The 72,089-nt window shown below is 39.7% G+C and overlaps 1 protein-coding gene across 3 annotated transcripts; it reads right to left on the bottom strand.

Moving 5' to 3' along the window:
• Positions 1–22,185: 22,185 nt before the first annotated feature.
• SREK1 (splicing regulatory glutamic acid and lysine rich protein 1) lies at positions 22,186–66,078 on the bottom strand. Of its 3 annotated transcripts, XM_049768772.1 has the most exons (12): positions 65,918–66,078; positions 57,934–58,067; positions 52,304–52,419; positions 42,384–42,548; positions 42,073–42,251; positions 40,061–40,191; positions 39,087–39,201; positions 32,932–33,051; positions 32,007–32,387; positions 25,870–25,965; positions 24,332–24,470; positions 22,186–23,028 (listed from the first exon to the last, which is right to left on the bottom strand). In XM_049768772.1, exons 1-12 carry the CDS (start codon positions 66,076–66,078, stop codon positions 22,879–22,881), a joined length of 1,887 nt encoding a protein of 628 aa, XP_049624729.1. In that variant the 3' UTR covers positions 22,186–22,878. The 3 variants fall into 3 exon arrangements, with proteins under 3 accessions (XP_049624729.1, XP_049624731.1, XP_049624730.1); XM_049768774.1 differs by lacking the exon at positions 32,007–32,387; XM_049768773.1 differs by lacking the exons at positions 57,934–58,067; positions 65,918–66,078 and adding an exon at positions 52,711–53,183.
• Positions 66,079–72,089: the final 6,011 nt, after the last annotated feature.

Here is a 72,089-nt window from a genome sequence, read left to right as displayed (position 1 = left end):
GAACCTGTCTAGTTCAGGCCCCTAAACTCATGCAAGGCTGCTGCCCCAACCTGGTTTGACCACCCCTCTACTCCTTCCCACTTGGAAGGTTCTAATGCCACAGTGAAATAAACTCAACCCTCCCTTCTTCTCTTCCACTTATGACCAGGTCCTACTCACTCCCAGTTTAATACTTCTCTGAAACTCACTTAACCACAAAGCTTTCCCTCTCCTCTGTAGATAGAATACTCCTGTTATTGGTGCCCGGTCCTTCTACACATTCTCTCAAGCCCATCTCTAACTCTAATCCCTGCAGCAGCAACAGTTCCATGTTCATGTCCATCTGCTTCTGGGGAGTGAAGTTGGCCATATCTCAACTTGGCTCATGATGTTCTCTCAACTCCCAGCCCAGGTCTTCTCTGATGCCAAGGCTAGGACATTCATAGAAACCTAGTGGACACACACACTGGGGCCAAGTAGAGGAAATGCAAGGAGACAATACCTTAAGGCCACATGAGTGATTTTCCCTCTTTTTTGTCCTTCACTATGATTCATATTCCACAAGAGCTCCTCAGCTGCTCTAGGCAACTGAATACCAATGGTTTTAGCAATGGCCAGATACAAATCAAAACTCCCTCATGCACTTGCTGCTTCCTTCCAGTTTCTCACTTCTGATCCCAACCTCACTACTTATCCATGTATTCATTTTCAAATTAAATACCAGGAGGTATGTGTGTTATGTCCTATGTTTAGAAAGAGTCAAGCTAAGACATTGTATCTTGCCCATAAAGGCCATTTTTATAAGATCTGCCAGTTGACCATTTGTGTGTAGATCTTTTCCAACAAAAGGTAAGCTATCTTGAGATAGGAACTTACATCTCTTTGTTGTTCCTTAGTCCCAGTATCAGCTATTATGACTAGTACTACATGGTCCCTTAATAAAATGGTAAGCGGGCCGGGCGGTGGCGCTAAAGATAAGGTGCCTGCCTTGCCTGCGCTAGCCTTGGACAGACCGTGGTTCGATCCCCCGGGGTCCCATATGGTCCCCCAAGCCAGGAGCAACTTCTGAGTGCATAGCCAGGAGTAACTCCTGAGCGTTACTGGGTGTGGCCCAAAAAACAAAAAAACAAAAAAAAAAAGAGTTGGAGGAAGTATGAAGAGGGGGAAGAAGAATAAAAAGAGTAGAGGAAGAAAGGAAAGAAAAAATAACAAAGAAAGAAGAGGAAGAGAAAAAGAAGATTGGGGAGGAGGAAGAAGAGGAACAAGGAAGAGGAAGAAGGAAAAGAGGAAAAAAGAAGACAAGAAAGGAGGAAAAAGAGGAAGAAGAAATGAGAGAGGAGGAGGAGAAAGAAAAAGAAGAGGATAGAGTTGAAAAGGAAGAAGAGGGGCCCAGAGAGATAGCACAGCGGCGTTTGCCTTGCAAGCAGCTGAGCCAGGACCAAAGGTGGTTGGTTCAAATCCCAGTGTCCCATATGGTCCCCTGTGCCTGCCAGGAGCTATTTCTGAGCAAGACAGGCCAAGGAGTAAACCTCTGAGCACTGCCAGGTGGTGGCGCCAAAAACCAAAAAAAAAAAAAAAAAGGAAAGAAAAGAAAAGAAAAGAAAAGGAAAGAAGAAGAGAAAAAAGAAGAAAGGAAGAAGAAAAAGAAAAAGAAAATGGACTGAAGATTTTTTTTTAATTTTCTTTTCTTAGAATAGTGTCTTTGTTTAAGCACAGTGGGTTATAAGACATGTTTTGTAGTTGGGTTTCAGTTAAAAAAATAAAAAATAGAAATAAATAAAGTCAACTTACCTTTAAAAAAATTGTGGAATTGTGCCATATCTAGTTTGTTAAAAAGTCACCTCAATTTAAATAAATTAAACCTAATATCGAAATAAAGCCATTTTTGCTTGGTCTGGAGGAGCACCCAGTAGTGTTCAGGGCTATACCCAGCTCAGGGCCTAAAAGATGTTCCAGGTGGTACTTGGGAGGGTTAGAAGGAATCAGGGATTGAAACGAGACCTCTTACATGCAAAGGATGTGCTCCAGCTCATTAAGTTCTCTCTCAGCACCCCCCCCCCCCAATTAAGTAGGAAAATAGTTAAGACCTAGTATTGGCAGCAGTTCTCCAAACCAAAGTTCCAAATGCAGAGCTCTTCTGGCAGAAGCATGGGGTGGGTACCAGTGTGGATCTAGGGGACTAGATCTGGGGGCTCTAAGGCAGTGGTCTCTGCTCTGAGTTCTAAAGGACAAGTAGACATTTGCCAGGAGGAAGTAGTAAGAGGGGAGTTCCAGGCAAATACAGAGCCTCTGAAAAGGCAAAGAATTGCTGAGGGGAATGAACAGATCTGTCAAAAGGTTCCTACTGATTCTAATGATGTACAGGCAAGGAAAACTAGGTTTTTAGAGAAGGTGTGGACCCATCTCACATAAAAGTCTATGTTTTCTCGGGGTAGGAGGCCCAAATGTGGAATCATTGGTGTCTTCTTGGGTAGAATGGGACTTCTGTGTGGAGCCAATTGGTTGCTAAATACTTGCAGTTACTACAGTTAAATTAATCTCCAGGGACAGGAGCTTTAGCAAGTACATACAAAAAATGATCTTGTCTATTCCTGAAAAGGCATATCAATGCTAGGGTTATACACTACCAAATTTACCTATATAAATACCACCCATTGTCTGTTTTGGGACCATACCTAGAGGTGCTCAGGAGTTATTCCTAGTAGTCAGGAGTTACCCCATTCACAAGGTGCTCAGGGATCATAGTCAGCTTTCTGCATATGACACATGTACACTGGTCCACTTAACTGTCTCCTCTATAGTATCTATTATCTCTTGACTAGAGAGAGCAGATATTAAATCTCTCTACCATGGTCCAGAGCTGCATAAATTTTCATCAGGAGCAGCATCCAGCAAAAAGCCAGAGAAAAGGGAATTAGTATTCTACATACTTTTTTAGGTCTAGAAATAGTTCATTAAAGACTATAGGTGCTATGTTTAATGGTCCTCTGGCATTAATATCTTTCTCTCTTCGAGTGGTAGAGGGATAATTCTTGATAGTGAAATGGCACTGGAATGTGGTAACAGGAACAGAGGTATATAAACATACATGGTTATGAGCTATACCCCAAACTACTGTGTCATTCCAAAGCTGTGATAAGATTTTTCACCACGCCCCAGAAAAAAAATTCCCTTTACAGAAAGGTCCGAATGTTATATCATGTTTTAGCCGTCATAAGGTGCTCTGATATGATTCTTTGCAATCATATGGAGTAACTTGACTCTTCCTTTTTCAAGAATTGGACACACTAAAGCCATATATTTCATGATTAGTAACCAAGTAATATTTTACCCTGTATCTTTAAACTCTTAGTTAATAAGGTATGTATTTTGCCATAAAATCCTTTCAATCAAGAGCTAGCAAAATGACAAAACAGCATGATAATCTAAACATGCCAGCCATTGGCCCTTCAGAAGCAGCTATGCTGAGGTGGAAATGCAGTGCCTGAGAACTACTATGGTAGGTTCATCATTTATCAATCATAATACTGAAAGGAAAACACTTGGTGTCACAAGAAGGTAGCATTAATGAAAAGATACTGATCTAATAAAATCATAAGCAACACCCCCCAAAAAAATTTCTGGAGTTGTCTATTTCCCCAGCCACAACTGTGTGTTATTTATGACTCGTGTCAAAATTATACCTTAGGGTTTTTACTCCTTCATTCCACAGCAGTTTATTTCCCCCAAAGTATGCCCAGGTGTCACAGCAAGATCCACAGCAATAAAGCAAGAAATCAGAAAAATCAGCATTTGATATCCACACTTTCGTGTCTGTCTGCTACCTGGGACAATCCCAGAGAAGATCACAGAAAGGGTCTGTGGGACACTGCAGTAACTGCAAATCACTGTGATCTGAATAATAATCGTCTCCCTCTTCAATAGTATACATGACACACTCGGTACACTTAGGCATCCCTCGGGAGTTGTCTCGGTAGGAACTAAAATTATTCCAGCACACACCCCATCTTTCTAGCACATAGCTTCCATCAATACATTTCTGATCTCTTTAGAAGCACACAATGGAGGGACACGACCTTTGCATCGTGCCCGCATCCATGCACAGGCGCTCAGCCACATAAGCCAATAAATTCCAAATAACGAAATTAAAAGAACTAATGAAAATTCTTATCCCAGGGGTTTAATGCATGGCTGCTCCACGTTCAAGATCTGTCCTAATAGAAAGCTGAGGGAGAAACCAGACAAAAGCGGGCTAGAGGAAGGTCGGCCGTAAAGGTCAGAGAGATGAAGGGGCTGCTGAGAGCAGACGTCATCCAAAGAGACCCCACAGAGACCGCTTGAGCATTAGAGGAGAATGAATCTCCAGACCACAGAGGGACCCCCATATTCAAGTAAGTCTCGATAGGGCCCGGATTGCCCCCAATAAAAAAAAAAAAGGCAATAAACCTACAAATGGAAATGCAATGCCCCTCAGACTCCAGTGAAGAACAAAGCACTCAGAAATGGTCAATGCTCTTTCGTGAGGAGAGCCCTGCTGGACAACCCAGGCAACCCCAGAAGGCGCTCCTCATCATCATCCCACACACCTTCTGCCCCACCCTGAGCCTTCCTGCTGAGGGATCACACACATAGAAACAGCTCAAACTTGTCTCCCAGTAGGATGACAGCTTCTAGATAGTGTTTTTTAAATATTCATCCTTTATTTGGACTTTATTTGTTAGCTTTGCCCAGGGGCTGCTCTCAGCAAGTTGCTTGGGAGTCACTCCCAGCAGTGCTCCAGGGACCATGTGGCGCTGGGGATGGAACTTAGGCTTCCTGCAAGGAAAACTGCTCTCTGGCCCATTAAGCTATCTCTCAAGCCCCTTGCTTATTCTTTTCTCTTTTTTTTTTTTTTTTAAGCAAGGTGGTAGCGAGAGAAAGGTTGGGTTTGGGGCCACCCCTGGTGGTTGCTGGAATTACAGTATGTAATGTGATGGAGTTCACGCTCATCAGTGCTCTGGATCCAGGTGCCAGGGAGGTGGTTCCAGGGATCAGACCATTGTTAGTTGCATGCAAGGCAAGTGCCTGAATCTCTGTATTATATTTTTATCTCTGGTTCCTTATTTTTCATGGTGGTAATTTGGTTTAACAGAAAGAACCCCCTCATGAGCACCAGCACCCTTCAACAGGTTCTCCAATCTGTCTCTGATTGTGCATTCTCAGGGCCCTCTCAGAAATGTGCATTCTGCAAAGATACTGCCCAATCCAGCAGTTTAATGCAACCAAAGGAAAGAAAGGCCTTCTGGCCCTTTCAGAGATAAGCAAGCATAATTCATTATCTTCATTATCACCTCCCTTTCATTCCACAGCATGGTATGAGAAGATCAAGTAGGCCAAGCCCAGCTTGTTTGCAGTATAGTATAGTAATGCCTTCAACAGCCTCACACATGCACTTTGTTCCTCTGGTCTAGCACATCTCAGGTGGATCCAACCTCTGCCTAGAGTGGCCTTGGAAGCCTCCCTGTGGAGAGACAATGATTTACACAGAGGTTGCCACACAGTGCTGCAGGATAAGCTGACCCTTTTCCCCAGAAGATGTACCAGGAGAGAGAAAATGTGAAAATCATGAGCCAACAAGGATTTTTTCAACAGATGAAACAGGATGTTCATCTTCAGAAGCAACAAGGAAGTGCTTCTCTCATACCTCATCTGAACAAGTCCTGATACTGGGGCAGAGTGATAGCACAGCAGTAAGGTGTTTGCTCTGCATGCAGCCGACCTGAACAGATTGGGTTCAATCCCCGGTATCCCATATGGTCCCCCGAGCCTGTCAGGAGTGACTTCTGAGTGCAGAGCCAGGAGTAATCCCAAAAGCAAAACAAAATAAACAAGACAAACAAACACAAAAAAAAGCCCTGATGCTGAGCTAGAGAAAGCTCAATGAATTTAGTACATGCAGCCCTAACACCCTACTATTGCTGGGTGTATTCCCAATACAAAAACAAAAATTAAAAAAAAATTGGAGAAGTGCTAAAAATTTACATGAAAATCACTTTTTTTTTTTTTTTTGGCTTTTGGGTCACACCCGGCAGCGCTCAGGGGTTACTCCTGGCAGGCTTGGGCAACCATATGGGATGCCGGAATTTGAACCACTGTCCTTTGGCATGCAACACAAACGCCCTACCTCCATGCTATCTCTCCAGTCCCGAAAATCACTTCTTAAACTGGGGGAGAAAGAAGGGCTGGAACAATAATACAGCTGGTAGGATGCTTGCCTTGCATGTAGCCAACCTCGCATCTGGCATCGAATCCCCAGCACCCGATATGGTCCTCCGAGCCTACCAGGAGTGATCCCTGAGAACAGAACCAGGAGTAAGCACTGAGTACCACAGGGTGTGGCCCCCAAACTAAAAATAAACAAAACTTTTTAAAGGAGGAAAAGAAACTATTTCCAAGTAATAAGCAGATATAACCTACCTATAAATTAAATAACTAACCCTAATATTGGCAGCATTTGAACTAACTGTGGGCCAGACTCTGACTTTAGACACTTTTCAGAAAGATTGCACTTCTCAGTCTGCTCCGCAGTGGCAGTTTCTCACAGCACTGACAGCCATGAGTAGGCTCTCTCTACCCCAGCTCCCTCTTCCTGCAATTCCATTTCAACACTAATTACTTGGAGCCCAGGGAACCCCAGGTTGCTTAAGATCAAACCCAAGTTTCCAGCAAGCCAAGTAAGTGCACAAGCCCTTTGAGCTCTCTCCCTCACCCATGCAGGGCTTAATCTTTATGGACTAATGGGGTACCTCTCTTATGGGGAGGTGATGAGGGGTTGGATCCACACCTGGCAATACTTAGGGCTTTTTCAGGCTTGATCTCAAGGTCACTTCTGGCAGTGCTTAAGGGACTAGATATGGTGCTAGGGCTCAGCCACAAGCATCTTACTACCAACCCTGGAGCATCTCTCTTTTGAGAGAAAAGTAACCTTGATGCCATGAGGGAAGGACACCTGCCTCAGAGAACAAGCTCAGAGCCATGGTCTTTGTGCTCAGAAGAGCCAATGAATAGAGATGTCACCCACACCTTTGGGGTACTGTGTTAAGGAAGGCCAGGTAGCCCTTGTACTGTTTTTGGGAAGGCCAGCTTCTCAGCTTGGCGTAGATGCAGAAACATCGGGGGGGGGGCAGCTCTGCATTTGCGCGGACCACTGTGATGTGTGCAGAGGTCCCAGGTCAGTGGGCCCGGACTGACAGCATCAGGAGAATTTCTGCATCTGATCCTCCATCTATGAAACCCATTCTTCAGTGCCAGAATGACAGATTGGCTTGCCTCAGTAGTGCTGCGGGGGCAGACACGCAAGCACACGCATAGGCGGGGCCTCGGGGGAAGAGCATTTCACCTGCAAGGCAGCAGAGAGCCCAGAGTCCAGAGCTCAACTGACGTGGGTTTTTCCAGAAGTCCAGGGTGTGTCTCATTAAACCAAAGGTGGATTTGAAAATGTGTGGGAGGGTCATATTTTGTCAATGGCAACCCTCAAAACTTTATCATATACCATCCATGTACATTTCAATCCCATCACACTAAAATGCAGAAAGCAGGCAGCTCAGAAGCATGCAAGAGGAACTAAAGGGCAGGAGAAGGGCCATTGGAAGTGCTGGTTCCATCACGTACAGGGAGAGGGGAGGGCTGGAACATTGTACGTGTGAAATCCTATCACAGTGTTGTGAATCATGGTGCTTCAATTAAAAAATTAATTTAAAAAATGGGGGGAGCCAGAGAGATAACACAGCAGTAGGGTGTTTGCCTTGCATGCTGCTGACCCAGGAGGGACCTAGTTCGATTTCTGGCACCCATATGGTTCCCCAGCCTGCCAGGGGTGATGTCTGAGTGCAGAGCCAGGAGTAACCCCTGAGCACCACTGGGTGTGGCTCAACTACCAATCAATCAATAAACGAATAAAGTTTAAAATTAATAAAAATGATTAAAATAAGAAAAAAATGCAATTAAAACATCAAGGTTGAGAGACCAAGCAAACACTGGTTTCTCCTGCCACTCATGAGAGTATGCTTACAAATCCTGACTTAATCAAAATGTTGTAACACCCAGGAACAACCCCCAAATTCCCATGGAAAATGTATGAAGCATTCTCAGAGTTACTAAGTCATACTAAATATAAAACTTAAAAAGCAACTTGGGGCTGGAGAGAAGATAAAGTGGGTAGGGGACAGCAAGTGGTCTACCAAGTTTAATCCCAGCACTTCGATACATTCCCCCAAACACCCGCAGGAGTGATCCTTGACCACCGAGCCAGGAATACGTCCTGAGCACAGTCAGATGTGGTCCCAAACCAAAACCAAACAAATGAAGCTACAAGGAACTTGAAGCCCTCACATTCATAGCAGGAATATTTCAATATTCACAGCCCAGAAGATGATGCTCTGGGCTTCCTCACATATGCAGGACAAGATAGAGTTGGCCACTGACTTTCTCCCTGCCTGGCTCCAGAAAACTCAGGAAAGCTAGTCTCCTTCTTTCCTTGGATCGAAAAAGCAGTTCTCTATGAATTTCTTTCAGTTTGCAGAAACAGATATTATTATGGTTCTTATGTAAAGAATGAAGTTGCATAGTGGCAGAGGTGAGAGTACAGCAGGTAGGAAATTTGCCCTGGATAGCAGAAGATGCAGGTTCAATCCCAGCCTCCCATATGATTTCTTGAGCCCTGCCAGGAGTGATCCCTGAGCACTGTAGAGTGTAGATCTCCCCACTTTCCAAAAGAAGCTGGGGCTACCTATAAATGGAAAAAACCAGGGCCATGTTTATGTCAAAAGAGACTGTGAGATTCTTGATGGGGGTGTTGCATTAAATAAATAAAGATGGTGCTGGATGGCAATGGATTTCTCTTTGTCATCCCAGGCCACGTGGTTCCGCAACCCCATCCAGCCAGCGGGTCCCAGGCCCAGGTGAAAGGTGAAATCACTCACTCACAGGCAGGCATCAGGAACCATTAGCTTTACTCATGCCCTATTCGCCACATGTGTGTGGCCTATCTCATAACCTTTCAAGCACAGCCATACTTCGCTAGCCCTGAGTCTTAACCCTTTCAGCCATCTTCCCTTTGGCCTCCATCCTGGTCCAAGACCAAAAGAGGCAGAGACCCAAAAGCCAGAGCGCCCAGCAGCGCAGAAAGGGCAGAGCCCCTAATCCCCTGGCTCCAGGGTTTATCTACCTATTCCAAGACCCCTACCAGGAATGGGCCGGGTCTTGCAGGTAAGGTTACACCTAATATTCAGTTTCCAAGACCCCTCCCAGAAATGGGCGGGTCTCAGATAGTTACACCTAGATCCAGGGTCTTAGATAGGGACACCTACAGGGGGGACCCTGGCTGGTGGTGCACATGGAGTGGCAGCTCTGCATGAATAAAAGGAATGTTGGGAATATCACAAAAAAGTTAATTTTAGAAAAAAAGGGAAGGCAAATATGCTTAGTGATATATCTAAGATTCATAATATCCACTAAAACAAAGAAGATGGTTTCTAAGACTGGGGAGATTTCACAGGGGTTAAGGGTATATGCATTGCATTGGGCATGGCCCCAATACATTAGAAAAGTAAAAATAAAGATGGTTTATCATGATTTTTTTTGTTGTTGTTTTTGTGTTTTGAGCCACTCCTGGTGACATTCAGAGGTTACTCCTGGTTATGTGCTCAGAAATCGTTCCTGGCTTGGGGACCATAAGGGATGCCTGGGATCGAACCGAGGTTCATCCTGGGTCAGCCACATGCAAGGCAAGCACCATACTGCTACACTATCATTCCAGCCTCCATAAAATATTTTTAATAGTAATTTAATGGCATTTTGTTTTGAGGACCACACTGAGCATGACTCTAAGGCTATTCCCAGCTGGTGGCTGAGACTCGCTCCCAGCAGTGCCAGGGAGGGAACTTGGGGCGCCTGCATACAGAACAAACATTTGTTAGAATTCTAGAGGGAAGGGGGTCTTCCTATTTTTGATCTTCTCAAAAATAATTAAAGAGGGACCAGAGCAATAGCGGGGAGGGCAACTGCCTTGCACGTAGCAGACCCGGTTCAATCCCCAGCATTTTATATGGTCCCCCAAAGCTGCAAGGAGCAATCTCTGAGTGCTGCCAGGTGTGGCCCAAACACCCTCCTCAAATAATAACTGAGAAGGATGGACTGGAAAGAGAGCACAGCAGGTAGAGTGATTGCCTTGTAAACTGCTGCTGACCCTGGTTCAATCCCTGCCATTCCACTTGTTCTCAGGAGCCTGCTAGTGTGATTCCCAAGCACAGGCTCAGGAGTAACCCCCGTACTGGTGGGCATGGGCCTCAATTCCAATAATAATAATAATAATTGAAGAGACAATATCTGAAACTTTCAGAATTTATTGAAAGACACAAACCTGGGGCCGGGAGGTGGCGCAAGAGGTAAGGTGCCTGCCTTGCCTGTGCTAGCCTTGGACAGACCGTGGTTCGATCCCCTGGTGTCCCATATGGTCCCCCAAGCCAGGAGCGACTTCTGAGCGCATAGCCAGGAGTAACCCCTGAGCGTTACCGGGTGTGGCCCAAAAACCAAAAAAAAAAAAAAAAAAGACACAAACCTACCGATTCAAGATAGACCTCATAAAGCCCAGTCAGGTGCCAGAATGATAGTCCAGCAAGCAGGTCAAGTGCTGAGAGCAGACAGCAAAACACTGAGTTATTTCTCAGTGGTACATGTCCTTTCTATTTCAATGTTTATGATGCTCTCCTTGTCCCAATATGACAATCATTTATATAACATCATTTAAAATCATACTTAAATCATACTTAACTCATGTGCATTAATATTTGCGGAAATTCTTACAATGGTATTGGAAAAAATAACCACTAAAGTGTATAGAGGATACAATTCCAATGGTTTATGTGTTAAAATCAATGTATACTGTTAGAAAAAAATTTAAAAAATATTTACAGTATTTCTGAGTAGGAGTTGTTCTAGTTCTAGGGGAAATGGAGTGAGTGGATCTCCCCTGCATCCACACACACTAAGGCCTTGCATGTGGTGATTTGGGTTCAGTCCTGAGCCTTTACCAGGAACATTCCTGAATGCAGAGCCAGGAGTAAGCCCTGAGTGCTGCTGAATGTAGTGAAGGGAAAAAAATGCAAGGGAAGTGGAGGGGAGGAGAGGAGAGGGAAGGAGAATGGGGGAGGAAGAAGGGAGAGAAAGGAAAGAAAGGGAGGTGGAAAGGAGAGGAGGGAAGGGAATCCACCAGGGCTAACTAGTCAGAATCAAATTGCAGATGGTCAAAGATAAAGATCAAACCTTGTTAGAAATGAAAATTCTTCTCTCCTTTGAGGGAAACACGCTTTAAACAACTGCGGATTTTTCTCAAGATCCCTGGAGGCTGGAAAGCAGCAATGAACTCACTCTTAAGAGTAAGAGGAAAAGGCTGAAGAGATAGTACAGGGGCTAAGGCACTTACCTAACATATAGTCTCCAGAGCACCACTGGGACTGATGCTGAACACAGTGCTAGATAGCACCATTGAGCTTGGGAAAACAAACCTTTTCTCACTGCAAAATTTGAGCTCATCTCATAGAAAGTCAGGCCAATAAAATATTTATGGGTGCTGGAGAGCTAGGACATTGGTTGAGGACTTACCTTGCATGCAAGGTGATCTGTTGTTTGGCCTGTGGTTGGCCCATGGTATCCCATATGGTCCTCTGAGTAGTAACCCCTGAGCACTACTGGTGTGAACCCAAAACAAAATGATAAACTTACAAGTCTTGGCTATAGCTCTTACCTTCCACTATGATGGCAAACAAGAAGCATAAAATAACATGCAGAGAGTCCTTGGAGGGAATTGTTTCAAACTGCAGCCATCTCTGATTCTGACTTAGACCAGAGTAAAACCATTTATGTTTCTGGCACCAATACCTTCAACTGACCTTGCTGCTGAATGTTTATTATGATTTTTGTGCTGCAGCACAATCCAAGTTCAAAGTAAGATGGATATATCTTAGTAATACGCGGTGGAGAAAATCAATTTCTGTGATGAACAGTGGGTTTCTTGTCCTGACAGTGTGGGTGAGGTCATCAGAGCACAGCATAGTCGCCCCCAAAAGATGCTCTCTTCTCTATTTCCCCCTATCTCTCCCCCTCTCCAAACCCAGCTAAAACCATTCTATTCTATATGAATGTATGCCCCCTCACTTATATTTTAGAATACTCAGCCCTACGGCCAGAGCGATAGCACAGCGGTAGGGCGTTTGCCTTGCATGCGGCCGATCCAGGACAGACGTAATTCAATATTGGCTTCCCATATGGTCCCCCTAGTCAGGTGCAATTTCTCAGCGCACAGCCAGGAGTAACCCCTGAGTATCATTGGGTGTGGCCTAATGCCCCATCCCCCGAAAAAAAAATACTCACCCCTAATAATGGTGTTTCTGTGAGGCTTGATGTCCTTTTAAAAGAGAGCCAGAGAGCCCTTCACCTCTTCTATCAGGTAAGAAAACATGAAGGGAGCCAGATAAAAGCAAGGAGAAAGACCTTCACGCAACCACACCAGTTCCTTGGTTTCCCAGCTCCAGCACCGGAAGCAATCCAGGCCATTATCTGCAAGCTCCCCATGTGAGGCAGGCATCTCACTAGTGCAGACCACACAGACAAGACCTTTATCTGAGGAAAGTTTTCAGCAGGAGGCCTGTCAAGTGGGGCAGTGAAAGAAAAAGAAGATAAATTTGGACTTATAAGAGACAGGACTGGAAAAGATGGTGTATAGATGTTATTCCATGCTGAGAGCAAAAAAGGGAGATGGAGATGGAGGGAGGGAAAGAGGGAGAAGCGAAAAAGAGAGTGAGCAAGAAGAGGGGTGCAGAGTCTAACTTGGCACAGAATTCAAAGTGGGAAAACCAAACAGTAGAGAGGATGGATGAAGCCTGCATCAGGCCTGAGACAGACACTGAGGGCAGGGTGCTTGCCTTGCACACAACCAAGCCAAGTCTGATCAATGGCACCCCACCTGGTAATCTGAGCACCATCAGGTATGACCCAAGTGTAGCAATAGGAGTAACATGAGAACCACCGTGATTTAACCCTCATCCCCCACCATCACCACCAAATCATCAGAAAGAAATGCTGTAGCTCACATAACTAAATGCCTGGCTAGGCCCAAAAGCTGGTAATGTCTTTTTCCCTCTCCTCCCTCTGGTCTCTCACCCGGTGTGGTGAAATAGCCTGAAAGGGCCCGGAGAGATAGCACAGCGGCGTTTGCCTTGCAAGCAGCCGATCCAGGACCAAAGGTGGTTGGTTTGAATCCCGGTGTCCCATATGGTCCCCCGTGCCTGCCAGGAGCTATTTCTGAGTAGACAGCCAGGAGTAATCCCTGAGCACTGCCAGGTGTGACCCAAAAACCAAAAAAGAAATAGCCTGAAAGGGGGTTTTGCTGTACTGGGGAGTGGCAACAGTAGCCTTGGGACACAGGATGGGGGAGGGAGATGGAAGTTCCTAGAATCACCTGGACAAGAACTGCTAAGGTCTGATCCAAGGGAGGAGCCACAGGACAAGGGAAGGGATCTTCCGTCTATGAGAAAAGCTCACAGCAGGCTCAGGACTTTGGGGCAGTAGGAGGGACCAGTGAGGTTTCTGATCTGACCTGCCCTAGAGAAGTTTTCTTCAGAGCCTCCTGCACCCAAAGATTCTGGGGAAAATGTCCAGCCCCACCCAGACTCTCTGGTCTCTATGGGACACAGAGCTAACATGTTCCCCGCTAAGGCCAGGTGGCTGCGAGCAGCTAAGGGCGCTCTGCTTCTACAGGGGAGACTGCCGTAGTTCATTTCACAAGGGGCCCTCAGCCTGGCAGGACCAGCCAGAAGTGTCCACTGTGGTCATAACTTCCCCACTCCCATCCTGATTTCCACTTCCAAACCCTTGAGTTAAGAGGCCAGAGAAATAGCATAATGGGGAGGGCGTTTGTCTTGCATGCAGCTCACCTGGATTTGATCCCTAGCATTCTCTAATGGTTCTGAGCACCACAAAAGTGATCCCTGAGCACAGAGCCAAGAGTAACCACTGGGCATTGCTGGTTGTGGATGCCACATCCCCAGAAGAAAAAAAACCTCTAATTCAGTAAACATAACCCCATCCACCTAGGTTTGCTCTGCAGACTCATCTTGGAGGAGCCTATAGGGGGATAACACCATCACTCCAGGCCATGCCCACCATGCCCAACCCTCCACCACAGAATTAACGGCCTGTGTGCAAGGCACCAGCTATCAAGAGGCATTTGCTCAGCCTTGTCAGATTAATGCCTTCGTCAGACTGCTCAGGAACACTTCTGAGAACCCAAGAGTTAGGGCGCAGGACTTGCATTCTGCCCACTTTAGTTTGTTCTGGACACCTCATCCCCACTGCAGTACTGCCAGAGGACTCTCTTTTCTGTTGTTTTGTTCTTTGGGTCACATCCAGTGGTGCTAAGGGCTACTACTTCTGGCTCTGCATTCAGGGGTCATTCCTGGCAGTGCCAGGATGCCAAAGATTGAACCCAGGTGGGCTACGTGCAAGGAAATGCCCTACTGCTCCGGCCCACCAGGAGTCACTCTTGAACACAGAGTCTGTAGCCCCTGAGCTCTACGGGCTGTACTGTAGTATGTGACCAGACTGCTTTTGAAACCAGACTTTGCCTAAGAAGATGGCCCCGGCCCCAGCCCCACCTTCCCTTCCTCCACCTCCTCCTGTAAGGGTAATAGCAGTTTCAGCTCCCAACTTGGCCTCTTGGCCTTGATCTGGAAATTGACCATCCAAAGTCCCGCTCATAACACGAAGCAGGGGAGCTGGCCTGCGTGGTGCCTGAGAGCACACTCCGTCATTCTAAAAGCTTGTTATTGTTGAGGCCTTGAGCGCAAAAATGAATTTAGAAAAAAAATGAAAATAACAAGACAGATAGCAGGAGTGAGGCCTCCACTAACAAAGGCTGTCAGCTGGAACCAATTTGGACAGCTCGGCTCATGAACTTCACTTTACCTCAGAAAATTCTCTCTCTCCCTTACACATAGCCCCTGTCCCGCCCCCCACCCCCGAAAAGCATCGTACTCATGCGCACAACCCTTAGCACTATCGTTTCACCATGAAAGGACCTTTGCTCTCTTTCATGTGAGGACTCCTCCCTGTGATTTTAATCTCAGTGACTTTGGAAATGCCTTTGGAAAATTCTTGGGTGCCACTTAGCAGCCCAGCCCCCTGCCTGGAACGTATGAGATTGATTTTCAAAAGCCACTTTGGGTGACTGATTCTCAGGAGAAGAAAATTCCAGTAACAGTTCTTGGGGCCTCTGTTTACAATCACCATTTATCACTTAAGTCCCTCTGTGTTCCGCCTTCCTTTACTTTTCAAGACCTCCAAATGAAAAGATCTGAAGCCCTGACGTATGGAAGGGGTCCCCATCCAGAGTGCCAACCTGGGTTCAATTCCTGGCATCCTATATGCCTCCTCTCAAGCCCATCAAGAATAATTCCTGAGCCACATAGCCAGGAGTTTGGCACCAAAATAAAACAGCTAACAGCCAAAAAGGAAAATCTCAACAGGTAATTCACATTCTCCAAATATTTTGTGGAAGACTTTCATTTCTGTTTAAACATGCTGTACGTGTGTGCACATGTCCTACACACACAATTTTTTTCTTTTTTGCAATACCCACTTTACCACTGAGCTACATCCCTGGCCCAACATACTTGTTTTAGTCTAGACTCCTAACAATCACCTCTGCTATCAGTTTATCTGTAAGACTCTGAAGACTTGTGAGGCAAGTCCATGGGCTGGAGCGGTGGTGCAGTGGTAAGGCTTTTGCCTTGCATGTGGCTGACTCAGGATGGACCTCAGTTCGATGCCCACCGTCCCATACGGTCTCCCCAAGCCAGGAGCAATTTCTGAGCACATAGCCAGGAGTAACTTCTGAGTGTCACCCGGTGTGGCCAAAAAATAAAGGCAGGGTCATGAGAGCCTGTGGTGTTTTGTACTAGGGAACATACAGGGTTGCAGGCTGTGGTAGATAGAACTGTGTCCACTTTCATACTGTGGATGAAATCTTCATCAGAAGTAGGGCTGTTCGAGTTAGTTAAGGCATATTCATGCTGGAGTCTGAGAGCCCTTAATCTAACTAGAGGAGTCCCTGTAAGAGAGGCACCTTGAGGACACACAGGGTGGACATCATGTGAGAGTGAAGAGACTGGAACACTGTCTCAGCAAGGGACACCAGGGACAGCCAACAACCCCGGACCTGCCTTTACCACATGAAAGAATTAATAATAATAATAAAGTTGTCAAGGGTAGTCCTTTGCCCATTCTAAAAGACTGCCATTAATTAGAACACTTTTGGGTGCAGAGCAATAGAACAGCAGGTAGGGCATTTACTTTTGCACATGGCTAACTCAGGTTTGATCCCCAGCATCCTTACATGACTCCCTGAGCACTGCACTGCAAGGAGTAACCCCACACAATAGACAAGAGTGGCCCAATTCTCCCCCTCTACCAAAAAGATATAATCTCAGAAGTGTGAATGAAAAATAACTAGTAAGTAAGGCATAATATAGTGCTTAGAGAAGCTACAGCTAATTTCTATCTATGGCAGGTCTTATTCCTTGAGTAATGTTACTCTCATCAAAGAGCTAATATTTCATCTGAGTCGATGTTACCAGAACTCTTGGAGCAAAAAACAAGGCACATTTGATTCATCAAGCAATTAAATTGCTCATTAAACTTTTGCTACCTGACCTGAGAGAACACAGTGTTACTGAAGTGATGTTAGACAATGTTCTCATGGTTTGTGTTAATAGCTCTAATCCATTTAAAAGTCATGTACTGATAATGAAGTTGCTTCTGCCTTTTAGAACATCTTTGAACACAAATCGCATTAACACGATGTCTCAGTTGGTGCCTCAAGAGTAACAGAATTATTTACTGCTTGAAGTCATTCTAAAGAAACAATAACTGTTCTTTTCCCTCAAAATACTATAAATGATGCTTGAAAGTCACATGATCACCGAGTCAGTGACCATCTTTTATGTTTTTATTTTCCAAAGTTATATTTTTGAGATGCGACTGTACCAGAAGCAGTACTTTGGCAAGAGTATCTAAGCTTTAATGAAAATAGTTGCTAAATATTGCGAAAGAAGATCCAGAAAAATCCAGAGAGAGATCCAGGGCATAGGGCACTTGACTAGCATGCAATAAGGCAAAACTTGGTTCAACCCCAGTTGGCCCCTGAATACACTCTGTGATCCTGAATACAGAGTCAGGAACAAGTCCTGAGCATACTAGTGTGGCTTCCCAATTTTCTTTTTTTATATATATAAAATCTTTAAGCACCATTACAAGCATGATTGTAGTTGGGTTTCAGTCATAAAAAGAACACCCCTCTCACCTGTGCAACACTCCCACCACCACTGGCCCGCATTTCCCAACCCCTGCCTGTATTCGAAACAGGTATTCTACTTCTCTCATTAAGATAGTCATGGTAGTTAGTGTAGTTGTTTTCCTAACTGCACTCACTACTCTTTGTGGTGAGCTTCATATTGTGAGCCAGTCCTTCAGGCCCTCATCTCTATTGTCTCTGGGAATTATTATAATGTCTTTAATTTTTCTTAAAACCCATACATGAATAAGACTACTGTGTCTATCTTGCTCCCACTTACTTCACTTTCAGCATAATAGATTCCATGTCTATACACATATAGGAAAATTTCATAACTTCATCTCTCCTGACAGCTGCATAATATCCCATTGTGTATATGTACACAGTTTCTTTAGCCATTCATCTGTGAAGGGCATCCAGAGTCTGGCTATTGTAAATAGTGCTGCGATGAATATAGGTGTGAAAGAGATTTTTGAATTGTATTTTTGTGTTCCTAGTGTATATCCCTAGGAATGATATAGCTGGATTGTATGGGAGCTCAATTTCCAGCTTTTTGAGGAATCTCCATATTGTTTTCCATAAAAGATGGACTAGACGGCATTCCCACCAGCAGTGAATAAGAGTTCCTTTCTCTCCACATCCCCACCAGCACTGATTATTCTTGTTCTTTGTGATGTGTGCCACACTGTGGTGTGAGATGGTACCACATTGTAGTTTTGATTTGCATCTCCTTGATGATTAGTGATGTGGAACATTTTTTCATGTGTCTTTTGGCCATTTGTATTTCTTCTTTGAGGAAGTGTCTGTTCATTTTTACTCCCCATTTTTTGATGGCATTAGATATTTTTTTCTTGTAAAGTTCTGTCACTGCCTTGTATGTTTTGGATATTAGCCCCTTATCAGATGGGTATTGGGTGATAACAGTACTGGATAAAAACTAATGAGTCTACTGTCTTTTGAGAACTCAGAAATAAGGCTAAATATATAAGGACTATAATTTATAATAAAGGAGCCAATACAACAAAGAAAACCCATAAATAGTGAGGCAAACTTAGTTACATGCAGAAAACTAGGGTGAGTGTACAGACTGTATTACTCAATATTGTAATCTGAAAAAACTCAAACTAGATTAATTTTTGGATGAAAGGCTTGAAATTATAGAATACATATAAACAAATAGGTAATGCTATGGACCTTAGGGAAACAACACCAAAGCAAAAATGGGGGTGAACTGGAGTGAAAAGCAAGTACAGCATTTTCCTTGCTCATAGCCCTTCCCAGGTTGAATCCCCAACGCCACATTTGGTCCCTCAACTCACCAGACCCTGACCATAGAGCCAGATGTGACCTCTTAGCACCACTAAATATGGGCCCAAATTAAACAAAACAAAAACTATAATGATTTTTGTATAGACAATTACCAGATGGTTATTATCATATGTGAAGTATGAATGATCAAAGCAAAGGAACTAACAAACCACAACCAAAATCACTCCTGGAGTCTGAAATTTATCATGAGTTTCCAAAGCAGAAGAAAAACAGGGTGGTGGTAGAAAAGAGTAGAACACCACAGAAATGGGCATTTGAATTTTGCAGTGGGTGGGGTAAACTAACAGAGTTGCCTACAATAGGTAATTACTTTAAAAGTGTTAGCTAGATATAAAATAAACCAAGTATACTAACACTAAAGGAAATGGTACAAAGAGTAATAATAAATTGTTAGAAACTACAGAGTCCTTAAAATCAATGTAATAAAATCTAGTTGTTACCAACTAATCAATCAACTATCCAACTTAAAAAAATATGAACCCAAAACATCAATAGGTTGGGGGGGGGGTGCCCAGGAATCTTGATCTACGCACAGAAATCACTCCTGGAGGGATCAGAGAACCGTATGAGATGGCGGGGATCTAACCCAGGTTGGCCGTGTACAAGGCAAACACCCTACTTGCTATACTATTGCTCAGGCCCATAACTGTTATTTATATATATATATATATTTGCAGAACTACCAATAAAAAAAGTAGAAAAATTAAATTCACCAGTAAATCCAAGATTAACTAAGGAAGTCAATTTTATTTTAAAAGATTCTTTTATTACACTTATACTCAACTCCTGCTTCCTGAAATATAATCCAGCCCTTTAAAGAGCACTAACTTTTAAAATTTGAAAATAATTTTTAAATGATTACATTAGTAAATACAAGAAATTATTAAGTATATATAGGTAGTAAAAGTTTTTTTTTAAAAAACCCTACAACACATAAGGAACATAGCTTTATAGAAATGACTACTTAATAAGACACAAAATTAGATTCTTTATTGAAAATAAAAGAAAGGACTCACTGAAATGTTTTTACTCAATCCACCTGTACCACACAATTCATTATTCTTAATTCAGCTACTAAATAAGGATTTAATCAAGTCAGGGAAGTAGCACAGAAGAGCACTTGCCTTGCATGTGTGAAAACCCTGGGTTTCAGCCTCAGCACCACCAAAAAAGGAGAAAGAAACAAACAAACAAAAGATTTAAATTATAATAAATCAAAATCTATTAATTGTACATTCTGATCCTTAAATATGAACATATTCAACTCAGAGTCATTGTGAATTTGAGACTTGTTTGAGACTGCAGATGGCAACATGTATATAGAAACTAAGGTTCTAAAATGATTATCACAAAAGAACTTTTAGTAGCTAGAAACATCAATTATGCCAATTTTTAATTAAGCATATCAAAATTTAAGCCAGACACAACTAAAGATTAGCATTAAATCTCTTGAAAAAAATAATTCTGAATAGAAAACCACAAACTAGTTTTACAATTATAATTAGAAAGATTTATACTTGTTTTCTCTAGCTTATGCAGGACTTTATGTTACCAGTTCAGTGTGCACTGCTGGAAAAGAAAGAACAAGAGGAACAGTAACTAAAATTTAAAGAACAAAGAATACTCTATGTATAATTAAGCTAAAAAAGATAATTACAAATGGCACAAGTGTAAAATGACTGTCTTCTTGGCCTTACCTCAAGTTTTCCTGACATCTATCTGGGATAAGAAAGGGAATATATGAAAGACAAAACCAAAAAACCTTGAAAGAAAAAATAAGATATTGAATTTTGTAAGTGAACAAAAGATACATGTATAACCATTTTATTCACACACACCCCACCCCCTCCTCTCCATGTACTTCTAGACCCCGGAAATTATTTTGCTTCCTTAGTCAATTTTAAAAATGATTTCACTTTCTCCAAATCACTTGATTTCAGGTTCAACTTTTACAAATAGGTCTTTCAAAATTAGTTTAATTATTTTAAAGATGAATACATATATCAGCAAGAAAAATAATTAACAGCAGGAACAAAATTAAATATGCTAATTGCCAACATTAAAAAAATAGAGCAGTTCAGAGTACAGGAAAAGACTCAAGACTTTAAATGATTGTTTTACAGACATCAAACATGTACTTTCCATGGCAAAACAATTTCTAAAACAAAGAAAACTAAGGCTGTGTTGAAGCACATCAACAAATGCTTTCCTCTAAGATCCTTAGCTTTACTAAAGAAATGGTACTAAAAATAACAAAGATCCACACACGTGCTCTATTCTACTTACATATTATAAATAAGACAGCTGTCGATGCAAGACACACACTCCTTCAATCTTTTCGTGTGCACCCAAGCATTCCTGTATCAGAAATAAGCTGCTTCTCAGCCAAACGTATGTGACTGAATGATTAAAATGACCATCTATACTTTACATAGTAAAGCATCTTCAAATATTTTAATACACAGAGTGACAAAAAGGGGGCAGAAAAACAGTAATTCTGAAAATATGAATAGTAATTAAGCAGCTTCATTATCAAAGTTCATTACTTGCTATAAGGGTGATTCTTCTCATTTTCCATCAAATACTTTCAACAGTATCATCAGCATTAAAAGAAAATTCAAGTTGGAACCAAGTAACCATGTGCTAAGCTTTAAAAAAAATCTGTGACTCTTCCCATGAGGTAAGGCAACTGAGTAATTTGATTGTATTAGAATGCAAGAAAATAATTATACTTGATTTTTAAATAATATGCTAATTAAAAAGTATCTCTGAAATATAATAATGATAAGTTTTCAACTATAAGTTAACAGTTTTTTTTTTGGAAAATATCAGCAATGTTGTCATTTTACTACTTGCATACTCTGCAAAAAGTTGAGTACAATTACAGATGACCTATATTTTAAACTCAAGTAAACATCTTTTTAAGTCAAGAACAACCAACCATAAGTGCCACACTTTATGAAACGATTGAGAGGTAATAATTAAGGCCATCCAATATACATAACTGAAGGGTTTACTACTCTGATTTTAAGTAAAATAAGAACATGCTTCATTTTTAATTATCACAGTATAAAACTGATGGTCCCAAAACAGCATTTTAAGCGTTAAATTCATTGTTAAAACAGGACGTCCCTCTCGTTATCAGATGAAATAAGCTCATCTGACACACTACTTTCACACTTGACTATGGGAGTGAATGGAGTAACCATCGAAATTCCATGAACTGAGTATGACTAGCACATATAAAACTAGAAAAAGTGTACCATGTTGTAGAAGGCACTAAAGCTTTAGCTTGTGCTCCCATAGCCCATTTTGAAAACTCGAATTTTGTTTGTTTTTATAATGGCACCTTAGCCATCTACAGCTGACAAAACACACTGCAGTTATTATTCATAATAAGCTTGGAAATGTCAAGAAAATTCAAAATGAAATGCTTACTTTGTGGGGAGACCCAATGATTCTAAACAATGAATACTAATGCACTGTTAGTATTCAACACAGTTGCTCTTCCTTTTGAAAGAGAACAGTAGCATGCATTGTCAGTTGTTTTTTATCCACTTATTTAAGCAATTTTTATCTGTAAAATCAGCTTAAAGAAAAACTTGTACTAACAGTGAGCAAAAGGAAACACAATAGTGAAAATTTAACACAACCACTGTAAATTCTGTGAAGTAATATTAAAATGTCTTACATACTCTGCACTTACAAGGGTGTGTATATTTGCACCGATTTCAAGCACATCATCAATCTGTATATATTGAAATTTAAAAAGTAAAACAATACAAAATCCAGTAACTAGCATCTTTTTTTAAGAACCTCCAACGTTTATCTCCAGTCTTTACGAATAGTACAATATTGGATCTTTTATGTCCGTTTATCTGTAATGTTTTTGTTTTTGTTTTTGTTTTTTGGCAAACACTAACAAACCACATGACGATTGTGTCAGCCACCATGGAAATGCAGATTTTAGAAGATGAAGAGTTCGAGTAACATCTGTTATTCTCATGATGTCCATGCTTCATTTTCTTACTCAATAACAAGATGTAACAGAGTCACCTAACAACTAAAAAAGCTGTTAGCTCCTATCTTTCTGCTCAACTGCATTTCTTCACTGCTTAACATCTTGTTGAGAGTTAAAAGCTTTGGATTTTGTACCAGCATTTTCAGAGATGCATTTGTCACTTCTATACTGCTTCTGATTTGGTGGAGAGGTTTTCTTCATTTGGCTGGCAATTCCCATTTTGCTGTACTTTGTTTTCCTCAGTCCTTGGTGCTTCCTTATCCTCTACTTCTTTGTCCACATTTGAATCAGGTTCTTTATTGTGCTCTTTCTCCTACAACATTAAAATATGTTTGACAATTTTCTCAACTATTACACTGGTTATGGCTAAAATGTATAAGTTTTTCACTAATTATGTATAAATGTATTATTTACACTTTTTCATACTGTAAGCTCTTTACAAATACATGGCCTATCCTTTTTACTTCTTATAATACTCAATGGAACTGAATTACAATAAAACAGGTAAAACAGGTGACTCTCGAATATGGCTCAGCTGGAGAGCACTTGAATGAATGAGGCCCTCAATGTGACGGGGTCAGACGAATGCATGGACGTGGACACACACACACCCCCTAAGATTCCAAAGTAATATAGAATAATTCTTGGTTCTTAACTTGAAATGGTGGGAACAGATTACTGAATGAATGAAATAGTTCCTGAATAAAACATGCAAGATCTGTGGTTTGGACACTGAAATAAATAAATAAGAAAAAGCAGCAAAGAATCCTATTTGTTCTAGCAAAAGCCAAGAACATTTGACAGGCTGTTATTTCCAATACTACGCAGATCACACAAGGAGGCCCAGGTCCACTTCTTCACAACCAGATCATGACCAAGAGCAACCTCTAACACAGAGCCAAGTAAACCCAAGCACCACTGAATATAGCACAAAACAAAAAAACAAAAACAGTCCAGATTCTAACTTCAGCTTCAAAGAGAAGCTAGAAAAATAAGAGTATGCAGAACAGTATGTAGAACATCACTCACTCAAGAGATGTCACCGGACAATGATGATAAAACTCTATTATTTAATGAGTAAATAAAATTCTACGATGACAGTTCCAAACCTCTTAACAGATTTCCAAATATACTTTATCAGTAAGAAAAAATCAATGTACTCAGCAAGTATTTAAAATGTATCCCAAAGTTCCCATGTCATTTCATGTTGGAATTTGGCTTTTCATTTTTAACTTAACAAACCTTACATTAGCATGTATCACAAAAATCAATTTAAAAAAAAGTCAAACTTGCTAAAATTGAAACAGTGAAAAAAAAAACAGCTCTTAGTAGAAATCTAGTAAATAACTTCTAGTAGAAATCTTTGTATAAGATCAAATACATACTTTACCTGTATGTTGTCTAAAATTTTTCTTACTATATGCCATTGTGATTCTCTAAAATAAATGCAGTTGTTTACATTTCCATTAATTTGTTTACAAAAATTATCAATAAGAAATATTAAATTAAAGACTACCAACAACATAAGACAATCTGAAGTTTTTTCTATTTATAATGAAATCAATCCAATTAAAGAACAATTTCAGTGATATGAACAACCAGTAACTGTTGCTTACTTTAAGTGAAGTACTGCTCTTCTCCAACTTTTCCTTCACATCTCTATCAGTAAAACTCTTCCTCGTAGAATTTGAACGTTCTCGTCTTTCACTGATATGGTCCCTTTCTTTTTCTCTCTTTTTATCCTTCTTATTTCGGCTACAAGAATATTAGTAATATGTCAACCTCTAAAATTTAAAGATCTACTGAAGCTGACAACATATTCTTAACTGACATTAATAATAAGTTAACAAATTAGCAACCTGGTTTCATCAAGCAACAGTTCTACATTATCTATTTCATACATGTATGCACCTCATACATAAGCTCATTTTTTACAGGAGCCAACATGTATTCACAGAAAATAATTCAATATTATTAGTTTTTAAATATTAAAAAATAATTTAAGGCTGGAGTGATGGTAGAGCAGGAAAGGAGTTTGCCTTACAAGCAGCCAACCGGGATATGACTCCTGTCACCCCATATATTCTGAACCCCTCCAGATGCGATCCCTGATCACAGAGCCAGAATAAATCCTTGAGAACCACCTAATGTGGCTCAAAATAATAAAGAATGGAGGTAAAGTGAAGTACAGCAGGCAGGGTGCTTGCTTTGCACACAGACAACCCACGTTCAATCCTGGAAAGCCACACTGTCCCCTAAGCATCATCACAAGTGATTCTTGAGTACAGAACCAAAAGTAATTCCTGATCATTATCAGATGTGTACCACCACCACCCTGCAAATTTACCAACTGTAAATAAAACAAGACCAAATTTGGTGTTTTTTTTGTCTACCTTTTCAAAGTCAAACAAAATAAGCAGAAAGAAATGAAAAGAATAAAGAATTAAATGTGACTCCCAGGCAAGACCAATGAACTAACAAAACTTGGAACTGAAAATAATCTCTTGTATCACAATGTCCCCCCACCTTTTTTTTTTGGGGGGGGGGGGAGTGGAGTCACACCTTGCGGCACTCAGAAATTACTCCTGGCTCTGCACTCAGACATCACTCCTGGCAGGCTCAGGAAACCATATGGAATGCTGGGGATGGAACCTGGCTCTGTCCAGGTCATCTACATGCAAGGCAAACACCCTAATACTGTGCCCCATATTGGTCTCCTTATATACTGTTAAAAGAGTTAAGATCCATCATTGTGCATTTTATTCTATTTTGAGTTCTAAGTCACACATATATTACATATTACACATCCAAATTACAACATCCAAAAAAATCAGTTATGGGCTAAAGAGAAGGTACAGGAGGGAGGGCAATTGCCTTGCACACGGTTGATCCATGGTATCCCATATAATTCCCCAAGAGCCTCCAGAAGTATTTCCTAAGTGCAAAGCCAGAAGTAACCCCTGAGTATTGTGTAGTATGGCCCACAAATAAAACAAGAATTTAAATACTGAATTCAAGGGGTTAACTTGCATGTAGCTGACCTTGGTTCAATACCAGGTACCACATGATACCTAAGCATAGACCCAGGAATATGGCTTGAACATAGATATATGTGACCCTCCCCCACTCTTTGATTAGTTCACTTCCTACCTACCTTCTAGGGGATGGAGATCTAGAAGATTTCCTTTTTAAGGTTTTTGATGTTCTTGGTGATCTGGAAGAACTCCTGCTCCTCCGCCTCCGCCTCTCCCTGGGGGTGGGATGGGTCAAGATTTTAGTCATTTAAAAAAAAAGGTAAATAATAAAGTAAAATAATTTAATAATGTGAATAAAGGACAATTAGAACACAAAAGCAATAGCCCTTACTGCTCCCAAATAAAGAACATATTTGATGCAGGCCATATTATAAACCACAGAGGTGGGAAAGATAGCACAGGGTGTTTAGGCATTGCCTTACATGCAGCCAACTAGTCCTGAGCCCCAACTTCACAGAAGGACTCTTGAGCAGAGTCAAGAGTAGCCCAAGTAAAAAAGAAAAAAGAGTAGCCCAAGTACTACCAGGCATTAGCCCCCACTATCTCCTCCTAAATACCATACCATTTACAAATTAAAAATATTTTAGGATTTCCTATAGAAAGAATCTCTCATCTGGTTTGTATGAACAAAATTGAGCAGAACAAATACTGATGGTTGCTTTAGATTTCCTTAAGCTAAATATACTCTTGTATTTAAAATAGTTTTTTGTTTATCAAAGATCCTGAACCACACCATCTAACTCCTTGCTGCCCCACTGTGGATTGTTTTATATGGTAGCATCAGAACTGAGAGATTAATAAACTTGTAAAATGTGCACTACTAGACCCAAGTATCCTGAACGTCAGAAAACTGGGGCAATAGCTTAGAGCTTTCAGCATGAGTAAGCCCAAACTTGATTCCTAGCACATGGTTCCCTCAGCACAGAACATACCAGTAGCAAATTTCTAAACCACAAAAAGGAAAGTAGCTCCTAAGCACAACTATGTATGAACCCAAAAAACCAAAGTTTCTAAAAGTTTCAGAATAGTCTGTATTAATTCCTATTACAGAAAAATTGTGTTTGACCTTCCAGCCTATTACTTCACTATTATTGTTCATCGAACTAGAAATTGACTATACAAAATTGTAAGGTTTAACTAAAATAACTAAAACTGGGATTTAAAAAATGGCAAAGAAAAAAATTGTTACAGGGGCAGGAGCAATAGTACAGTCGGTAAAGCATTTGTTTGCCATGCATGCAAGTCGAAAACTCAATTCCCAGTATCCCATATGGTACCAAGCAAGCTTCAATAGGGATAATCCCGAGCACAGAGCCAGGAATAATCCCTGAGCACAGAACATAGCTGGGTATAGCCCCTGAAAAAATATATACATAACTCAATACTTAAATAATATTATTAAAATCTGGGGTTGTAGTGGTGGCACAGCAGGGGTAGAGGGCAGGAGACATTTGCACGGAGCTTACCCGGGTTTTATCCTTAACACCAAAACAAATAAAAAAAACTATTTGGCTTAGCATATTACCAAAGTGAAGCATACTCTACTTTAACTGTAATGTTCATCAACTTAGAAACAATGGATTTCTGGAGTTGGAGAGAGAGCACAGTAGTAGGGCATTTTGCCTTGCAAGCAGCTGATTTGAACAGAGGTGGTTTGAATCCCGGCATCTCATATGGTCCCCAGTGCCTGCCAAGAGCGACTTCTGAGCACAGAGCCAGGAGTAACTCCTGAGCACTGCCAGGTGTGATCCAAAATCCAAAAGCCAAAAAAAGGGGAAACAATGGATTTCAAAATGTCTATAATTGGAGCTAGAAAAGACAGTATATAGCAGGTAAGGCATTTGCCTTGCACACAGAGAACTCAGGTTCTACCTCTGGCACCAACTATGGTCCCCCAGCCCCTCTAGGAGTAATACATAATTCAGGGTATAAGGTAAGAGGATTACTATTAAATGCTTTATGTATTTAATGATGTCTCACAACTACCTCAGATAATCAGTGGTCATAAACTATAATTCAAGTTTTTCTTAACACCTCAGCTGATTATAGAAATATAAATATGGTCTTTAATTTTTCACTTCTAAAATGAAAAACATACTGTTTTAATGGTATACATGATAGGTGTTATGAGTTACAATGTATAAGACGACAGACAATAAAAGGCCAATTAGTAATCTAGAATGTCAGTTCCTGAGAAGTTACCAGCTGTAGTAAGAAAAACTGGAATTGATTAGACTTACATTGACATTTTAATATTACATCTCACCAGCATCTGCACAACTTGAGTCATATTGCTTATTCTGAGCCTCAGTTTTCCAAATGGAAAATAGAGATAATGCAAGTGTGGTTATAAGGATATAGTAGTAAATATACAGCATACAGTCTAGCACATAGTATATAGGTTCAACAGACCTCATTTTTTTTTTTTTTTTTTGGTTTTTGGGTCACACCCGGTTACTCATGGCTCTATGCTCAGGAATCACTCCTGGCAGGCTCAGGGGACCATATGGGATGCTGGGATTCGAACCAATGGCCTTCTGCATGAAAGGCAAACGCCTTACCTCCATGCTATCTCTCTGGCCCCCAGACCTCATTTTTTCCCCTTTATTTTCTTGGTCTCATTCTTTACTGACAGTAACTTTTCTATTCTTTAAAATTTGGCCCATACCCAGCAGCACCTGGCTTACCTCAGTGATCAATTTTGGTGAGGCTTGAGGGACCACTCGGGATGCTGGGATTGAACCCAGGTCAGCCATATGCAAGTTCCCTACCTACAGCTATATGACTGCTCCAGTTCAACTTTAAAGATTTAACAAGATTTTTTGAGTTTTTTTGTTTTGTTTTCTTTTGTTTTGGGGGAGTGGTCATACCTGGTAGCACTCAGGGGTTATTCCTGGCTCTACGCTCAGAAATGGCTCCTGGCAGGCTCTGGGGACCATATGGGAGACCAGGATTCGAACCACCGTCCTTCTGCATGCAAGGCAAATAAATGCCTTACCTCCATGCTATCTCTTGGGCCCAATTTTTTGATTTTTTTAAAAAATCACATTTTTCTTTAAAAACTGTGTACTAGGAAACAGTGTTACGTACTTCCAACATATTAAACAAATCAGTCCTTAAAAAAAAAAAAAGCCAGAAAAAAAGATTAAAGAAGCTGCAACTCCTGACCAAGCACTTCTGAAATCATACTGGAGAAGAGAGTAGGAAGGGGAGGAGAAGGGTTTGGAGGGGAGGGAAGAAAAAAAAGAAGGGGCCAAAGCGATAACACAACAGGTAGAGGAGTTTGCCTTGCACGTAGCTGACCTGGGACCGACCTGTGATCGATCCCTGGCATTCCATATGGTCTCCCGCCTGTCAGGAGCAATTTCTGAGCACAGAGCCAGGAGTTAACCCCTGAGCACTGCCAAATGTGGCCCAAAAACAAACAAACAAAAAGAAAGTGATCATCTGAACTAAATTATATAACAAGCAACTTTAGAAAAAGAATTTAAATTTCAAAGTCATCAGAAACTTTATAGTACAGCAACTTGTTGGCCCAGGTTGGATAACCAACACTTTAAATAGTCCAAGCCCCACTAAGAATAAGCCCTCTGAGTATCATTAAATGTAGTCCAAAGCCAAAAAGAAAAAAATTAAAAAACATTACCTGATATTGTGACACACACTAAATAAGAACATAAATAAAAATATATGCAAACTACCAAATAGACAGTAGCAAAGTTACACAGTCACAGATAAAGCAACATCTATGACAAAACAAACAAGGGCCAGACAGACAGCAGATAAGAGTGTTTGTGTTTGTCTTACATGAGGTTGACCTAGATTCAATTCCTAGCATCCTACATGGTACCCTAAGCCAATCAAGAGAGACCACAAAGCCGGGAATAAGCCCTAAACACTGCCAGGTATGCTTCTGTCCCCAATCACACACAAAATAGGACCTTTTACTTAAAAATATAAAGAAATACTAAGGGCCTAAAGTTGACTTTGCAACAATGTACAAGTTTTGCAAACAAGCGATCTGGGTTAAATCCCTGGCAACACAAAAAAGAGAAGGGGAGGAGAAACAAATGAAAGACCTGATGGACTTGGCTTTGCATGCAGGTGGTCCCTGTTCAATCCCAGGCACCCTATGATTTCCCAGCCAAATTGGGAGCAAACTTTGGACACTGAGCCAGGAATAGGATCTAAGTACTGAGCTGAGGGCAACCCCCAAAGAAACATAAAATATTAGAATACAAAGTTTAAATGTAGCACAAAAATTCTGGTCACAAATAAATTTATTAAACTATACCCCATTTCAACTGTTTATCTTGAAAATCATTGTAACTTACTAAAATACAATCTTTTAGTATTTTAAAAACATACTGAGTAAATTAGGAACTTCCATCTGATAGTCAAAAGATTATCTCAAGGAAGGTTCTGTTTACAGTGGTAACCTGTTGCCACCATATGGCACACACCTATTAATAAAATGAAATTATCCTAGAAAAAGATCAAATTCCTAAAATGGACAAAATTAACAAATGTCATGTCTTCAAAAAAAGAGCAATAAAACCCAGTTTAGATGCACCCTGCAAGTCTGTGTTCTCCCTTACACACAACTTATTTGCTTGTTTCTATGTTTCTTTGCTTATTTCCTGGTGCGTGCTGTATAAAAATGCTTATTTGAATTAAGTGGAGTTCAGACTTGATGCAAACTGTTCTGAGCCTGCCAGTTCAGTTCATTCTCCCAACAAATAAAAACATACTCCCACAAAAAAAAAATTAAATAAATAAAAATCCTTCAGCACAAGGTGAAAGAATTTAGCAAAAACAGCGGGTATTGCTGCCTCCATATTAAGAGTGGATTACAAGGGCAGTTCAAACTTTCCAACTTGGAGCAAAAGTGATAGTATAGTGGATAAGGCACTTGCTCCACATAAGAGACCCAGTTTTGAACCCTGGTATGCAATATGGCTCTCCAAGAACCACCAAGAATGATTCCTAAATGCAGAGCCAGTAGTAGAATTACTGGGTATAGTCCAACAATAGAAAATAAATAAATAAATTTATTTTTTGAGTTTTTTTGGGGGGGTCACACCTGGCAGTGCTTAGGGGTTACTCCTGACTCTACAAAAAAAATCGCTCCTGGCAGGCTCAGGGGACCATATGGGGTGCCGGGATTCGAACCACCATTGAAAACACTTTACCTCCATGCTATCTCTCCAGCCCCCCAAAATAAATAAAAAATAAAATAAAATAAATAAATAAAAAATAAATTTTTAAAGAACTTTTGGGGCCAGAGAGATAGCACAGTGGTAGGATGTTTGCCTAGCATGCAGTGGATCCAGGAGGGACAGTGGTTCGAATTCCAGCATCCCATATCATCCCTTGTACCTGCCTGGAGCGACTTTTGAGCAGAGCCAGGAGTAACCCCTGAGCAATGCCGGGTATGACACCCCTTCCAAAAGAACTTTTTACTTACCTGGTGGCCTAAATGAGAATACAGTGGGAACAATGCTTGCCTTGCACTTAGCTGACCCTAAGTTCTATCCCTGGCATCCCATGTGACTTCCTGAGCCCACCCGGAGTACTTCTGAGTCTAGAGCCAGGAGTAATAGGAAGAAAGGAAGGGAGGGAGGGAGGAAAGGAGGGACGGAAGAAGGAAATCCTTTCAAATAATTTTGTGCAAATTTTAAAAAAAAAATTCAAAATCTTGGGACCTGAGCAAGCAGTAGGCCATTTGCCTTGCACAAGCTAATCCAGGACGACGGACTGTGGTTTGATCTCTAGGCTTCCCAAATGGTCCTCCAAGCCAGGAGCAATTTCTTTATTTCTTACCACATAGCCAGGAGTAACCCCTGAGCATCACCAGGTGTGGCCCAAAAAGCAAAAGCAAAAAAAAATCAAAATCTTATGTGGACAAGATTTTATCTTAGTTCACATAATCTTCAAGTTATATACAGAGGAGGCCAGTTATAACTGGTCTGGGGGCAAAGAAGGGGGGTGCTGGGAACAGGGTTGGGGGGAGGGAATACCCCCTGACTCAATGTCACTATGTATTTTAAATATCACTGTGAAAGACTTGTAATTCACGTTGATCACAATAAAAATTATTAAAAATAAGATCAATACTGGAATCTCAATACTATGTGCTCTCTGCTATTAGAAGACATTAATAGTATTATATTTTACCACACTTTTACAAAATAAACTTCTCCCTTCTCAGAATTTCAGTCAACAACCTAGAAAAAAATGATAAACATGGTCAAACCTGCTGGAACTACGAGATCTTCTTGATGCATTGTAGCTTCTGGGTGGTGTTCTGGATTTTTTATCCTTCTTCCTTTTCTCATCTAACTCTTTGGATCTGTCCTTCTCTCGTTCCTTTTCTTTGTCCTGTTCCTTTTCTTTCTCCTTGTCTCGCTCCTTTTCATGATCTTTTTCCCGCTCTCTTTCTCTGTCCTTTTCCTTGTCCTTTTCCCGATCTTTTTCCCGCTCTTTGTCCCGGTCTTTATCTTTGTTTTTACCTCGGTCTTTTTCCTTTTCTCGTTCCTTTTCCCTGTCTTTCTCTTTTTCTCTTTCCTTTTCTCTATCTTTTTCTTTTACTCTTTCCTTTTCCTTGATTTTTTCTCGGGTGTCCTTTCTCTTGTCCCTTTAAAAATAAACAAAAATAATTCCATAACTAAAGTAATTCTATTTCCCCAAAAGATGCTCCCATCTAATTCTCAACAATTATCAACATATAAGAATGTATAAATGACAATGATATCACATATAAATTTCTAGGTAACAGAAAGCTGAGACATTTGACCAGGCTTACTTAGTTTGGAATCTTTATGTGCCAAAATCACTGTCAGTTTTAAATCAACAAACAGCAACTAATCATTACTGAAACCAAAAAACAACTTTACTAATCTTATTAAAAGTCTAAACCTAGGGGCCGGAGAGATAGCATGGAGGTAAGGCGTTTGCCTTTCATGCAGGAGGTCATCGGTTCGAATCCCAGCGCCCCATATGGTCCTCTGTGCCTGCCAGGAGCAATTTCTGAGCCTGGAGCCAGAAATAACCCCTGAGCACTGCCGGGTGTGACCCAAAAAAACCACCAAAAAAAAAAAAAAAAAAAAAAGTCTAAACCTAATATTAGTATATATAGCACATATACAACACAACAGATTTTTAAGTCATGAAACACTCACCGTGAATGCGACCGGCTCCTGGACTTCCTTCGCTCCCTGGATTTAGAGCGCTTTTTATGTGGGCTCTTAGATCTCCGCCTATCTTTTGGTCTTGACCGTGATCTATTATGGGATCTACTCCTAAAGCAAGACAAAATTTTAGAACATCAAAACTATTCATAATTCTAAAATATTTTAAAATATTAAAAAATATATTTTAATATGTAGCCTGACAGTATTTACTAGTATTTTAAAATTCTCTATTATGTAATGCTGTGGGTTACTAATAATGACTCTCACGGCCAAGTTTTCATACATAAATTATCTCAACTTTTGACTTTCATGAAATGTAACTGCTTGTAGTAAAAATTTTCCTTGACAGAAAATAGTACTGGTACGATTGATTCAACACTTTCTATAAGGGGTAGACTGCTAAATGTCTTAACATATTAAAAAAAATGTTTTAAAAAAGCATAGTACTGGGGCCGGCGAGGTGGCGCTAGAGGTAAGGTGTCTGCCTTGCAAGCGCTAGCCAAGGAAGGGCCATGGTTCGATCCCCCAGTGTCCCATATGGTGATCCCCCCAAGCTGGGGCAATTTCTGAGCGCTTAGCCAGGAGTAACCCCTGAGCATCAAATGGTGTGGCCCAAAAAACCATAGTACCAAAGATTGCACCAGAGAATAAAATAGACATTATTTCTTTATGAGTTAGGGATAGATATAATCAAATGTTGGATTTACAGCCCTTGATTTATTAAATACGTATATACTGGGGCGAGCAGTAGAATAAGTACATAAACATAGCTATTAAAAGAAACCTTTATTAATGGAATTCGTGGAAAACTGCTATTCCAATTCTGAAAAACTCGACTTTTCCCAGAGAAATATTTGATTACATAATGTGATATTTTTTGAGTTGGAACTGTATTAAAATATAACGGAACAGAATGTACTCAGCTTAAAAAATCCAGATGATTAAGACACCCTGGCTTTTGAGTCTCAACTGGATCTGACACTCAGCTGTTACACTAGCTGTGAGAACTTCACCAGACATTTAACCTCTCAAAGTCCACCAATACCTCAGAGTTATCATGAGGATTAAATAACATACGAAAAAATTGCCTAGCAGTCTCTAGCAAAGTAAAAGCTTAAAATTTTTGATTCCCTTGAAGCTGGAGAGATAGTATAGGGTACTTTCTCAACCTGGGTTCAATCCCTGACAGTTCGAGCTCTCCAAGGAGTAATTCCTGAGTGCAGAGTCAAGAGTAACCCCTGCACATCACAGACTGTGGCCCAAAAACAAACAAAATTTTCAATCCCCCAAATAAACATTAATATAACTTATGGTCCCCCTGTGCCTGGCAGGAGCGGCCCCCAAAAAACAACAACAAAAAAAAAGTTAATTTTAAATAAAGTTTTCAACCAGTGAAAATTTATTTCTCAAAAGCTATTTTTCTTTTATTGCATGTATTTAAAACTTCCTCATTTATTTGAATACCACCTTTCATTACATTATAGGGGCTACACCTGGCACTGGGCACAATAGTTTTCAGGGGGCTACACAGTGACAGGAGTCAAACACAGGGCCTCATATAGTAGGCATGTTTTCTACACAAATGAACTATCTCCCTGGCTTACACCTTCTTTTTAAACCAAAAAGATAAGTTTGTTAAAATTTTTATCACTAACAATGTAAGAGAAAAGTCAGACCAAGTATTTGGCATAAGAGGTAGAGAAGACACTGTGCATGTGCAAGATCCAAGGTTCTTCCCTGGCACTGCTAGCCTCAAGCATTATACTTGTGGCCCTGGTGGCATCAAGTACCTATGGGAGTAACCCAAAATCAACTAGTTCAAAAGCAAATTTTTTTCCAGAGACTTGAAAATCAAACAGCAAATCTTAAGACAAAACTGAAAAACAGCTTTAATAAAACTATTTTAGTAAAATATATGAACTATGAAAAAAAAAACGTTTTAGTTTATATGAATAAACAATCTTAGTTCATATATAGACATTCACATAATGGTAATTCATTTTTTAGTTTTTATTTATATATAACATTAATTTGAGTTGTACAAGAATGTTTCAAAAGGGTATCGCTTCTATGTACCTAGTCAAATCTTATCTACAAGAGACAGATTAGCTTAGCTAAAAAGATAAACATTTTTCCCTCAAAATGTAATGTCTTCCAACCTTAAAGAAACTCCCTTTTTAAAAAAAAAATTAGGCCGAGCAATAATAACAAGTAGGGCACTTGCCTTTTACATGGCTGACCAGGAACTGATTCCCAGAACCACCCAGAGTTAATAATACCTGAGTGCAGAGCCAGGAGTAATCTCTGAGCCTCGATGGGTGTATCCCAAAGATGATAACAACAACAACAAAAATTTAAGCAGAGACTAGAGATAGTACAATGAGTAGGACAGTTGCCTTGCACACAGCCAACCCAGGTTCAACCCTTCTGCCACCCCTTATGCTTCCCCAGCAAATTTCCAGGAGTGACTTCTGATCACAGAGTGCAAACCAAAAAATGTTAAGTTAAGCAGATCCCAAAATAAAAATTAGGAGGATAAAAATTACTTGGCTTCCTATCTTACTTCCTGGATTCTTTTGTTTGTTTGTTTTTACTTTCTGGATTCTTAATATGACAGTCATTAAGGCAGGGGTCTCAAACTCGCGGCCCGCAGGCCGTTTGCTGCCCTCCGTACAACATTTTGTGACCTGCCCTAGAGGAATCTTTTTTGTTTTGTTTTAGTTGTTTGGGTCACACCCCCCCAATGTTCAAGGCTTACTACTGACTTTGTACTCAAGGATCACCCCGACTTTGCCTCCTACGGCCCCCAGTTAATTGAGTTTGACATCCAAGCACTAAGGTATAAGTATTTCTAATTTAACTATAATTATTTTTTCTCTATATCATATACATTAGTCTACAAGATTTCTGATTAAGAATGTCAAAATCTTCAGGTCAAATGCAAATATAACCAAAGATAAAAGTTATCGTTATCCATTTTCATTTGTGCATAATATACAAGACTAAATTTATATATTAACTGTAAATAAAGGACAACTTACCATTATGTTGCATCAGGTTCATTTGTATGTCAGTTGTTTCCAATTAAAACAATTAGAAAATGTCATATATTTCCTATGCTTGTCTGTAAAGGTTACTTAACTTTAAGATAAAATTCTACCCACCTTTTCTAACACTGTCCCTATGAAAAAGAACATGTTAAAGAAGTGGAGAAGTAGTAAATACACCAACCCTACCAAGACAATGAAAAAACCCCTTTCTCCCACCTTGCACTGAGGGGAAACAGGAATTAAGTGAGAGGTAGGGTCAGAAGCATCTGACAACAGCAACAAGGCAGAAGAGACAGGGTCAATGCCCAAACTGAGACTATTGAATCCCAGTAGCAGATATGGGCAAGCCAAGAAATGCCTGTCTTCCTGAGCCTTGGGGTTTGTTAGTTAAAGTAAATTCCACTGCCCTTGGAGGTTGGAGGGTCAGTTCCCATTACATCTTAAACCACAAGTTCATAGGTTAAGAATTTACTCAAGACTAAATGTTTTTCTACATGCCACTGGAATAGGAAAGACAAACGCATGAGAAATAAAGTGCATGTATGTAGAAAGGAAATGATACAAGATCATGAACAACACAAGGACTGATCCCTGATTAGAGTGTCAGGTTATTAGCCCTAAGCACCCACCAGTGCAGTCCCAAACAAAACAAAACAAATAGATGTAGTTTTATAGAGAAATCATGGAAACAGTGATGTCAATCAAGATTTTTTTCCTCCAGCCTTAGAAAATGAATTTGCATTAGATTTAGAATATATTTGATTTGTAGCATGGTTCTTATAATCTCAATAAAAGATGACCCAGGTCACTGGTGACCTGTTTTTCCAAAGAAAAGATATATAGTATTCTTCAGTGCAATTATTTTTTTGTTTTGGGGCCACACCCGGTGATGCTCAGGGGTTTCTCCTAGCTATGTGCTCAGAAATCGCTCCTGGCGGGGTAAACAATTGGAATGCCGGGGGATCGAACCACGGTCCATCCTAGGTCAGCCACATGCAAGGCAAATGCCCTACCGCTGTGCTATGGCTCTGGCCCCTCTTCAGTCCAATTTTTTAATCTTCTTTATCTCTTTTATCCTCACTACATCTTGTTAACTACAGTCCAATACAACTGTTGCTGGAGTCACGTATTTCCCTAATTCTGGCTTCTGTTGAACTATCTTTTATTCCTTATATATTAAGCAATTTCTTTACTTGGATTGAATTTGCCTATTAAGTCTTTGGAGAAAGTAAAAATCACATCCCTTGAATATTTTGCAAACAAAATAAGTAGTATACACCAACAGATAGCTGTAAGTATGGACTCAGTAAAAGCGAAGACTTTTATTTACCAAATTCATAGCTTCAAACACTTTGGACCATCAGAAGAAATAAAATACAAAAACAACTAGCTAAGTTTACATCACATACAGATTCATTCCACCCGTCAAATTTTCCTTCTCAAATACCCTAACCCCCAACAAACTGGCATGCACACATACTTTTCTCTACAAAAATGACTATGTACATAAAGCATGCAATCAATGTAATCCACTACATACATCTTCATTTTAGTAACACAGCTTAAAGACAACAAACCATCACTTTACACGACTATGACACTTTTAACTAAAACGGCATTGATAAGCTTACATTTTTGAGGGACCCTTACCACCATATACACACAAAAAGGAAAGAAAATTAGTTACACATGGAATCTATTATGCTGAGTGAAATAAGTCAGAGAGAGAGAGAAAAACGCAGAATGGTCTCACTCATCTATGGTTTTTAAGAAAAATGAAAGACATTCTTGCAATAATAATTTCAGATACAAAAGAGAGAAGGGCTGGAAATTACAGCTCGCCACATGAAGCTCACCACAAACAGGGATGAGTTTAGTTAGACAAATAACTACATTCTGAACTATCCTAGTAATGAGAACGTATGAGGGTTATAGAAAGCCTGTCTAGAGTACAGGCGGGGGGTTGGGTGGGGAGGAGGGAGATTTGGGACATTGGTGATGGGAATGTTGCACTGGTGATGGGTGTTGTTCTTTACATAACTGAAACCCAAACACAATCATGTATGTAATCAAGATGTTTAATAAAATATATAAAAAAGAAAATTAGTTACAGAATTAGGCACAAAATAAAATAAACAGAATAGAAACAGGACTTAAGCACAACAGTTGGGAGCTAAATATTCAAGTTATTGGTCCAAAGTAGGAAAGAGGTTTACACAGAGAAAAACCTAAGACTTAAAGTGTCCGTCCTACTTGGCACTGAGGATGTGGCTCAGTGTAAAGCGCATATGAATTGCACATGTGCAAAGCCCTGACCAAAACTACATTTAAAAATATAGTAATAGTGTCTCCATTAAGTAAGACTTTGGAGATAGGGAACTACTTGAAACTAAGACCATGGTGGTAGTCCCTAGCTCTTGACGGGGGGGTAAAGGGGCTCACAGTGATTGCAACTGAGCCAGGGAAATGGCTCAAGGGCTGGAGAGCACAAATTCTGCCTGGTTCTTCAAGTACCAACATGAACGACACCCTACACCAAATCAGGTCTAACTCCTGAGCACCGCTAAAGTGTGGCAAAAACACAAAGCTAAAACAAAAAGTTGCAAGTTCAGCAGCATATTCATCATTGCCTAATTGCTTTCTTTACTCCAAAATAAGTCTATTGTGGGGCCAGAGCGAGAGTACAGATGATAGGGCATCTGACTTGCACACAGGCAAGTTAGATCCCAGCATCCCATATAGTTCTCACAGCACTTCGAGGAGTTAATTCGTGAGAGCATAGCCAGCAGTAACCTCTGAGCAATACCAGGTTTGGCCCCCAAACAAAATAAACATAAATAAGAAATCTAAAAGTTCTTTTTCTTGTTTCTATAAACTGATTTGCTCCTAGAAAAATTAGAAAAAGGCATCTTAAATAGACTTTTAAACGTAAAAATTAATGGAAGAGTATTGTAATTAATAAGTATTTAATGCAAACTATGTAAACAGTACTAAAATTTCTAAATTTTGACAGATAGGGAAAAAAATCACTCAGACAATATTAACTATTTTAAATATAAAACAAAATAGTTAAAATACAACAGAAATTCTTACCTGTGTTTTGACTGTGATCTTTTCCTTCTAGAATGGGACTTTGAGCTAGACCTGGATTTTGAACGAGTATGGGAACGAGATCGACCACCTTTTCTTTCAGTGCTCTTTCCAGACTCTGAGAGGAAAAAACCACTTTGCAGTGTAAGCTCAGAACAACTAAAGATCCCAGTTAATAATCAGGCACAAGTGGAATATACCACATATAGTGCAAGGGGCCTACTCTCTGTACATCCTCCTCCTGTGCAATTATCCTTCAGAAACATCCAAGAAAGGCATTGCATAAACTCGTTGAGTGCAGCCACCCTGCAGCAGTACATATAAACCAGATGATTATAAACAGCTGTTCGTAATATTTTGTTGCTGCCATAATGTACGATTATAACATGTCTGTAATTCATGACAGTGATTTTAAAATTCTCTCCATTTTAAATTCTCCATTTATTTTCCTAGAAGAGAAGCTCAAATTCTAAGTACTGATTTAGAAATTGTGTTGAAATGTAAAACCAAAGAATTCTTTTAGAATGAACTTTAAATTATTTTAGTTAGCATTATGTAAGTTTGAATAGGCATTTATTTCTTTACCTTACTAAAGCAGAATTTTTCTTAAATAAGCTTTTCCTATTTTTTAAAATAAACTAAATAAAAGTATATCTAGTAACATTTCATTTTTGCTTTATATAATCTTTCTGTAGCTCCACAATAGTATCTAAATTCATTTTAGGTCAGTTTTGAGCACTGTTCTATTAAACAATTAATTAATTCAGACTGGTATTCCTGAATGCAGTGTCCTAAAAAAGACATTGTTGATAAATAGCTATATGACCTTTGACTCTAGTAAGTCACTTACTTTGTGGATTTCAGTCTTCTTGTTTGTAAAATGAAGGCACTGAACAAGAAAACTTCTAACACTCCTTCCAATTCTAATATTTTATGAACTTAAACTATGACCTGTACACCAACACTATTGGCCTTACCTGGTTCAATAGCTGCAGAGATAAATGACTGAGCTTCTCGTACTCGCTTCATTACTTCTTCTAATTCCTTGGCGGCAGCCTGAGGTGTCATTTCAGGGGGTTTTACTATTGCATTGTTGGAGTGATTTATTCTAAATTGGAAAAATTAGCAGATCACAGATATACACCAGTTTAGCAAAACATAAGACATTTTTGTACAATATGCAATGTCATGAATCTAAAAATATTCAAAAGCACATAAAGAATGACAGCTCAATACAGAATAATCAAAAAAACCACAAAACCCTAATTCTTCTTTCACCTGCCTTTATCACTTGCTAAAAAAAACCCTAAGTACAGGAGAAAGATGCCATCTTTAAAATTCTGAATACACTAGAACATTAAAATATTTAGTATTAAATATTAAAATGTTGACATTAGGGGGCTAGAGATAGTATAGTAGGTAGAGCGCTTGCCTTGCCTTGCCCACGGCCAACATGAGTTTAATCCCCAGCATCTATATATTCCCCTGAGCCCTGCCAGAAGTAATTCTTGAATGCAGAGCTAGGAGTAAGTCCTGAGCAATGCCATATATGAACCAAAAACAAAAAAATAATAAATGTAACTTAATTTAATATTGCTATCATCTTCAAAGTAAATTATTTGTTTTTATAAAATTACTTTTAAACTTTATTTATTGATTGATTGGTTTTTGGGCCACACCCAACAGCACTCAGGGGCCACTCCTGGCTCTGTACTCAGAATCATCCCAGGCAGGCTTGGAGACCATATGGGATGCCGGAGAATCGAACTGGGGCCCTCCTGGGTCAGCCACATGCAAGGCAAATGCCCAACTGCTGTGTTATCTCTCTGGCCTGTTTTTATAAAAAAATTTTGTCAATAATTTTTGCACTAAGAAGATAAAGAATAAACTATGAGGGCCAGAGCAGTGGCACAGCAGTAGGACGTCTGCCTTGCACATGGCTAATGTAGGATGGACTTCGGTTCAATCCCCCGGCATCCCATATGGTCCCCGAGCCAGGAACAATTTCTGAGCACATAGTAAAGAGAAACCCCTGAGCATCACTGGGTGTTGCCCCCCCCCAAAAATAATAATAATAACAAAAAACAGAAATCCAAGAATAAACTATGTTTAGTGAATTAATAAACTCTAGGCCAGCTTCAAATGTGAGAAATAACTGATAATTTTTTTCTCTTACTATGACAATCGTTTCTCTGATGCACATAAATAAATTTACTTAGCCCATTCCACACTGAAAAGACAAGAACTAAAAACATAAAATAATGGCTTAAATAGAATTCTGATAAACTATGTAACAATGACAAACGGCTATGTGATTCATATTAAACTGTTCTCATTAATCTTCCTGAAACAAGATTTCTGATTTTATGTACCTAAGGGCTACAATTTTCCACTGTGTCAACAAGGTTTGCGAGCAAACCTTAAGTACAGAGGGTCAGGCACATGCCTTGCATGCAGTTAACATGGGTTCAATTCCCAGTACCCTGTATGATTGATTCACTGAGTCCTTCAGTGGCTATGAATGATCCCTGAGTATCAGTAGGGAGCAAAACAAACAAACAAACAAACAAACAAAAAGCAACCCAACAACAGAAAAACTAAGAATGTTTACTTAAAATCTGGAGAATTATTTTCTTCTCAAGATTTCAGTTACCTAGATTTTTAATTTTCACTATAACTTAAACCCCATTTTAAATTGCCTGTTAATTTAGTTACAATACAAGTCTGACTTGTTAATCAAGGTATGTAGAAAAAAATCATACAATCATTAGGTCAGTCTAAATGTTAATAAGTAGACTTTATAAAAACAAAAATATGTACAAATACAACTCTAGTTTAAAATTAACAGTTTATCACATGTTCATTTACATTTAGCAAAGTCTTCTGTTCCAACCTGCCAATTACGATTAAACAGGGAAAAGCCCTTAATTGCATTAAAAATACTTAAATGTTTTCAAAATCATTAAAATTTCTGCTTAGGATTTCTTACTTCAGTGGCCTGTCTCCAAACATTACTCCATTAAAAGCAAGGGCCCTTGGTACAGAATTTTGGTCTGCAAATTCCACAAAAGCAAACCGTGTTGGCTGAGTCTCATCACCTGCCATTCGCACAAACTTCACTTCTCCAACTTGTTTAAAAAATTCAAGTAGCTGGTCAGCTGTTGTTGTCTACGAAAACAAATTTTACTTTAGTAATGCACATCTTTTTAAAAAGACAGATATGACTATATCAATATTTCTTGTTAAGAAAAGGAAAATATATAAGAGGCACTATATTCAATTTCCACTCAAATTAGTTACCTGGGAATTCAAATTGCCAACATAGACTGTTCTCCTAATTTCATCAATTTTGGAAGGATCGACATTTCCCATAAGTGGAGGCTGTGGTATCTCTCCCAGTGATGTGATATTGGGGTCTAATGCTGCTGCTGGTATAGCTCCCAAACTGCTAAGTGAAACACCCAGCTATATATTAAAAAAAAAAAAAAAAAAAAAAAAAAAGAGGTAAAAAAACACAAAATTTTCTATTAGTATCAAATTACCATCCTCTAATTTATAAGAATTACCCATACATGAAGAATGGAAGATGATGCCATAACTAACTTTAAGCCAGGCAGGCATGTATCTAAATTACTATAAGTAATGGTCAAAGATGTTTGAATGCAATTAGAAATTTCTTAGCTGTCTAGTTATGTTAACTATATACATAACTTGGCTCTATAAAAAGAAAGTTCTCATTACTGCCAGTAGTTAAGCACTATAAAGATGTGCTACTAACACTAAATTATCAAATAATCATTTCTCCTACAGATAAAATAGATTCTTAATAGTCTAGATTCTTAAGAGTCTGCTCATATTTCACCGACCATTAAAACAAAGCCTTTTACCATGTTTGTATCTGTGTAAAGACAACTTATTTAATCTTTCTAAATGATGCATTAACACTGAACTCTTGGCCAGCAGCACCACAAACTAATTATCTGAGCAAACCATATCTAACACACATATCCTCAGGGACATCACAGCCTTCCTACTTAAAAAAAAAAAAAACTAGACAGTACTTTAGCTTTATTTGCTAGCTGATTTTGTAACAGAATCACCAAATTAAAATACACACACACACACACACACACACACACACACACACACACACAGCACTGTATCAATGTATCAACCAGGTCACAAAAAGAATACTTGTTTACAGCATCAGAACTAAACGAAGGCAAGGTGCTACTATTTATCTTCTTTTTTTAATTTTTTATTTTTAATTATGATAACAATGATGCAAAGAAAGAGGATAAGGTAAAGTTACAGGGGAAAGACAATCACCCATATACAGAGTTCTCAGAAGAAATCCCCTTGCTGATGCCTAAATTTTGAACTTACAGTCAAAGAACATTAAGAAAGATAAAACAGAACCCATGTACAATTACTTTGTACACAAGTCTCAGGACTGTAGTACATTATAACATTTCTTAGCAGTACACAAAGCAATCTAAAGCCATGAAATTTATGTGACTCCTTAAACATTGAAGGTATAGTATTTTTTTACATCATTATGCACATGCATATCAGTTTGAGTTAACATCAAAAATTTAAGTGGTGTTACTATTTATCTTCACTTAAAACACAACAAACAAGTCAAATTTTTCATCAATCAGGGATCAGAGAGTGCTCAAAGGTCTGGCATGCATGTCCAGTTTGTTCTCTAGTAATGCATTGTTCTAGAATAGTTCAGGTATAAATTTAGTGTCCTCCAAACCCAGTTAGGCCCAGTCCTGGCAGAGTGATATCAGGGGTCTCTGAGCACTGCTTAAATATAATTTTCTTCATTCTTCATAAGCCAATAAACTACAAATGTAACATTAGGACAAGTTTTGAGGTGTCAAATATTTATTTTTAGTAAATATATAAATAAGGTGAATTGTTGTTTATGTAAACATTTTAATGGGATTATTATGTTACTGACCCTACCCTGATCGGTGATTGTGCCCTACCCTAGGGTGTGACCTGGCATTCTGCTCCCACCATTGAGTGGTACCTGATTCTGGGGCATAAAAACAAGGGTCTGTGGAAGGCGAGAGGCTTTTTGTCCTGGACCTATTCTTAGGCCTTTTGGCTTCGGCCTCTTCACGGAATAAAGAGCTGTTTTCTTTGGAAGCCTGACTGCCTGTTGGCTTTCTTCCCGCCGCATGCCGCATTCACCTCAGAACCGCCGACTGAACAGGTTAACAGACGCGTGGTCCGAGCTGGAGGAGAAAGGCATGACTCATCCTCCATCCCTCCATCAGTCAACCTCTTCAGGGGCTGACTTGCAACAGTGAATCTAACAGCCATAGCACTTAATTTTGTGCTGGGGCCAGGGAGATCTGTCAAAGGTTTTGAATATGCATTACATATGTAATGTCCCAGTTCAATCTCAAACACCATGAGTGACTATAAGTAATAACCCATCAGCATGATTAAGTATGACCCAAAATTCAAACAAATAAAACAGGGCCAGTAGATAGTGCAACAGGCTGGAATATATGCTTTGCAAACAAGAAGGCCAGTTCAATCCCTAAACCACTTGATCCCCTAAGCACCACTCAGAGTAACACCCAAACAGAGCCAGGAACAGCCACTGGCTGCCCCAAATTAAATAAATCTGTGAACTCATGTCATGCATTTTCTTAAAACCCATCAATGACTTCAAGTTACCCTTAGAATAAAATTAAAACTCCTTCTCATAGTCCAAAAGACCCCAATAGTCAGGGCCTTCTCTATGCCTCCAAGGTCCAAACTCCTATAACTCTAACTCATGTTTTTTGTTTGGTTTTTTGGTTTTTTTGAGCCACACCCAGTGACGCTCAAGGGTTACTCCTGGCTATGCGCTCAGAAATCGATCCTGGCTTGGGGGACCATCTGGAACATCAGGGAATTAAACCAAGGTCCTTCCTAGGCTAGTGACCGCTCCGGTCCCTCTATCTCATATTTTACACTTAGTTGCCACTCTATTCCTATCTGCCACTCATACCTTCCCCCCACCCCAACTTTAGGGTTTTTCTTTTGAGGCTCCATCTTTCTACAAAAAGCTACCCCATCTGCCAGATTCAGACCAATCCCCTCCTTCTCTAATCTTAATAGATTTATTACTCCCTATTACACATCACTTTATTTTCCCTCAACAGTTAGCAGCACACATTTGAAACATACAATTCTTCTTATTTATTATACAGATTTTTCTTTCTAATGTTTGTCACCATGATTTACAATACCACCAATGAGGGTCTCATGCACTCATGTTCCAACCCCACACCTAATAGAAAATTTTTCATAAAATTGGTTCAAGGACTGGAGACATTCAATGTAAAAGTGTACCTAAGCATGTGGCCTCAATTGAATTCCCAGCAACATGCCAATGCAAAGTGCAAACTCAGCATTTCTACTACTTCGTGTCAGTGCCATCACAAACAAGTAAGCACCACAACTAAGGAATGTAAACCATAGCAAGCACAAATGCAAAATAGAATCATATGTGTATGACCTTCAGTCATCTCAGTAACAAAAGGAAAGGGAAACAGGAATGAATACATGGATATACAATAGGCTTTCTTTTATACCCAGGAGTTCTAAATTCAGATTCAATAGATTACTGATGTGGTTGACTGAATCCATGACTGTGGAAACAGTGAATTTAGAAGGCTGTAAGGGATTAATCGTTCTTGGATTCTGGTGTCCTAGGATTCCAGAACAAATCTCCACAAATACAAAAACTGCAATTAAGTTGTGAGAGCCAAGAGTTATTTATTTATTGCTTCAGTTTATTTGTTGTTCATCCTCTTTAACCCTCATTATTTAAGGGTCAAATGTTTATTACAATCTATGGTATCTTGCTGACAACAGACAACAGCTGCTGCTCACCACTAACATTTCAAATTACCATGTTCTAAACCAGTGGTCCTCAAACTATGGCCCGCAGGCCACATATTGTATTTGTATCTGTTTTGTTTCTTCATTGCAAAATAAGATATATGCAGTGTGCATGAGAATTAGTTCATAAGTTTTGTTTTTACTATAGTCAGACCCTCCAATGGTCTGAGGGACAGTGAACTGGACCACTGTTTAAAAAGTTTGAGGACCCCTGTTCTAAACAATAACAATATTCAAAATGGTAGTGTGTCTTACTATTGCTTTAGTCATCATACTCCATCCCATAGCCACCTACAGCAGGGGGCTCAAACTCGCAGCCCGCAGGCCGTTTGCGGCCCTCCGTTCAACATTTTGTGGCCCGCCGCCGGCCTTCAAATATCGCAGTATTCGCGATTATTTGCTTACCGAATAATCGCAATAAAAATCGCATTAAACATTCGCATACCCCGAGCAGTTCCGTTCAGGGTATGCAAATATTTAATGCCGATTTTTTTGCGATTTCTTACTAACTAATGCAATTTTTTATTGCCAATATTAGGTAAGCGAAATCCCTTATGCGGCCCTGCCTCACCCCGACTTTGCCTCCTGCACCCCCAGGTAAATTGAGTTTGAGACCCCTGACCTACAGTCTATGTTGAAAAATGTAGATGAAGACCAGGTCTTTTTTTTCAATTGTGAAAGAGAACTATATACAGGTATAAACTGAACTTAATTCTGAAAATTAAATCATCTGATCCAACCAACACCATTACTTTTCAAATTTAAATTTAAAGTTAAACTGTTTTTTTAGAAACTTTTACTTATTTCTCCTTTCACCACACCATTCTCTATAATACTATAACAAGTATTTGAATTTTTAGTGTTTGAATTTTAAATTAAAAAGTGTCACACTAGTCGGTGGCTAGGTTAACGGCTACTATACTTGATAGTACAGAGAGCCATTTCCCTCAGAACACACAGTTCTACTGGATATAGCTTTGTAACAATGATTACCCTTCTTTAGTCTATTTTCTAGCTCTGGTCTAAGGCAAGTAAGCTGCCCCTGACTTTTAAGTCTTTTGTGGCGAAAGATAATCTGGATTTAAGATGCAAAATTTCAGCCTTCTGACATAGAAACATAGGCGTCCCTTGAAGATGTGACTTTTAAGTAGAAACCTCACCAAAGGTTCTATTCTTGAGCCAGAGCTATAACGCAATCGGTAGCCTTGCACGCGGCTTACCTGGGTTCAGTCCCTGGCATCCATTCCTATATGGTCCCCCAAGCCTGCCAAAAGTAATTTCTTTTTTTTTTTTTTATTTAAACAACTTTATTACATACATGACTGTGTTTGGGTTTCAGTCATGTAAAGAACACCACCCATCAACAGTGCAACATTCCCATCACCAATGTCCCAAATCTCCCTCCTCCCCACCCAACCCCCTCCTGTACTCTAGACAGACTTTCTATTTCCCTCGTACATTCTCATTATTAGGATAGTTCAAAATGTAGTTATTTCTCTAACTAAACTCATCCCTGTTTGTGGTGAGCTTCATGAGGTGAGCTGGAACTTCCAGCTCTTTTCTCTTTTGTGTCTGAAAATTATTGCAAGAATGTCTTTCATTTTTCTTAAAACCCATAGATGAGTGAGACCATTCTGCGTCTTTCTCTCTCTCTGACTTATTTCGCTCAGCATAATAGATTCCATGTACATCCATGTATAGGAAAATTTCATGACTTCATCTCTCCTGACAGCTGCATAATATTCAATTGTGTATATGTACCACAGTTTCTTTAGCCATTCATCTGTTGAAGGGTATCTTGGCTGTTTCCAGAGTCTTGCTATGGTAAATAGTGCTGCAATGAATATAGGTGTAAGAAAGGGATTTTTGTATTGTAATTTTGTGTTCCTAGGGTATATTCCTAGAAGTGGTATAGCTGGGCCGTATGGGAGCTCGATTTCCAGTTTTTGGAGAAATCTCCATATTGCTTTCCATAAAGGTTGAACTAGACGGCATTCCCATCAGCAGTGGATAAGAGTTTCTTTCTCTCCACATCCCCGCCAACACTGCTTGTTCTCATTCTTTGTGATGTGTGCCAATCTCTGGGGTGTGAGGTGGTACCTCATAGTTGTTTTGATTTGCATCTCCCTGAACCTAGACCTCCAGCTAACATCATGTACGAAGGTTAAATCCAAATAGATGAAAGACCTCGATATCAGACCCGAAACCATAAGATATATAGAACAACATGTAGGTAAAACACTCCAGGACATTGAGACTAAAGGCATCTTCAAGGAGGAAACTGCACTCTCCAAGCAAGTGAAAGCAGAGATTAACAGATGGGAATATATTAAACTGAGAAGCTTCTGCACCTCAAAAGAAATAGTGCCCAGGATACAAGAGCCCCCCACTGAGTGGGAGAAACTATTCACCCAATACCCATCAGATAAGAGGCTAATCTCCAAAATATACAAGGCACTGACAGAACTTTACAAGAAAAAAACATCTAATCCCATCAAAAAATGGGGAGAAGAAATGGACAGACACTTTGACAAAGAAAAAATACAAATGGCCAAAAGACACATGAAAAAAATGCTCCACATCAAAAGTAATTTCTGAGCGCAGAGCCAAGTATAATCACTGAGCACCACCAGGAGTGGCCCAACATCACCCCCTAAGAAACAAGGTTCTACACTTAACCTTTTTAATGTCTGGGGGAAATATTTTGTTTTGTTTTGTTTCTTGAGCCACACCTGACTTCTAAGAAATCACTCTTGGCAGGGTCAATGAGGTGCTGGTGATCCAACACAGGTTGGCTGCCATGCCAAAGCAAAAGCCTATTCATTGTACTATCTCGCCAGCCCCATGAAAAAAATGTTTTAGAAAGACTTGGTAAAAAGAACCTAGCATGTAAATAAAATAACAAAGCAAATATGGCAAAATAAAGTGAACAAGAAAAACATGTAGGAACTAAAAAGGTCAGAGAGGTGCCTAGAAACGAAATCCCAATGGGCTAGCTTTCTTTTTCTAAATGAAAATGTTGTTCTCAAATTAAATTTTGTAATAATAGATTATCTAAAACTGGATTACAAGGAAACAATTTCCTATCAAGGCAGAAAATCACCTAACTTTTAATTAACCCTGTCCCTTCTTTTTGTAGTACTAGAGATCAAATCCAAGGACTCAAAAAAGTAAGTACTACACCAACTGATAACATGTATTCTGGGAAAGGAAGGAAAAAGTATCCAGTAATTGTATGTTAAAGTATACTTAAATAGAATTTTCAGAAAAGCTCAACTCAAATGATGTGCTATTAATTAAAAATAATTTTCAGGCCTTTCAAGATAGCACAAGAGGTAGAAAAATTGGGGCCTAAGCTATACGACAGCAGGGAGGGTATTTGCCTTTCCATGGGCTCAATCCCCAACATCCCAGATGATCCCCTGAGCACCATCAGGAGTAATTCCTGAGTGCAGAGCCAGGTGCGGACCCAGAACAACATGGGTATGATCCAAAAAAAAAAAAAGAAACATATATATATAAAAGGACCTTGATTTTGAGACTTGCTATCTGGAGAAAAGTTTACTATTTTATATCATTAGCTGAGTTTCTGTTTTTTCGGGGACTCCAAGCAGTGTTCAGGAATATTGGGAGCTCCACTGGTAATGTTCAGCAAATGTAAGGGCCTGAGAATGCAGGCAGCTCAAGCTCTACAGTGGGAGGAATAGCCTGGGCCACCTCCGTGCTACTCAGAAATCCTCTGGGCTGCACCCAGCTATGTCTAGGTGACATATGATACCCGAGATTAAACAAAGCATGCGCCCTAACCACCTAACCACTGTACTATCTCATATAGCTTTGTGATGTCTATTCTGTGCATACATTTGCTGTAAAAGTCTTGTCTAATGTTGAAAAACTAATCATTTCACTTAAGACAGTATATGAGGACAAGGGAGATACAAGGTGCTGATTTCAATACCAAACATTGTATATCTACCCCATCCCAGCACCACCCACAGTGCCAGTGGGACCCAAGGCAATTGTGGCAAAGAGCAGTAGCCAAGTCTTCTGAGCACTAATTGGGAGAGCCCAAAGAAGAGGGGAGACGAAGAGGGAAGGGGAAAGGAGAGAGAAATGAGTACACAAAGTAATTCTAGGGCAAAATAAACATTAAGAAAGTTAAAATAGTGCTGAAATACAGCTCTCTATCAACACAGGTAGCCTGATTTGTTCCTGCTAATCAGTTGATCTTCCTTTACCAGGAAAATATCTAAATAGTTAAACATAAACTTCAAATTAAGCTGGAAAATAGTAGAGTAGTTAGCATTTGTTCCAGGTACCAATACCACTGGATATACATACTTGTGGAGAGTTTGAAGTTTTAACTTAAGTTTGTTGGGGAAACAAAAAAAACAAAACCTAAACCTCAGGCCGGAGCAATAGCACAGTGGTAGGGTGTTTGCCTTGCACGTGGCCAATCTAGAACAGACCTTGGTTTGATCCCCCGACATCCAATATGATACCCCCAGCGCATGGCCAGGATTAACCCTGGAGTGTCACAGGGTGTGGCCCAAAAAAGAAAAAAAAATCTAAACCTCAAACGGTTAGTCACTTTAACAATAGCAAAAGCTGAAGTTTGATGTTTATACTTAAGTTTGAAGGAGCTGGGAAATAGTAGTGGTTAGTATTTGTTCTAGGTACCATATAATCACCAAAGCCTCACCAGATGGAGTTGAGGAGAGTTCTCAGCACTACTGGGGGTGGTACCCCCAACACTCTAGGACCTGGGCAGCACAAAATCCTCAGACCCTTATACTGAATTGCCCCCAAATAGGTCAAGGAGAGACAGTGTAGTTCCCTGACCTCCTGAGCACCGTTTGGGAAGCTTAAAATATTAACAACCCCAAATGGGAGACGAAGCAATAGTACAGTGCGTAGGGTGCTTGCCTTGACACATATGATTTGGTTTCAATCCCTGAACACAAAGTCACTAGTAAACCCCAAACACTTTCAGGTGTGGCCCCACCCACGAAAAATAAAAATCTAAGTCTCAAATTGTTACATCACTTTGACAGTAACAAAAGCTGAAGAAATTCAAAAGACACATAATAAAATGCATGATGTAATAAACAGTGAAGTGTAAAGAAAAAAATCAGCAAGGCACTCCATAATTATGAAATTATTTGAATCCAAGTAGAAATGAACAGTCATGTGATAAAGGCAGCTACAGAACACATCTCCTAAATAAGACCACTAACACACATCTGCAAACACACAGTATATGTGGAGGATGCCTGCAAGGCAAGAATCACTAACAGGGGCCAGAGCGTTAGTATTGCAGGTAAGATAATTGCCTTGCACACAGCCAATCCCTGGCATCTCAAAGAGTCCCCCCAAGCACTGTTGAGAGTGATTCCTAAGTGTAGAGTCAGGAGCACCACCAGGTTTTACATAATTAAAAAACAAAACAAAACAAAACAACAACAAAAAAAAAACACCAAGAGCCCAATAACCCTAGAGTCTTTTTTTTTTTAAGGTTTTGGGGATTCCAACCCATCCTCTCTGTTCCCAAGAGGTCCTCATTGTTACAAGGCTCCTGTTGTTGTCATTGTTTATTCCATCCATATTCCATTCCATCCGTCCATCTCCTTGTTCAATTGTAATCATATTCATATTCCATATATATTTCAATCACTCCTCATCCTTTTTAAATACTCCACGTCCTTATAATCACTCCAAGCATATTAATATACATGGGATGTCAAGGCCTAGAACCTGAATGGTTCCATCTGGGCAGCTTGCTAGGCAAGCGCCTTTCCTCTGGACTAGGGCTCAAGCCCCTAAAGTCTTTATTTTTAACACAAAGGCAGTGTAACTCTTTAATTCCACTTAAGTAAAAAATGCCATTTGTTTACCTTGTTACATGCTTCTGAGCTATTTTCTCCTGTTACCAAAGTTATGGATCTTTTAATCAATTTAAATGCATATAGTCTTCATAAACTGAGAAATATAGCTAAAATTCTCCCCATTCCCCATACTATCCATACTTAGCATACTATTGCTAAGTACCAATAGGTAATTTTCTAATGAATAATCTACTTTAGTTCTCAAGTTTAAAGAAATCCATACTCACTCCAGAATTCCTTCCTTACAAAAGGCAGTTCAAAACCATTGATAACATTGATGCAGGGTGAAATTAGGTGAAATTTCCTCTCCATTGAAAAAAATAATAATCAGAAATATTAACAAAGTGCTCATGTCTTTATCTGGTTAATTTTACCTGGCTGAATGTTCATGCTCACTTGGAAAATGATGTGAATAGTACTTACCGTAGTCAAGGGATTTGGAGTTGGGATGGGAAGCAAGCCTGCACCTGGCATCAGACTTGTCATAGTTGGAGCAGGAGCCAATAAAGAAAGGGCTTTGGATTCCTCTGGAATTTTACCTGCAGAGGCAAGTTTCAAACATTACAAAAACAGAAATACCACACAAACTTTTATACTATGATTTTACAATTACCCTTGTACTTAAAAAAAGAATTATAATAATAAATGAATCTATCTATCAGATCCGAATAAAGAAACAAACAAGAACTTAAGTCTTTCCTTTTTATCCTGCTCTACCAGGAAAAATAAAAGTGAGCATAATTTCAAAGACTAGCAATCTCATTAATGGAATATTATTTTAAAAATTGAATAATGTAGACAATTATTTAACACTTTGAGCTATGGGTCACCTGTACTGGAAACTTAATGTTCATGAACCAAACGATATCAAGCATGGACGCTTTCCCAGGACGGTGTTTTCGCGGTGATCGAAAGTTGTGTTACACATGACAACCGTTCGTGTTGGCTGCATCACTAATAGCACACAGAACATCAGATACAGAAAAGAAGAACATTTTTTAAAGTTTAATCCCCAGAAATGGCAAATAACCAAATTAGTCAAAAATAAAAAAAAAGAAAGAAAAAAACAAATATGTGCGAATTGAAATTTGTCCCTGAGTGCTCCTGTTACTGAAACTACCTACTTGTGACTCAAACAATTCTGATAATCTTCCAATAGACTCTAGTCAAGTAGACAGAAAAAAATTAAAATCTACTGCAATTTAGTAGTTTCAACTTAAAATATAAGCTTTCACTTGTTCCATTAAAATGGCAACTCACCAACATTAGAGATGCCAGGAAAAAATTCAATTCCAAAGATATGCCTTTGTAAATTACTAACATTTTTAAGAATGATTAACAAAAAAAGTATCCTAGTCTCAGTAAACTTATATTGCTAACTTTTAGAATCACTTCATGTATACTTATATAAAAAGTAGGGTAGTTAAAGCTTAAATTGTATGCTTATAATATTTAAACTGCCTAACAACTACTAAAAAAAAAAAACTAATTCCTAGGATTTAAACAAATTTCTACGGTTAAAATAATGAAAACTTTACTCTAAAATAAGTAAATCAATATTCCATAATTAATTAATTATTTAAATATGGACTGCAATTTTTATACACTTTTCCTGGACTTCTCTTACCTACCCCATCCTCAAATATTTCTTTAAAAGCTAATTAGTAAGAACTGCTTGTATTATGTAGTACCTAACAATGCAATTCCACTATGAATTCCATAAAAATAAGTTAAAACAGCATACAATATCATGCTAAAATAAAAAGTAAATGAAATAAATTTTCAAAGTCATATTGGGGTCTAGTAGTAACAAAAATCTAAAACAACCAGATGTGCAGGGATAAATCTCTAAGCATTATTATCCAAAATATGGCTAGAATTCAAAATGAATTTTTAAATTTCATTTAAATAATGGTTATACCTTATTTATAAGAACATATAAATTACATTTTAAGTCTTTTTTCTAAGCTTTCTAACACTTCTTTAATTTACTAATCTCAAAAAATATTTCAATGTAAATTCTAAAAGATTTTTAAACATGCATTAAGATTAACAAAAGGTAGCCTTATTACAGACATAAAACTTTTTTGTATTAGTTACTAGTTTTTTACATTTATCTGTACACCCATTTTTTATTATTTATGTTGCTATCAGACCAGCTTCATCTACTAGAAATAGGTATTTTTCAAATGTCTATAAAACCTGAACAAATATTGATAAATTAACTGACGTCCTAATGTACAAATCCTAATTTACGTATCTAAAAATAAACTGAGTCTCAATCTAGCAATGTCAATTTTACTTATCAATTAAGTTAGCAAAACTTTCCACAAAAAAAGCACAGAAAAACTACATAAAGACTATCAAATGATACAGATGAAAAGATGATTATCAAAATAGTCTCATTCTGGCTTAAAAAAACTAATCAGTAAGTTGCCTGACCCTTACTGCTTCGCATAAAAGTAAAATTATTACTAATTTAAATTTCTTGGTACATCTTAATATGAAAGATACTTTTAGGGGGAAAAATCCCATTGTTTCATTTATGAGACAAAATTTTATTAAAATGACCCTATAAATGCTACTAAACTATATAGAATTATAAATTAGACATTTAGTATTTTCCCAAACTATACTCCTCAAAGACAGCCAAGAAAAAAATGCTCACATTATTCAAATACTTGTCAGCCCTAATCTATGGATTCACTTACAAGTAACCTCTAAAAATTGTTCAACAAAACTTTCAAGCAAATAGTGAACACACATGCAAATAATCAACAATTTCTCAAATATTCATTCCCCTCCCCCCCCAGGCAACTAAATCTTTAAGGAAGTTCTCATCATTTTTTTATTTGGTATTGTTTTGGGGCCACACCCAGTGATGCTCAGAGGTTTACTCCTGGCTATGCGCTCAGAAATCGCTCCTGGCTTGGGGGACCATATGGGATGCCGGGGGATCAAACCATAGTCCTAGGTTAGCGCGTGCAAGGCAAATACCTTACCACTTGCACCAGGGCTCCGGCCCCAGGAAGTTCTCATCATTAATGGATCATCAGAAAGGAGAAAGTCTCTTCTTTCTCTATACACCCAATTATTTTAAGAAACTTACTAATTTGCCTGATAATTCTGAATGCCTAAATACTAAGGGAAAGGGTTAAAATTAGAAGATTAACTGACTTTTATGAGTGATGTACATAATTAGGGGGAAAAACTTGCAAAACTGTAGCACTAAGGTTAGAAAGTGGTCCTAAGTCTAGTAATGTTCACCCAGTTACAGGAACAAAATGTATCTTATCAATTTATAAATACCATTTAAACTCATATTGGGCATCCAACACTATTCTAATATACTGCACGAAAATTTATTTTCTATTAATGTTGAGCTCATCTAACCAACTCCCAATATAATTTGCATTGCAATTTTATGAAACCTTAATGGAATACCATTTACAAAGAACTGGAAAACCAGTTCACAAGTTTAAGTGAAAGAGATTTAACAAAACAAAAACAAAAACAAAAAACAAAAAAGGGACAAAAGAAAGAAAAGAAAATGAAATTAAAGTAAAACAATAAAAAACAGAGACAGGGCGTCCATCTTCTGCGGTTCAGACTCCGATCTCATTTCCCCAATGAAGGTTTCACTTGGCGGCAGGTTTAGTGGCATGGCAAACAATGCCTAACTCAGGCAAGTGTAACAGGTCTGCCTTGGCCAGTCTAGTCATCTAATAATGCACAAATATCACATAGAGAAAACATACAAAACCAAATTAATAGTCAAAATCCATCTACCAGAAAATGTGGACATAAAGTTATGACTGATGATTAGGCTGACACCCATGTTATGTCTGACCGTATCTTTTTTCTAAGTGTTAACATTTATAAAAAGAAATCTGAGATGCACGCAACAACAAAAAGAGGTCATATCTGGATGAGTATAATGAAAGTATATTTTATTTTGAAATGGCTTTAACAATAGCTAATGTTTAATATGTATTAAACTATTACACATCAAACCTTATTTACACAGCTTAGGATCTTCTCACAATGCTGTCTGCAATAAAAAAAACAGCAAATTGAAAGAAACTGAAAAAACTTTTCCTAAAATTTTCCTATAGTTTTCTCATTTCTTTCATAATGCTGTTTCTGGAATATCAATGCAGTCAGTGAAGTGAATAGATGACTGCTTATAGCACCACTGTACATCTCTCATAGAACTGATTCCATTATGCCATCATTTTTATTTTTTAGAACAATAAAACATTAATTATTTGCAGTGCATAATCAGATCTTTAACAGTTCACTATAATATTCTTCAGGTTCCATAAATTCATCTGCTATATTTAGCTAATGAAAACATGTGTCTAAATGCTTTTCTAGTACCAGTTATATTATTTTAGTGTTTTGAGACAGAACCAAATTTTAATAAAAATATGCTTGAGTTTTTATGCTCAAATACTAAATGTCAAAGTTGAAATACTAAAAGTAGTTTAAATCTATTATAATAAATTTGCATTTATTCATCTCTGTCAAGTAAAACAAACTAAAAAAAGGAACCTCACATGCCCCAAACCAGTATTTATGACAAATTATAGGCTTTCTCAGCTGTATGAAAAACTCTGTGGGGATAATAAAGGTTCCAACAAAGCAAAATAAATTCTTATTTTCATTTCTTTAATGAACACAATGTCATCATGTGTTGGTGGTGGTAAAATTTTGATATATTTCAATTTTATGAACCCTCTGATTTTTTTCCCATGCAGTTTAGTTGGTGAGAGAATTGGTATGCAGAATTAAACCATTACCAGCTTTTTACCCAGTTTGCTCTCTAATTTTTGACCCATTATATGATCCTCTTATAAATTAGTAGATAAGGACAGAATGAGCAAATAACTGGCTTCAATCCTTTTTTATTATCTCTCTCTCTCTCTCTCTCTAGCCCAAGCATGGGAAAAATACCCTGTAGTTTTATCTGAAAAAAAAAAAAAAATCCAGAATGTACTATTCTGGGACGTCAAAAATAACGATGGTTACTTGTGTATCTAATTTTTTTTTATCCCAGAATAGATATCTCTGAAATAAGCATAAAACACTGAAAAAGTACAACACTGTTATTATATATCGAATTATTTCAATGATTATCCCAGTTTTAAAAGGTTTTAAAACATGAAAGTTCATTAAAGTTGACACTGTAAAATAGTTATCATCATCCACCAGTGAAAATATATCTTCTAGACATGTAAATTAAAATAACCCAATTAAAAAATAAATATACACATGCCACATTCAGTGCTCTGAATAAGTTTATTACACACAAGAATTGTCAGATTCAGCAAGGCTATTTAATGTGAGTGGCTCTGTAAAAGAAGTTCCTTTTAAACATCAATATTAATAATAATTAGCTCTAAAAGCAGGATAAATTATATTTCAGTTATATAAGGTCTTTAGCCCTATTCCCATCTTCAACCATTATTTTTCTTAATAGTAGCTTTAAAAAATAGCTTTCAATGATTTTTCTTTAAGAAATTTTTTCTTTAAAATGCCAATGAAAAAATTTAACATCCCGGTTGCATAACAATTATAATAAATATAAAATAATGGTCTCCAGAGCAATTAAGGCAAATTATCATAAGAAAATACTTGACTATTTAAAATATGGATAGTTTTCTAGTAAGTATCAGCTAACCCCAATTTGGTAAAAATGTGTACTTTTATTTATGTAATATCATTAATACTGTACACATAGAAGCAAAGGCTAACTTACTTACCCACCGGTAATTTCCTTACCAAATTTAATTTTAGACAGCTTTCTTTAAAATTTACAAATTATAGAAAGCCACAGTAAACCAGAGAAAAGAAATAATTTCATGTTTAGCCATAAAATCTCAGAATTAAGTATTTAACCTTTTGACATATTTTACGAGATTAAAAATATTTCTCCTAAATTTCATTCTATATATAAACACACACATCTATGTACCTGCCAATTTCTAGAAAAGTAGTAACAGACAGGAAAGATTTAAAGTAATAGAGAAAAAAACAGGTGAGATACCAACCTTCTGCACAAGGAACAACTATCAGAGCTCTGTCAATAAAAACCGTGTTAGTTAGATGCTGGGCCACGCCAACACTTGATGGGTCACGAAACTTAACATAACATACTTTGGAAGAAAAAGCAAGAGGTGCGTTGCTGCAAGATAAAAAAAGAAAAACAATCAGATTAGTAAATGGTCCTGCCATTTTCATTTCAAAGTTCTTTTTCATCTTCACATAATCTTGAATTATCAAAATTTAAGACATTTGGTTGTGGAAAGCAAAAGGTACAAATTTCCAGGGCCAGAGCATAGTACAGCAGGTAGGGCATTTGCCTTCATGAAATTAAATTCCATCACTGGCATTTCTATGGTCCCAGAAGTACTAATTCCTGAGTGAGGAGTAACCTCTAATCTTCACTGGGTGACCTGCCCCTTCCCCCACCACTAGGTACAAATTTCCAAGCAGAAAAATAAATCAGAGATGGGAGACCGAGAGATAGCTCAAAAGGCAGAGTACATGGCTTACACACAGGAGGTCACCTAACCCCTCAGGACCAACACCACCAGATGTAACCTAGAAAACAAACAATAGAAAGATAGGGAGATGGGGGTGAGAAGGGTACAATGCAGAGCATGGCAAAAAAGAGACAACCAGATCTTGCATATCTAAGAGTTGCCAAAGGAGATCTTAAATTTCTCATCAGAGAAAAAAGCTTGCAACTGTATGGTGATATAAAGTATAATGATCGTTTTTTGCAACAGATACAAGTCTCTCTAAAAACTTCCATAGTTTATAACCACTTCCAACCCTAACCTTATTTAAGGTGATTCCCTGGCATAAAAGCTGCACAGAATTAGAAACAGTAAGATTTAGCATATTTTAGATTGCCTCAGGCTGCTTATGATTTAGAAGGAAAGTATTTGCAAATAAAATATTAAAAAAGCACCACAGCATCTTACAAATAAATCCTACCCTCAACCTAAGTATTCAATCATGACAGGCCTGTAGTGAAAAAGGAACCTGAAGCCCAGAACATGGCACAGAGGAAGAGAACATAAACATACATGCCTCACATGAGGTCCTAGAACCAATCACTGGCACTGGAACCAGAAACACAGAAACAGCCAAGATAAAGAACTTTCTAGGTCTGGAAAGGAGATAGTACAGTGTGTAGGACACATGCCTTGCAAGCTATCAAACTGGGTTCTATCCCAGGAATAACGTGTGCTGCCCCCTTCCAAGATCCAAGATCTATTGCTTGAGTCCTGAGAAATGATATGTATGAACACTCCAACCAAAAAAAAAAAGGAGGGGCAGAGGGGTCAGAGAGATGGAGCAGCGGTAGGGCATTTTGCCTTTCACATGGCTGACCCAGGACAGACCGAGGTTCAATCCCCCCTCCCCCGCGCGTCCCATATGATCCCCAAAGTCAGGAGCAATTTCTGAGTACATAGCCAGGAGTAAGCCTGAGCATCACCGGGTGTGGCCCAAACATAAAAAAAAAAAATTAAAAAGACCAATAAACCCCCCCCCCCGCGTAATTTTCCTTACTATGAATATCTTATTAGATTCCAAAATATATTATCCACAAGAACTATCATTTTGTCAATTTACCCATAATTATTGTAATCACTTTTTTGGTTTTAGGGCCACAACTAGCAGTGCCCAGAGTTTGCGGGAACAAATGCAGCAGCACCAGGGATCAAACTTGGGTTAGGTAAGAACAAGTTAAGCACCCTACTCATTAATACTGTTGCTCTGGCCTCTCAATGACATCTTTAACAAGAGAAAAGAACAAAACAAAACAAAATATAGACCTGATTAACATACAATAACATACAAGCCTTTACAAAAATTAAGACTTTTCATACTAAAAAAGGTGAACAGGGTCAGATAGTAAAAGGGTTCAAGTATTTGAACACAAACAACACCAGTTTATAGTTTAAATCCCAGTTGGATCTCCAGTATCATATGTGGTTCCCTAAACATGGAGCCTGGAGAAAGCAGTAAGCAGTGCTGGGTATGGTCCCTAAAAAGCACAAATCAATTAATATAAAACAAAATAGGAGCATTTTAAAAAAATCATGTATGCTGAAGCAATAGAACTCTGAGTACAAAATTTGCCTTACAGGGAAGTCATCCACGAAACATCCAGGCTTGTCTATAACATCACCTGGAAGTAATCCTCTACCATGGAAGACCCTACACTGCTCAGACATCGACCTGCTCAAAAGAGACTTCCCTTAACACTGAGAAGACTTAACAACCACAATGACCCGCTTACAGGACAGGGCTCCCTGCATTGCCCTTTGATTGTGAGGTGAAACGAGAGGACGCTCCTCATCCTGACTTCAATGTAGGATATGCAGATTCCAGGATCTTTAATACAGAAACATGATACCAAGAACAGAGACTGTGTGAAAAATAAAAGTGTGTTGGCACTACAGACAATGTCTTGGATTGGACGATCTAGCTTGCCTGGAGCTTAGAGAGTTGGTCTTGTGCCAGGAAACTTCAGGGGTCGGGTCTCTTTGTATTTAGGCCAAGGTTATTTCTTTCCATGTCCCTCATATTTTGATGGGCCTATGCAAACAACAATTGCCACTCTAACACCATTTTTACTGTGCTCCTTTGACTCTAATCCTTAAAAAGAACCCACTTAAAATTTGAGGGTAACTTAAGCTAATATGCAGGTATATGGAAATGTAAAAAAATACTATGCCTGTAATGTTTAAGGAGTTATGTAAGTTTTATGGCTTTAGATTGCCTTGTATGCTGTTAAGAAATATTATAATGTGTTACAATCTGGGGACTTGAGGGACAAAGTAATTGTACATGGATTCTGTCTTATTTATCTTAATGTTCTTTGGTTCTTTGGCTGAAATTTCAAAGTTAAAGATATCAGCAAGGGGACTTCTTCTGAGAATTATGTTATGGGTGATTGTCCTTCCACTGTAACTTTACCTTGTCCTCTTTCTTTGCATCCTTGTTCTCATAAATAAAAATAAAAAAATTAAAAAAAAAAAACAAAAACTTGCCTTACATGTGGCAAAACTTGGGTTCTATCTCCAGCACCCCATATATTCTGAGCCTTACAGGAGTGATCAATGAGCAAGAGCCAGTAGTAAGCCCTAAAAAGTACTGCTGGGTTTTACCTCGCACTCCAAAAAAAAAAAAAAAAAAAAACCTATATATCCTGAGCAATAACAAGTTAATTTATAAAACATATCAAGGACGTTAAACATAATCCTTAATATTGGGCCCACCTAAGATGTTTGTGGCCAATGGTGCTATTTAATGGACAGACATCTATCAGGCTTCTCTATTTTTTTCTTGCCCTTAGCTTATCTGCTTACGCCTACAAATATCAAAATAGTAATTTGAATATATCAAAGTGACTAGGCATTCCTTCTATAGGTGGCCTAAAAACCAAAAATTAAATTAAATTGAAAAAAAAAATCACACCTTGATTGTTGATACCTCTGGTTCCCATAATCCTTAATATTGGGCTCACATAACATTGGTGCTATTTAATGGCTTTGTGCTCAGAAATTACTGCTGGCTGGCAGGGGAGGTGGGGACCATATAGGATGCTGGGAATCAAACCCGGAACTGTCCTGTTTTGGTCACATGCAAGGCAAACACCCTACCACTGTGTTATCGATCTGGCCCTCCATGAGTGATTTCTGAGAGCAGAGCCAGGAGTAACCTGAAAACCACCAATGAGGTCCAAAAACAAAACAAACAAACAAACAAACAAAAAATTAACAATATACACACTAACTCTTTGAGCTATCTCCTCCAGCCACTTCTACTCAGAAGATTGTGGAAGAGGTGGGTGCAGCCACAAGTACTCAGGAGAGACCTCTGTTTTTACTAGCGGACCATATATAGCTCTGAACCAGGGTTAGCTGGTTGTAACCACTGTAATCCATAATATCAATTCTTAATGCTTTAATAAAAATAAACCAAAAAAAGCAAGGGGCCAGAGTCCTACTAGTACAGCAAGCAAGTAGCATGCAGCTAACCCAGGTATGAAATCCCATATGGTCCCCCAAACCCCATCAAGAATGATTCCTGTGGGGTTGAAGTGGTAGCAGAGCGGTAGTTTGTCTTTCATGCGGCTGACCCAGGATGAACTAATGTTCGATCCCCAGCATCCCATACGGTTCCCCTAGCCAGGAACGATTTCTGAGCACAAAGCTAGAAGTAACCCCTGAGAGCCACTGGGTGTGGCCAAAAAAAAACCAAACAAACAAAACAGAATAAAACAAGAAAAAAGGAATGATCCCTGAGCACAAGGTGTAGCCCAAAAAAAAAAAAAAAAAAACAAATGAGACGTTTACAGTTTCCAAAGAATAAGCATATAATCCTAAGGGCTATAGATAATTGCAAAGCAACTATCTGTCTTCAATGTAACCAGCACTACTGCACTTTTTCATTACTGAAGGAAGGGCCTTCTGAAGTAGTGCTCAGATCTCAGATCTATTGGCAATACTCAGCCAATTGGTTCAGCATTAGAGCCAAAGGATGCAAAACTGTTCTGGTCTTATAGTGCAGGGTTAAAAAAAAACCTGGGTCACCCTGTCTCTACTGGTGGTGCTCGGGAGACCATGTGGGTCAGAAATCAACCAGATTTAAGCACGTACCTAGCTAACCACTATACTATCTCTTGCCCCCTACTGTTGCACTTACTATCTCCTATTAATCACTTTTCCATATATCCTTTTAATATGAGAACCAGCTGAGAAACTTCTTAGAAAACAAAAGTATTTTTGAAAAAGTGAGAAATTTCATTTTCAAAACTATCTAACTAAAGAATCTGCTTGGTTCACCTGTACTCTATTGCCTCAGCTTTATTAAGTATCTTAGTCATGACTCCTTAGGTTCATTATTAATGAACCAAGTTTAAGGAAAGAACATTTTATTCTTTGGCTTGGAGGGTAGGTGGGCAAAACTGGAACTCAAGGCCTCATAAATACAAAACAATTCCACCACTGAGGACAATCCCCAAGCTTCTTCCCTTTTACTGAGAATGAGGAGGTGCCTCCCCAGTAGTGCTGAGGAGGCTGAGCCCCCATTGGATAGGTAGCTCAAAGCCAGGATCTGAAGATGTCATGCAACTTAGGGCCTGTGGACTGAGATGGACATGGGGGCTCCAGAGTTGTGCTTGGGAATCACATGGTGACTAGTTATCAAATCCTAGCCACTGTACTTTCTTCATGTCACCTCCTTATACTTTTAAACACCACTTAATTTCAAAAATAGCCCTGTCTTCAAATAACCAGCACTTTATGAGATTTCTATACAAAATAAGTTTACTCACTGAATTCCAATCCTGAATGACATTCCTCTCTCTCAAATATTTCTCAGTAATTGGACCTATCAGGAGAGCCCCAGCACATGCTATAGCACCAGGTCTGAACTGTCTGAACTGACAACCTCCACTTCAGGTGTTTTAAATATTTTGTGGGTCCCTTAAGAAAAATTTTAAGTGTTAAATGAAGAGGGGGGGAGGGAGGGAGAAAGAGAAAGAAAGAGAGAGAGAACACGCATGCTTGTACACATGCTTTGCAGGCAGAAGGCCAGGGTTTGATCTCTAGTACCACTAGCAACCATGAGCACAAAACAGGATAGTTTTTGCCTACCCCTCCTTCCCAAAATTTAGGTAAGCCATTACTATATAAACTACAGATATATATATATATATAAAATACAGCTACATATATATATATACTATATAGACTACAACTACTACTATATAGACTACAGCTAACCAACAGATTTATGTAAGTGCAATTATGAAAATAATCTTGACAAATACATGTATGATTTGAATGGTAGAGAAATGTTTCCAGTGACAGAGTCACTTGGTCTACCAAGTGACCAGAGATGAGTTTCACACCAGATAAGCCATCAAGCATCCAAGAAAATGTCTCCACCCTAGTAACACGGAGAGCAGCCTCTAAAAAATTAAGATCTCTGGTAACAGTACAGATTGAGGGAATATTTGAATACCATACATAAAACAGTATTTAAACAGTGTTAAATTAATTGGGCATAGGTGAGGTAATTACACCAAGACCAAAAAAAAGTTAACTCATTACCTTTATATATTTTTAATATAATTTTTATTTTAATCATAGTGGCTTACATATCGTTGACAATAGTATTTTAGGTACATATTAACATAAAATCGGGAATTCCCATCACCGAATTGTCCTCCCTCCACCTCCATTCCCGTCCTACTTCCCATATCCTCTTCCCTCACCCTCGGGGCTGCTAGAGTAAGTGGTCCCCTCTGTGCCTAGCTCACTACTTAGTGGTCTTACACCTGTTTGGTCTTGGTACCTCCCTTATTCCCCCCCCCCAATTGGGAGGTGGGACTAGATAGTTCAAGTTATGTGGTTTTCTTTGAGGAAGAGAAAAGTAATAACCTGGAGAAAAAAAAAGAAAAAAAAGGATCAAATACTCCGGAATAGGGCGGAGTCCTTCTAGAGGCTTTCATCCTTGGTTTGAGAGACAAGGGGAAAAAGAAGGTGAAACACCACAACAGTACATAAAGAACTGTCAAATAAAATATCCAGTGAGCATTCCAAAAAAAAAAGGGTAAGCAAACAAAATGAATGGTTGGCTATGAGTATCACTGTGACAATGTAAGCAATGTACTTGTTGAGGATAGGTATACATACATTAGTCTTGAGGGATGAGTATCTTGGTATCTGCAACTACTTTCAAATGGATGGGAAATGGGGATGGAGGAGAATAAAAGAAATAAATTAACCGTGGTAAGAAGAACGTACACAGGTCAAGGAATATGGGTTGTCAAATGCATTAGTACGTTTTCAACTTTTCTGTGTACACATGAAATATTCAAAAAAAAAAAAAAAACCAAAAAAGTAGAGAGTAACAAAAAATTTTAATTCCCCCCAAAATACCAAAGCCTTGTATTTTTCCAAATCTCAATCTTTTATCAATCACTATACAAACTTGGGTCAGAAATCTAAGAAAAAAAAATGGGTCTAAATGAAGTAAACGGCAAAATCAAATCGATTCTTTTGAAATCCCTGTGTCGAATATTTTCAACACAATCATTGTGTCCAAACTACAAGAGTATTTTTTTTTAAGAGTCTACGTCCCACCTTTAAAAAATAATAATAATAATAGTTATTGCATGTTAAGTGTCAATCACCCTTTTGTCAAAAGCCTTCTAAATGCTTATAAAAAGAACCTTCCCTGCCAGACGAACGACACTTTTCCCTGAAAGATTCTGGGCAGGGTGACCTTCCTGGATGGAGGAGATTGGCATCTTGGGGGTGGGAGGGGGGAGGCCCCAAAGGGCGATTAACTGGGAGCGCTTTTTTGTTTTTTTTTTAAACAAAACGGATGAGGCTCAGATTAAAATCAGGAATATGCTCAAATTGTCAACAACAACAACCACCACCAGCAGGGGTAGAAGGAGGAGACGGGGCAAATGCAATCAACCCCTCATTCTACACTCGCTGCAACCGACCAGCCAGCAAGGAAGCAGGCTTTCCCGATGCACGAGGCCCTGCACCCTCTGGGGGTCCCCCCACCCCACCCCACCCCACCCCGCAAGAGAAGCGTCCATTTAGTTTCCTGGGGCGCAGCGATCCCCAGCCGGCGCTGGGCCAGCAGGAGCATGAGGGCGAATTCCGGGCCCACCTGCGGCCATCTTAAGTTCGGGAAAGAATAAAGGGGCGGAGGTGAGGCGGCGGCGCCCACAAAGACGGGGAGCAAAAACCAAGCCAAGCCACGGCGCTCTCCGGGCACCCCTCTGCCGGGGCCCGAAGCGCCAAAGGAACTCAAGGAGGCCGACCCAGAAAGCGTGCGCGAGCCTCGAAGGCGCCCGACGCCGCTGCCCTCATTAAACATGGGCACCGGGGAGGCCCCGAGGTCACGTGACGGCCGCCGCGCCTGCGCCCTGCGCCCTGCCCTGCCCTGCCCGCGCCCTGCCCCCGGCCGCGCACCCTCCGCACTTACTCCGGAGGGTAGAGCCGCAGCTCCTCGATTTCTCCTAGGAAGGAAAAGAGGGTCCGCATCTGCTCGCTGGTCACCGCCGAAGACAGGTTCGTCACCTGAATCACCGCCGTCGGGGTGAGGCCGAAGCCCAAGCCCAAAGCGAAGCCGCCGCCGCTGTTCATCCCGCCGCCGCCGCCGCCGCCTTCCCGCTACTCAACGTCTATAGACGACGACGACGCGTCGGCGACCGACACTGCCAATGCCGACAACGCGCGCTCGCGTCGCGTTTCGTCGCGTCGCGCACGCGCGCTCCCGCCGGCGGATTCGCGGCAGCTGCCGGGCAGCTCTAGCCAGCCCGTTGCCAACAACTCTCCTGCTCCTCGGGCTACGCGTGTGCGGGCGCGCTAGCCGGAAGCGTTGCCGAGGCAACCCCGCCGGTCTCGCCTCTTCCTGCGGCGCCTGAGAGCGGTGGCTCTGGCTCTTTTTTCCCCCTCCCTCCAGAATGGAACTGGGGGTGGGGGGTGGGGGGGAGAGGGCGGAAGAGCGTCTGCCTTGCGCGTGCTACCCTAGTGGGGACCGCGGTTCGATTCCTCGCGGCGTCCCATAGGGTCCCCCCAAGCCAGAAGTGCAGAGCCCTCTCCAGATCTTTTTTTTTTTAATATCTTTATTTAAACACCTTAATTCTAAACATGATTATGGTAGGGTTTCAGTCATGTAAAGAACACCCCCCTTCACCAGGGCAACATTCCCACCACCAAAGTCCCAAATCCCCCTCCTCCCCATCCCACCCCCGCCTGTGCTCTAGACGGGCTTCTGCTTCCCTCGTTCATTCACATTGTCATGACAGTTCTCAATGTAGTCATTTCTCTAACAGCACTCATCACTCTTTGTGGGGAGCTTCATGAAGTGAGCTGGACCTTCCAGCCCTCCTCTCTTTTGTCTCTGAAAATTATTGCAAGAAAAGAAAAAAAAAAAAAAACAAGAAAAAAACTTATTGCAAGAATGTCTTTCATTTTTCTTAAAACCCATAGATGAGTGAGACTATGCTGAGTGAAATAAGTCAGAGGGAGAGAGAAAGATCTCCAGATCTTTACTCTAGTTGCACTAGGGAATCAAGATGCCATCTCTGATGTGAATTAGTGTGCAGCATAGCAGAGACACACTATAGGGCCTTCTAGGCATGGGTTGGATCTCTGCCCCAAGTTATTTTTTAAGAAAAAGGGGCGAGTAAATTTTACAAGATTAAGGAAGAAGGCGATAAAATGAAGACCATGTGCATGCGCATGGTTACAACTTGTCATTTACTTGTTTAGTCCACAGATGTTTACAACTTGTAATTTATTTGTTTAATCCACAGATGGTCATAATTACTATGTACCAGACACTGTTAGAAGCTGTTCAGACAGAGAGAAAGCACAGTGGTAGGGCGTTTTGGCCTTGCACACAGCCGATCCAGGACGGATGGTGGTTTGAATTCCTGCATATTATATGGTTTCCTGAGCCTTTCCACCAGGTGTGACCCAAATCCCCATATCCCCCAAAAAAGAAGCTGTTAAAAACTTTCCACTTAGAACTTGCAAGCTAATAGGAGGCAAGTAACTAAGACAGGAAACAAGGGCCTCTGTTTCCAAAATGATGCTGCAGAACCCCAATTACCCTAGAGGCATTTTTTTTTTTTTTTGGTTTTTGGGCCACACCCGGTGTTGCTCAGAGGTTACTCCTGGCTATGCGCTCAGAAGTCGCGCCTGGCTTGGGGGGCCATATGGGACACCGGGGGATCGAACTGCGGTCCATCCAAGGCTAGCGCAGGCAAGGCAGGCACCTTACCTCTAGCGCCACCGCCCGGCCCCACCCTAGAGGCATTTTAATAACTTTGCAAGGTCAACCACTTTCATAATGTGATGACTGTTAACCTTCATCGTTTTGTTAACATTTTCATTTAAGAACGTAAAAGTAAATTAAACTATTGGTATCATAGTGAGAATCAAGGCAGTGGCTTCAAAATTCATGGTGATTTCTTTTTTTTTGTTTGTTTTGTTTGGTTTGGTTTTTGGGCCACACCCGGTGGTGCCCAGGGGTTACTCCTGGCTGTCTGCTCAGAAATAGCTCCTGGCAGGCACGGGGAACCATATGGGACACTGGGATTCGAACCAACCACCTTTGGTGCTGGATCGGCTGCTTGCAAGGCAAACACCACTGTGCTATCTCTCCGGGCCCGTGATTTCTTTATTCATCATCAAAACACAAAAGCAGGATTTTTTTTTTTGAGAGCATTAATACATTTCCCCACTACCACAAATTATGCAGGTGACTGTCTCACTAATGTAATATTTTCTTGAAATAAGCTAGTTTAGTTTAAGAATGTTCCTGTGTGGAGAGAGAGAGAGAGAGAGAGGAGAGAGAGAGAGAGAGAGAGAGAGAGAGAGAGAGAGAGAGAGAGAGAGAGAGAGAGAGAGAGAGAGAGAGAGAAGGAGAGAGAAAGAGAGAGGGAGAAAGAGAGAGTTTATTGGGCAGGGTGCTTACTTTGACAACAATTGACCCAGTCTCAATCCTCAACATCCCATAAGGGCTCCATTGCTCTATATAACAGATCCTTGAGAACAGTTAAGTGTGTCCACCACCCTCAAAAAAAGAAAACAGAAAAAGAAAAGTCACTAACAGCTCAGAGATAACTCAAAGAACTGGAGCAATGCACTGGGACCCAATTCAGTCTCCATAACAGATATTAATTACATAGTTCCCTGAGCATCGATGGGTGTGACACAGGTGCTCCTCAAGCACCAATGGGGGTGTTCCTGCTTTCTCAAGAATTGCTGCACAGAATATATTTCCAGAAATGTCAGGCATGGCAAGGTCCCCACTGAGCAATGCTTGGAAGCCACTCCCCCCAATTAAAAAATGTAGTGAAATTAAATGTATTCATTCTTCATTCTTTCCTACAATTTTTATTTGACTTGGTTTTGGTTTATGGGCCACATTCGGCTGTGGTCAGGGCTCTTCACTCTAAGATCACTCCTGGTAAGCTTAGGGGACTATCTGGGGTTTCTAAGATCAAACTAATGTAGAATACAAGTAAGGCAAACCCCTACTTGCTGTACTATTGTTCCAATTCAATCCTCAATATTTTTCTTGGTGGATTATATATATTGTCACACCTAAGAAATCTTTTCCTTGGAGCCAGAGTGATAGCACAGCAAGTAGGGCATTTGCCTTGCATGCAACTGACCTGGGTTCAATCCTCAGCATTCTGGATGGTCCCCCAAGCCTGCCAGGAGTGATTTCTGAGCACAGAGCCAGGACTAATCCCTAAAAGCCATTGGGTGTTGCCCAAAAGCCAAAAAAGAAGAAGAAAGAAAATATATAAAAAAGAATCTTTGCCTTACTTGAAGTTACATTATTTCATTTACTCTGGTGTGTTTTCTAAAAATTTTTATCAGGCCGGAGCTATAACAGTAGGGTGTCTGCCTTGTACCTGCCAACCCTAGATGCACTCTGGTTCGATTCTGGCATCCCATATGGTCCCCTGAGCCTGCCAGGAGAGATTTCTGAGTGCAGATCCATGAGTAACTCCTAAGTGCTGCCAAGTGTAATCAAACCCCTCAAAAAAAAATCATTTTAATTGAGCAATAGTACAGCGGGTAATGCACTCGCCTTGTAAGAAGCCAGTCCTGGCTCGATCCCCAGCACTCTATATGCTGCCCCAAATTGGTCAGGAACAATCCCTGAGTATCTCAGCATGCAGTACAAAAGCCCAAAACTAATATAATAATTAAAAATTTAAACCTAAGGTCCATACCTACTTAATTTGGGGGAGAAGGTATTGAGGGCTTCTCACACCCCAGGGTGCTCAGAAGCTACTCTCAGTTCTATGCCTGGGAGAGGAGGCCACTCCTGGCAGTGGTTGGAGGGTCATATACAATGCTCAGGGAGGGCACTGGCCTTGCATATAGCCAACCTGGGTTCAACCCCTGCACCACATATAGTCCCCAGATCACCACCAGGAATGATATCTGAGCACATAACCAGAAGTAAGTACTGTGCACTGTTGGGTGTTGCCTAAAAACAATAGTATCTTTCTTGGCACCAGAGAGATAATTGAATAGGCTGAAACACTTGCTTTTCTCAAGTGTATTATCATCAATGCATGGTCCCCCGAGCATGACCAGGAATAATACTGAGCACAGAGCTGGGAGTAACCCTTGAGCACCAATGTGTCAAAAAAAATGAAAAAAAAAATCTTTAGGGTTGGGGAGATGGCTTGTTAGGATATGCTTGGCATGCACAGATTCCAGGTTTATTCTCCAATACCACAGGCCTTCTTGGAACAGCTGAGTGTGGCCATTTCCAAAATCCCTGGATCCACCACCATCACTACGACCCCCCAAAAAAACAAGAATTTTTTCCAAATTATTTTCACCCAGCAGTATGCTGGGATTACTTAAATCCCTGTGTTCAGGGATCACTCCTGGAATGATGATGTTCAGAGGTGACCAAATGTAATGCTGAGGATTGAAGCCAGATAGACGATATTCAGGCATATGCCTTTCCCCCATATCATATCTCCAACCCCAATTTCAAGTACAATAGAGATGTTGGGGGTTTGGAGGTTACAATTAAAGTAACTGGTGGCTGGAACAGTAATATAGTGTGTAGGGTGCTTGCCTTCAACATAGCAGATTCTAGGATCCCAGACGGTTCCCCAAGCATTGCCAGAATAATTCGGCGGTGCAGAGCCAGGAGCAACCCCTGAGCATCACTGAGTGTGACCCAATTTACCTCAACTCCATACATAGTAACTGTAAAAAGCAATAAATGAAATAGAGATTCTGTGTGTGTGCATGCGAACATGCACGTGTCCTAGCAATCAAAAACAGACTATGGGGCAGAGAAGATCCTGAGAACTGAGAGCAGATGGGATTTTTGGCAAAGAGAAAATTTGATAGTCGGCAGCAAGAACTGGCTAATGCTTATAAGGTGTTCATAATACCTCAATCAATTAAAGAAATGCCGTCCAAGATCTGCCCATCAGAAGATGTCTTAACTACGTTTTCTTAAAGTCAAGAGCCACTCATTATTACCTCTCATAGGGCCAAACAGCCAACTTCAGATTCATTTTTTGCTCCTTAGCTGCAGTGAATTTTTCCACAAATTTCTCTGCCTAGAAATTTGAAATGAACCTTTGTCACCACCTGAGCTGCACATGTATATTTTATTCATTATTTGCAAATATTTACTGAACTCAAAAGTTTAATGCTTTACTATATCAGAAAAAGTCTTTTGTTTTCCAATTTGATCATGTTGCAACAGGTTACCAGCAAATGCCAGGAGAGGTTCCTTCAGCCATCTTTTCCTGCATCTGTTATTTAAGGGCTTTACCATTTAAGCCACTGTTATTTATGTTTTGTTTGTTTGGGGACCACACTTTTTTCAGGGCTTATTCTTTGTCTCTATATTCCTGGTAGTGCTTGGGGAACCCTATGTGGTGCTGGGGATCTTACTTGTCTGTCTTTAAATAAGACAGATAGGTTTGTCACAAGCAAGAACCATATGGTATCTATCTCTCTGACCCTTTAAGCCACTTTTAAATTAGAGCATTTAGGATTGTGTTTGTTTTTGCCATGCTGGAGTTTGAACCCAGGGCAATATATATGTATGCAAAGCATGGACTGTGCTGCAGAGTCACATTCACAGTCCCCATAGCACTTTTACCTATTAAAAAAGGTGTTTTTTTTTTTTTTTTAGTGAAGCAAGGTAGTTTTTACTAAACAAAACTTGCTTAGAAAAAATGTGAGAGGAAGGGCCGGAGCAGTGGCACAAGTGGTGCTGGAGCAGTGGTGCAAGTGGTAGGGCTTCTGCCTTGCACGCACTAACCTAGCGCGGACCGTGGTTTGATCCCCCAGCGTCCCATATGGTTCTCCTAGTCAGGGGCGATTTCTGAGCTCATAGCCAGGAGTAACATCTGAGCATCACCAGGTGTGGCCCAAAAAACAAACAAACAAAAAATGTATAAAAAGAAAAATATGAGAGGAGGTGCCAAAGAGAGATAGTACAGTGAGTAGGGTGCTTGCTTTGAATGCACACAGCTGACCCTGTCATTCCATATAGTTTCTCAAAGCCCAGGAATGATTCCTCAGTTCGAAGTCAGAAGCATCATCATGTGTGGTTTCCCCCACCCCTCTCCCAAAAAAGAAAA

This window comes from Suncus etruscus, chromosome 2 (assembly GCF_024139225.1).
Source record: "Suncus etruscus isolate mSunEtr1 chromosome 2, mSunEtr1.pri.cur, whole genome shotgun sequence".
Lineage (NCBI taxonomy): Eukaryota > Metazoa > Chordata > Mammalia > Eulipotyphla > Soricidae > Suncus > Suncus etruscus.
Note: the sequence above shows the minus strand (reverse complement) of the source record. Positions and strands in the feature narration are given on the sequence as shown.

Coding starts and splice junctions, on each gene's coding strand:
- SREK1 (XM_049768772.1), bottom strand. CDS start 66,078: ATGAACAGCGGCGGCGGCTTCGCTTTGGGCTTGGGCTTCGGCCTCACC. Junction 40,192..42,072: donor TTTGGAGACAGGCCACTGAA/GTAAGAAATCCT, acceptor TTTCCAATTTAG/AATAAATCACTCCAACAATG. Junction 33,052..39,086: donor AGATCACAGTCAAAACACAG/GTAAGAATTTCT, acceptor GTCTTGCTTTAG/GAGTAGATCCCATAATAGAT.